The sequence below is a fragment of the Coffea eugenioides genome, chromosome 8 (genome assembly GCF_003713205.1).
Source record: "Coffea eugenioides isolate CCC68of chromosome 8, Ceug_1.0, whole genome shotgun sequence".
NCBI classification, from domain to species: Eukaryota; Viridiplantae; Streptophyta; class Magnoliopsida; order Gentianales; family Rubiaceae; genus Coffea; species Coffea eugenioides.
The window spans coordinates 42,769,018-42,826,908 of record NC_040042.1 but is presented as its reverse complement, the minus strand read 5'-3'; the positions used below and the strand labels follow the sequence as shown (position 1 = coordinate 42,826,908).

The 57,891-nt window shown below is 35.3% G+C and overlaps 6 protein-coding genes across 9 annotated transcripts; 1 reads left to right on the top strand and 5 right to left on the bottom strand.

Annotated features, from left to right (window-relative positions):
• Window positions 1-1,422: 1,422 nt before the first annotated feature.
• Window positions 1,423-3,011, bottom strand: LOC113780836. Its single transcript, XM_027326618.1, has 2 exons — window positions 2,463-3,011; window positions 1,423-1,998 (listed from the first exon to the last, which is right to left on the bottom strand). Exons 1-2 carry the CDS (start codon window positions 2,565-2,567, stop codon window positions 1,423-1,425), a joined length of 681 nt encoding a protein of 226 aa, XP_027182419.1. The 5' UTR covers window positions 2,568-3,011.
• Window positions 3,012-3,140: 129 nt separating this feature from the next.
• On the bottom strand, window positions 3,141-8,489 carry LOC113779725 (deSI-like protein At4g17486). Its single transcript, XM_027325425.1, has 5 exons — window positions 8,187-8,489; window positions 7,631-7,887; window positions 5,152-5,439; window positions 4,291-4,368; window positions 3,141-3,475 (listed from the first exon to the last, which is right to left on the bottom strand). The coding sequence occupies exons 2-5, from the start codon at window positions 7,791-7,793 to the stop codon at window positions 3,333-3,335; spliced, it is 672 nt and encodes a 223-aa protein (XP_027181226.1). The 5' UTR covers window positions 7,794-7,887; window positions 8,187-8,489; the 3' UTR covers window positions 3,141-3,332.
• Window positions 8,490-12,265: 3,776 nt separating this feature from the next.
• On the bottom strand, window positions 12,266-16,293 carry LOC113779666 (nudix hydrolase 8). 2 transcript variants are annotated; one of them, XM_027325342.1, is made up of 9 exons: window positions 15,797-16,290; window positions 14,903-15,159; window positions 14,535-14,600; window positions 14,243-14,380; window positions 13,861-13,938; window positions 13,686-13,736; window positions 13,534-13,568; window positions 13,106-13,214; window positions 12,266-12,889 (listed from the first exon to the last, which is right to left on the bottom strand). In XM_027325342.1, the coding sequence occupies exons 1-9, from the start codon at window positions 15,936-15,938 to the stop codon at window positions 12,683-12,685; spliced, it is 1,083 nt and encodes a 360-aa protein (XP_027181143.1). In that variant the 5' UTR covers window positions 15,939-16,290; the 3' UTR covers window positions 12,266-12,682. The 2 variants fall into 2 exon arrangements, with proteins under 2 accessions (XP_027181143.1, XP_027181144.1); XM_027325343.1 differs by lacking the exon at window positions 12,266-12,889 and having other exon boundaries at window positions 13,112-13,269; window positions 15,797-16,293.
• Window positions 16,294-19,333: 3,040 nt separating this feature from the next.
• LOC113781263 (plasma membrane ATPase 1-like) lies at window positions 19,334-26,862 on the bottom strand. 3 transcript variants are annotated; one of them, XM_027327171.1, is made up of 21 exons: window positions 26,803-26,862; window positions 26,015-26,134; window positions 25,787-25,885; window positions 25,534-25,671; window positions 25,303-25,437; window positions 24,578-24,757; window positions 24,127-24,333; window positions 23,894-24,013; window positions 23,271-23,390; window positions 22,885-23,007; window positions 22,426-22,530; window positions 22,201-22,345; window positions 21,808-21,972; window positions 21,487-21,725; window positions 21,361-21,393; window positions 21,176-21,257; window positions 20,869-21,033; window positions 20,414-20,595; window positions 20,055-20,237; window positions 19,752-19,930; window positions 19,334-19,557 (listed from the first exon to the last, which is right to left on the bottom strand). In XM_027327171.1, the coding sequence occupies exons 1-21, from the start codon at window positions 26,860-26,862 to the stop codon at window positions 19,464-19,466; spliced, it is 2,874 nt and encodes a 957-aa protein (XP_027182972.1). In that variant the 3' UTR covers window positions 19,334-19,463. The 3 variants fall into 3 exon arrangements, with proteins under 3 accessions (XP_027182972.1, XP_027182971.1, XP_027182973.1); XM_027327170.1 differs by having other exon boundaries at window positions 20,414-20,626; window positions 20,873-21,033; XM_027327172.1 differs by lacking the exons at window positions 26,015-26,134; window positions 26,803-26,862 and having other exon boundaries at window positions 20,414-20,572; window positions 20,873-21,033; window positions 25,787-25,870.
• Window positions 26,863-36,225: 9,363 nt separating this feature from the next.
• Window positions 36,226-37,778, bottom strand: LOC113781376 (ethylene-responsive transcription factor 5-like). Its single transcript, XM_027327295.1, has one exon. The coding sequence runs from the start codon at window positions 37,660-37,662 to the stop codon at window positions 36,421-36,423; it is 1,242 nt and encodes a 413-aa protein (XP_027183096.1). The 5' UTR covers window positions 37,663-37,778; the 3' UTR covers window positions 36,226-36,420.
• Window positions 37,779-56,230: 18,452 nt separating this feature from the next.
• LOC113780835 (ethylene-responsive transcription factor 2-like) lies at window positions 56,231-57,085 on the top strand. Its single transcript, XM_027326616.1, has one exon. It carries the CDS (start codon window positions 56,231-56,233, stop codon window positions 57,083-57,085), a length of 855 nt encoding a protein of 284 aa, XP_027182417.1.
• The last annotated feature ends 806 nt before the right edge of the window (window positions 57,086-57,891 follow it).

Genomic DNA, 57,891 nt, shown 5'->3' with positions numbered 1-57,891 from the left:
CACAATGATGTGGCACAGCTATTTGGCCGACAAAATGAACGCCGTTCAAAGAAAAGACAGCAACAAGACTATGTCATCTCTTTAAACGAATTAAGACAACAGCAATACGCGGAAATCAAGGAGTCCAAAAATATGAGCTATTTTTCTTCTAACTAGGAATTCAAAACTTTATTTGATGTTGAAAAATGAACCCCATGAAGCTGCTTTTGTATATGCTTTAATTGTTGTATCCTGGTTTTGAAGTGCTGCAATCTCTTCATCTATCTGATCATCTGCTTTTCTAATGATAAGTCTGTTTAAAGCAATAAATATATCCTTTACGATCTCTTCATCTGCTGCACCAACTTTTCCTTCATTCTCCTCTCCGTAGGAAATTGCAAGTGCAGACTCCTTTTCTATGTAATGCATAATCTGAGTGACACCAAATATTGCAAATCAAGAATGACGAAGTCATGAAACCGTAGACAAGTCTTGAAGGTCAGAAGTTTTTTTTTTTTTTTTTTTTAAGTATGATATATGATATACGTAGCTCAGAGATCACGCAATGAACATGAGAAACAAAATGATCCTTGCAATAATAAGTGGATCATCAAGGGCTCTTCTTTTTTCACAAGCATTGCTGTAGAACTCACCATCACTATCTTCATCAGGTAAGTCTTTGATTTGGGAGTACGGGTGAGTGGATAACAATGGCAGTCATGTTTGATGATTTCAGGTAAAGGATAACATTCCAGATGAAGACCAAATCTACAATCCAAGCACTGGAAGAAATGCTTCTTGCATGGCGCAACTGTTGCACCTTAAATTACCAAGGTTGGTCTCCAACAAAGCAAGAGGATGCTGCTGAATTTTAGACCCATCATATGTGGCTTTGTAGAAGCACATTGAGGATCTAAGTAGAAATCACATTTGGAGGGGACGCAAGTGAAAATGCAATTCGTCTTTTTGCATCCACGGCATTTCAAACGACTGTTCAGGTCCAAGTTATCGACGAGTTTAACATGGCGGAGTGGGCCACAAGGGTGTGCGATCTCAGGAAGCAATTCTATGCAGGATTTGCCCAGTAAAATACCAGATTCTGTGCAAACGAAAATGGTATGTTTGATGGGTGAGTTGCACCCTGAGCAATTGCTATTGATTTGCTTTGTGACACTGCATTGGGTCAGCGGGTGGGACAGGCAGAGGGGTTGCTCCTGGAGCTCTCGATGAGATTTGGAATCTGAGAAGATGGGCATCAAGAAGGCACATTGTAGGCCTAGAACAAAGTTGCACTGCTGACATATGTAGAATGCTTCACGGAAATTCGGCCCAGAGAAAGCACTGCATGATGGCGTTTTTACTGGGAATTTGGAGCTGGGGAAAAGGGCTAGAGGGTGTTCAAAGTGAAACTCATATCTGATTTCTAATGGCAGAGAGCACTCTTCATGCGATATGTTTCTGCAATGAATCAAGACAGACAGTCCCATAGATGTGACTATGGCAAAAAGAGCAGCGAAAATCGACCACAAATGGTGCTTCAAATATGAATAGGGGATGCCGGTGGTTGTTTTCAGGGGCATGAACTTCCAATTTCTTGGTAGGCTTCAAGTTAATGCAAAGAAGGTCTATGCTGAACTTACAGATTGCACAATGGTACACAAAATTTGAACCATTGGATTCACATAAATGGCACTGGAACTTCTGAGGAGCACCGGATTCCACTTCGTAAAGCGAAAGAGGATCCTCAGAGTGACAGGAATGGTTCCACTCTTGAGGCAATTGAAATTGAGCACAAATTTCATGAAGGAAAAACCCACTCTCTTTACAACCGTATATAGCATCTCTTTCATCTTCTTTTTGGTAAAATGAGACTGCCTCTACTTCGAAAGGCTTTCTGTGGCAGAAATGACGCGAGCAAGAATTCCATGGTCCTATACTTGAATCTTTATACATCTCCATTCGATAATGATGCTTGAGATGGGCTACAAATTCCATTACTTCTCCTCGGATGATTTTAGTCTGGGGAAAAAAATGAAGAAAAATCAGTATACTGAACTGGGTATTTATGATATCAGTTATGGGCTATACAGCTTTTTCAAGTCTTCAAGTACTGTTTGGATTATGCATTTGGTCCAATGGCGTCAAGAAACAATCTCTGTCGAGTGGCTCAATTTGAACGTAAGTTACAGTTACATACGCGTAATGGCTAACTTTCTTGGTTCTGTCCCTTTCCCATGAGGTTCATTAGACAGGCTTTGATCAACTACATTGTGACTCACAATTTGTGAGGGTTTTCGGTTGTTTCCTTCTTTGGCTGCCGGTGACATTTCCCCCGAAAACAGCCTGGATTAGCTGCTACCCAGTTGCTCGTACTGATGGTTTACTAATAAGTTCAACTGTATATAGTGTCAATCAACTGGTAGTAGAAAACTGCAAACTTGAACAAGCAAGACCATTATAACTTAATAAGAGAAATTTTTTACCATTGTGGATGGAATGAACCGATTTCCGAGTTCCTTCAGTTCTTCTATCTTGGTATGTAGAGCAGCCATCTCTTCTTCTATCTCGCAACAACTCCTCTTGTTCATAATTCATTACAGTTATAACATTTTTCTTGATCACTTCCTCTCAAGCAGCAACTTTTTCACTGGTTTCGTTAGTTGGAAAATCAGCAGAGGGAGTTTGTCCACTATCGTCTGGACAGGTAACATCACCTATAAAATGGTTTACTGGTCTGCCCAATCCTGTCTTGCCATCTTCATTTGCTGCACCAGAAGAATCTCTCCAAGCCATGCCAGATATGAGAATGAAAAAACTGCAAAATGAAACTTTTGTCCTATAGAAACAAGGAGATCCAAGGGACAGAAAGGCGAACAATGGTGGCTGCATAACTAATATTCAAGTCCAACAGCCAACATCCGCAGAGCCTGAGGTGGGCACGAACTCGGTCAAGCACTTAGTTGATGAGAAAATCTGTTAAACAATCATTTGCAAGTCTTGCACAGCCCCAAGCTATTTCGCATAGTTCCCTTTGTCATTCCCTCTGTTTAATGTGCAACACGTCCAATAGCTGAACTAAGTGCAACTTCTTCCCAACTTAAAATTGAAACAATAATTAGATTGAACAAAAAGTAATGGTTTTTTTTTTCTTTCTAACAATATGACCAAACAAAGATGAGTTACTTTAAGCACTAAGACGGAAGTGACTACAGTTCCTTGCCACTTGCTATTTTACACTCAAACAAATTGATTCAGATGATATGGTAACTAGTACAGTTAGATTTTATACAATTACCACAAACAACAAGGCCCAAGATGAAACCAATAAATGGGAAGGTGAAGAAAAATACAAGTCAAAGAGCCTCCTTTGTTAGCCTCACTGGCTTTTCCTTCAAAAATGCTACATCACTGTTTGTAACCGTCAGTAGATGATGATCTAGCTCCTCTTCTTCAACATCTGCTGAAACTGATGATCCTACAGAATCTGTCCCATCATCTGCAGAGAATAAAAGAGATAAAAAGTACTGTTAATTGCATAAGAAAAATGATTGGAGTATGGAAAGCATAGTAGAATCATTTTTAATGTTTTCCCCATATGTTTACTTAATAAAGGACATCATTTCTTCTATTTTGATGCTTTAGGTTAAACTTAATCATAGATGTTGCTATGTTCATATAATAGATGCACAAGGCAGTTGTTTGGCTCAAGAATTGAGGTTTGAACAGACTTGGATTCATATTTGCTCATTATTTTCTTAAGACAAGCTTCATCCAATCTTTAGGCTTGTTAAGTAATAAAGCTGAAAATGAAGCCGCCAAAAGCTTGGGCCACCAAATTCATGAGCTTACTTGTATCAAAAGAAGCCCTCATCATTTTCAAATTAAGACTCCTATATAGCATCAATTATTGTGCGAGACTCAATGTTGGACATACAAACCAATTGCGTCGATAGGAAGAATCATGAAATAGTTGGGAAAAAAGGGAAAATAATATGGACAGTTTCCATGCAAGAATATTAAAGTTCAATAATTTAAACTTCTGCACTGCTGACTGCTACAGGTGGGTATTTACTATGACCAACTGACAAACTCTTGAAAGCAAACTTCTTTCTAAACTTGATCCGATGAAGAAGACATGCTAGACCACACTATAAAAAAGGTCAAATTATTAATTTGAAATTTGAAGTAAAAAACACTCCTTTAAAGTGTGCAGGTTCTTTTAGGACTTCATCATTTGAATCAAGATAATATAGGGGATCATTTCATCCTTCTTTCACCAGAAACAGAAAACCAAACACCAATAGAACTTGCCTGAATATGCTTGATGATCAGGGAGTCTTACTGCTTGAATCTGAATGCTCTCTGGCAGCAGACAATTGAAGAAAGAACCTGAAATTTTAAGGAAGAATACTTGTGAGGCTCAGAGAACAATCTAAAATGTAGACCACCAAAAATCAGTCATCTTGCTAAAGCCTGAAAGCATCAGTATGTAGAACTGGATTCTATTCAAATACCACTGGTATAGAAGAACCCCAACATTCAAAGAAAAGCATTGAAAAATATCACCACCAATCGGTGCTGAAGCCCAGTGGCAAGAGATCTCATTCTACTTTTCTAGATGTAATAATGTACTGTTCATTCTCTGTAGGGTGCAGACATATCCAAAGAGATTTATTCCATTGTTTGTCTTTCTGTTACCATAATCCCATGTACAACATGAGAAAAACCATTGGCTAAAAAGCAAACTAGAGAATCCTGACTCCAGAATCTCTCCTTTCTGTGATGATTCATTCACAGAAAAAACAACAGGAAGAAAATAAACAGCTTATTCTACTATATTTCACACGAAAGGTACACCTGAGTAATGAGAACAAGATCAAATGTTGAACTAAACAATTTATACCAAGTAATTGTATCTAGCTGACGTACATATGAAGTGTGCTTCCTAAACAAAAGTCAGATTGTGAAACCATTTTTTTCCCCAAAAAAAGGATGATTGAGGTATCTCAGTTAATTGACTAATAAATAAAATCACAGATTATAACAAAATTAACAGCTCCAGATTGTCTAGGCCACCTTGAGAATAAAATTGCATTTAATTCTCCCTGACTACCTTAAACTTCATCTCTACTCACATCCTTAAAACTACAAATAAACTCCTTGTGTCCTTACCTAAATGTGCTAGTCGGTTCACCCATCCAGGAATTTGCTTTCCTGTGAGACACATGCTAACATCATCGGTGAAATGATTGCAATTCTTGGCAATCAGATGATAGTTGTCTCCATGATATTTGCTAGAAAGATGCTCCATGAATGACTGAATTTCTGAACGAGTCATGTCGGTGCTACCCAAAAGGACTGACCGCCTAAAAACAAAACCAGGGCAATTTTTGGGTTCAACTTCAAACACCCCACTTGTTGGATACTCATGTGCTCCATACCCATACTCTAAACCATGTACTGCAGTCAAACAGAAGCAAAGATTACTACTAAAGTTATAATTTTACAAACCAAAACGACATAGAACATAACCATGTTATGCTAACACATACAGCCAGAACCATTGAACTAATGGACTAAGTCAAAATAAAGGCTCAACATGTCTAATAGCAAGTGATAACAATTAACTGTACAGATCTTGTCAGAATCACATCTATGAGACTTCTTTCAACACATCTATTATTGGATTACATGCAGCCCTTTAGAACCAATGTACTCAGTCATGATTGAAATGCAAAACAGATCCAAGAAATTAGTGAAGTCGTAGATCATCACTCCCAATATAGTCCAAAGTTGCAACAACTATCACCAAAGAGCCATAATTGCACTCCATGTTTTAAGTTACCATCTATATGTCAATATGCCATGTATGACTCAAAACTATAACTTCCAGGAACTACTGAGGATCTGAGTAACAAGTAGCTAAGCATTTATGTCAAAGTTTAATGTTCTTTAAACGTTGCCAAGATTAAGGCTAGTATAAATATATGAATCATCATACTGAATTGCATCACCAATATATAACGACAGTAAACAAAGATGAACATCTGAAGATTGATTGAAACATGAGAACCAAGATTAGCATTTTGGCATCGAAAACTTATTCTTACTCAAAATATTACATCATCATTTAGCAGAGAGATTTTATAAGATCAATGTATATTTCCAACAACAGATACATAAAGAGCAAAATGGAATAGAAGGTATTGCCGCCTCTTTTTTCACGATACAAAACAGTCAACTCATAGTGAATTAAATTCACAGGTAAGGAAAATTTTTTTAAGCTCCCCACAGAGTGGAGGTTCCTAAGGTGAATTAAGCTTTTCGATGCATTCAGATGCTAAAGTGATGCAAATAAGGCTGCATGTCTGAGAGAAAATATGTGTGAATTAGTACTATTGTGCATACATCTTACGTAAATCTATTAAGTGACGACTTGAAAGAGAGATTCTTTCTTCTTGTCAGTGAAAATGATTTTTGTTCATTATTGACTGGAAACAGTGTAAGATTCTAGGCACAAGCTTAAATAAATTGTGTTGTTACAACTGACTATGGTGGGAACAAGCATAAATGATTATGTGAATAAAACAAACTTAATGGTTTTCAGTATCACTGGAGCTCCTCTGTGGAGAAAATTAATATATTCTGTTTACCTAGTTCCACACTCAAAATACCTAAACTGGGTAAAATCTGAGATTATTAGCCCAAAAAGAAATAAATATATCACATAAAATACGTTCCTAGCTGACACTTTATTAAGTTTCCAAGTCAATATAGTTACTCCAGATAAGAGAGATTTCTTAGCATGACACAACAGAGAAAGGTAGCAGCACACAGGGCAATGAACTACAAGAGATTAGAGATTGGCCAGCAATTGGGTAACCAAAAAGTTTTCAGCTTTATGTATAGCTAGAAAAGAAAGACTGGCACAAACCCATGGCCTATGGACATGACTTGCAAACTATCCATGATCTGCTTCATAGCTCAAATCCCGTAGCTTTGCTAGTATTTGACAAGTTGGTATAAAGAGTCCCCAATGAATAACCTTGAATACAAGTTATTTCCAACAACTTGTTAGACAAAAGAAGCATTCCCCAAAACGAGTTCTGATGTAAATATCAGCTGGCAGCCCATGCTTGAAAGAGTCATTTGCAATTATGGACATGGGAGCTGAGTCAGGCTGATGTAAATATCACCTCAATCTGGGTTTGCAAAATTGTTATAACAGTTGCCATGTTGGTAATCATGTCAGACAGGGCAGGAAGCTTCAACCATGTATGGTATATTATTATGGCCTTAAAATGTTTATCCACAACTATTTTAATATACTGCAATGCCTCAAAACTTGTGAGAAGCAATGCAGAGGAGCAAACGGTGCACATCTATATAAACAACAACAAAAACAACATTACACTCAACAAAAACAGTCACACCCTCAAAACTCCTAAAAACAACTAGAGGACAATCAGGTAACATCATGCTAGACAAACAACTGAAATTTAAGAAACAACTTTCTAAAAGGAATAAAGATTCAAACTTTATCACAAACAATCTCCAAACACATTACGATTCATTAGATATAAGCATAAAAAAGTATAGTAAACTAGTAAACCATTACAAAAGGAAAGAAAGATTGGAGCTTTTTTAATACCTTCAATGCCGGAATGAAAAATCCCAAGCCCGAACCAGTAGAGATAGTCGTTTATATTTGTGAGGTCATATACATTTAAATACAAAGAGACCCGATTTCTCTCTCCATTACTATTCCGATCCTTTGATGAACTCGAACTCGAGCTCAATGGAAACAACCGCATTTTTTTTACCAACAATCCTCGTTCTCCAACTATGACTCTACAAGGCAAACCTCAGCTTCCACCGGACAACGAAAACAACGACAACCCTTTAATACTGATCCAAAAAAGAACCGAATAACATCAAAAAACCAGTCAGTCGGATTAGCTAATACGGCATAAACATTTAACTTCAATATCATACAAGGCAAAATTCAAGATTTTAGCCAGAACCCTCAAAAACAAAGCTGAATACAGTCATAAAAGAGATTAATTTGGGTTCAGAAATAAGTAGCAGGGGATCTATAAGGTGGGATGCTTTAACTACACTATTTCAAACACAAATAGTAAATAACAATTCAGTACTTCATAAGTAATCTTGCAAACAGGTAATTATGTAAAAGAAAGAAAACTTACTCTGTGACTATGTGTAAAGTTTGAAATTTTGCTGAAGTGATTCAGGAAGGAGACAGTTGGGGCGGTGTGTTTCTTCGGATCAGAGAGAGAAGAGGAGGAGTGGCAGAGAGGGAAGAATTCATTAATTGGTGGGAATTTCCGACAGTGGAAGACGTTTTATTTCATCTGTCCGATTTTCAAGACAAAGTAAGAAGATGTCTTTTATGGACTGATTTTTTTTATTACCCCGACCCAAACGTCTTGAATCTTGATACTGATAGAGGAAGGTGTAGCACTAATTGTTTATTACTGTGGTTAATCATAGTTTAAGACACATGAATTTTTTCAGACCTATTAGGAGAACTCGCAATTCCTAAACTAAGGTTCGTAATTTGTAGACTATCTTCTTAATTTTTGGATGGGGTTGATATCGAATTACTTTTATTAGTATTAGTATTACTCAAGAAGACTCTAAATCCAGGATTTTCAAAATTACTTGATAAATGTCCCTAATATTTTAGCTTTGTGGATAAAACAATTGGATAAGTTAAAATCTTAATTGAACAGAGTATATTGGTTTTGCCGCAGGTGCAGGATATTAAATATTCTCGGTCAAGAAGACAGTCCAAGGTGAAGGTTTGTGGAAAATGATTAAGAGCCAGGTGCTGCCAAAAACGGGTAATTGTCCATTGGTTTCTTATCCTCTCTGTATCGAACTAGGAGGCTGGAAAACCCTTGCTACGCACTGCTTTGTACATATTTTAAGTGCTCATGATTACGTGTGATTATGTTAATATTTATTTATTAAATAGCAAGTGAATATTTTCAAGAATAGTTAACTTGAAGGTTAATATTTTTATAAAATGTACTGATATTTAATAGAATTGTGTTTAAATAACATGGAAAATTATACTAATTTATTTGCCGTAATAGTGAATGTACTATATTTGTTAATAAGATTTGACCAATTATATCTGAGTAATTGGGATATCAATGTCAAAGACAATTATTTAGCATATGGATGGAAAAAAATGACAAAATTTTATGTAATTAAAGTAGGGTATACTATTGTATTTACTCACTATATATTCAACAAATATAGGATTTTAGCAATGAATCAATGAATTTTCTTGAAACAATTACAATCATTTTTCACATTATAAATAAATAACTTCCACATAATAGACAAATGAATTACACAAAAAGTCAATAAAGCAACAACCACTAAAAGTACAGACACCTGTTCATCAACAGGACTTGACATATAATTATCACTAGGAGGTTATTGGCTGTGCTAAGCACAGCCTAGGCCCCTATAATCTGTTATCATATCCAAACTTTTTGCATGTTTGAAGAGGGTTGTTGACCTGCTGGGTTTGGTAGCGTAGGCGGCGGCTGGAATTGGATTTGCTGAGGATAAATGTGCCGAATTTGTGCTCAGAAGAGCCGTGTGGTAGAGAGAAAGGAGGAAAAGGGTTCAACGGCAATTTGGGAAAGAAACAGTGCAGCCGAATATGAACCTGCAAAAAATGCTACTGTTCTACCAATTTTCTGAACAAAGCATTGTACTTTCTCTCGGTTAGAACCACAAAAACCCTCCACATCCACGTGATTGCACTTGACCCAAGAATCAGCTTCTTTTAGGGATTGTACTTTCTAACATTTTCTTACAGAAGTAAGAATTTATGCAAATAAATCTAATCCCCACAGTAACTTCAAAAGCCGGTAACTTTTGAAGTCCTGTGAGGGACTTATCTACCCAAACTCCAACCCCCCCAATACCGATGTGGGATAGAAAACCCCACAGGGTGCCCCGCTGCTAAGAGATAAAGACTACCCAAACCTCTGAGAATGAGTTTTCTTTCTGACATTTTCTTACAGAAGTAAGAATTTACGCAAATAAACCTAATCCCCACAGTAACTTCAAAAGCTAATCCCCACATTTTTTAGGGATTGTACTTGGTTTGAATTTACCAGTGAATTCGTCCTTTTTTCTGCTGCTACGAAGTGATTCAACGGCAATTTGAAAAAAAAACATTGCAATGGCAAAAGAAAGAAGAGAAATAGAAGGCTTCGGACAAGAGAAGCTTTAGATTCAGACAATTTGCAAGAAACATTTTACCCTGCCATTCCTTAAAAAAACAAAAGCATATATTTTTTGTCATTCAGAAATTATTGCATTCATTTGCTCAACAAAAATTTTTTTTGTCAAAATAAAAGACAAATGTTCACATATCAATAAATTAAAATAAAATTGATTCGAAAGTGTGTATTCTATTAGTTGGCTATTTCATTTTTGCATTTATAACAAATTGGAACCAATTTCTTTTCTTCTTTTTTTTTTTATCATTTTCCCACTTTGAAGATATCTTTTTCTTTTCCTCCGAGTTCAAAAATAGCCAAGGTTTGATTAAGAAAGTTTAAATATTTTTTTAGCATGTAGATTAAAATAATAAAATTCTTGCTATCAGATTTGGATATTTCTTTTAATTTTTGAAAATGTGACAATTTTTCTATCATTTTTTGACGGCTTCTAAAATAGCAAAAGTTATATTAACTACGTAGCAAAAAAAAAATAATATAAATTTTCAAAAAGACAAATAGAATTCTATGATTTTTAATAAAGTCAAGTTAATCTGTGAAATATAAGTTTAAATGATATTTCAAATCGTAATAAATATAAATTCAAATAATGATAATGATAATAATATTATAATTGGATTACATCTGTCCAAGACCTAGAGCTTGAAATCAATTTTAAATATTTCTTTTTGTTTTTGAAAATACGATGATCTGAAAAATACTCTCTCAAATTGACATCATAATAAATATAAATTGAAATAATGATAATAATAATAATAATTTGTAATTGAATTACATCTATCAAAAGCTTACAAATTGAAAAATTCAATAAAAATAATTGGACCTCATACTTGAATGCCAAGGTCAGACCAAATTTGGTCATTGTGCAATGCAGTCCAATCTATCTATCTACCGTTGCCTATAAAAAGAAAAGGAAAGAATGAAAGCTCAAAAATTCACCAAGGGTGCCATGTGTCAATGAGACAGCATGCTATAGTAACAGTGCAATGGCAAAAGAAGACAAAAGAAGGAAAAGAAATAGAAGGCTTAGGACAAGAGAAGCTTTAGATTTAGACAATTTGCAAGAAACATTTTACCTTGCCACTTGTCAGATAATTAAGAAACCATGTGGCAAGAGGAAAGGAAAACACTAAACCTTGCTCTTTTCTTATATACAAGGTAGATTATAATGAAAAAAAAAGTTCAAATTATGAAAATCTCATGCTTCCGAATGTCTTCCTTGAATCAAAAGGTCCAAAATTAGATGTCTTTCCTCAATCAAAAGGTTCAAAATCAAAAGTTGCGTGGTAATCACAACTGAAAGGAGGACGACGAAAATCGCTTGGAAGGTTTCTTAGCCACTTTGCAATTAGAAAATTGATTTAGGTACATAAAGAATCGACTAACATTAATGTTAGAACGTGAACAAGCATAAGAGGCTTTGAAAAGGTAAACAGTTCACCTTCATAAATCAAACCACTAAAAGTTTCATGAGTTTTCCCAATGTATTTATACATATGATGGACAATTTTTTAAGAATTTACTCCTTCAAATTTTCTTGTGACATTGATAGAGGAAATGCAACGAAGAAAGAAAATTTTTCCTGGATACCATTTGTCATTCTTTTGAAGGAAAAATAAGAAGTACTTGTCTTGCCGGAAGAAACATGTCTACAGTGATCCGATAGGATGTTGCCCATTGCATCTGACCAGGAAAACCAACAAGCCGATGCGTACCATCCATTTTTGGATTAATTTATTCCGCTGTACAAGAATAATTTGCTTCTCCACAGGCAAATCACATGCTTTGTTTTTTCCTTTCAGTTTTCTTTCAAGCTGTAGCACTCATGTGAGTTGTTACTTCATTTGTATTTTGTTAGTTGTAGATTGTAATTATTTTCCTCCAATACTTCCTGATTGGAAATTTGCATTTGCTTCCTCAACACAAGGAAGTGCAGATGCATGAGAAACGAGAACACTTTGTGTTTCAAGCAGGATGAGCAATAGATGATTCGAAGATTAAGGGATTGAACCATCGTTTTGGTACACAAATTTGTTCATACAATTACAGGTGATGAATGCTGTTTTCTTTCGCTACAAACAGCAAGTTCTGATAGATGGTTATATAGAAAATGTGTGTCAAACTTTCCTTGTATTAGATATATAGTAAAAATCATTTACACAATCAAACATTATGTTACTGCATTTTACCCTTCAAGATATATACATCAGTACAGGGTTATTTGCTGCCAATTTATGCATCCGTTGTAATACTTAATTCATCATTGATCATGCCAACTGCCAAGATATATGTAATGGCTGCTTTATCTCCATCAGATGCAAAAAATCAGAAAAGAGATGCAGCAATGAAGCATTCCTTGAAGGTATATCTGCTGTCAAAGTACTATGTGCTGTTTGAATCCTGCCTGTGCAATTTTAACTGGTTTGACAGGTAGAATTTGCGTCTTCAACAATGTTGAAGTACAAAGAGGAAAGCCTGCCATCAAATTTAGAGGCCAGTTGATGGACTGCTAATCCACAATAACGCTTTCCCATCCTTTCAATGCAAATGTCAGTGATTTTCTTAAACATAGTGTCTTCTTGGATCAAAGGCTGCTTTACAAACTCAACCAAAGGCATCCACTGCGTAGCAAAGCAAGAAAACTTAAAATAAGTATCTGACCAATATATACCACTTGTAGTTACCAAACTTGCTCAATATATCCCAAAAGTTGAGTTCAAGACCATATACTCCTGTCAAAAAACTGAGTAAAAGATCTAATTGATTTTCTTTTACGAACTTACATGTTACAACCAGAACAGATAATCAAATTTAAAGAGATTATGGCGTCTGTTTACCTTGGCTGCTTGAATTTCTTGATCATCAACCATAATCTGTGTAGAAAGAGATCGTAACATGCAGATGAAGAACAAATCTGACTTCTCAAAAGCCACATTGTGAGCATGCCTGAAAGAAAGGAGTGTACAGATAGCTTATGATAAGGAATGGATGTCTCCAGATCCTGTACATTACAGATACCATTAGCAGTTATATGCAGATGGGATGAGTTTACTGCTGATAGTTGAGGCATGGTGACGTAAATCATATTCGAGATAAGGATTTGGGAGGAAATCATTGGATGGCATCATTTAATTTTATTTGCTTATGCGCATTCTTCCAAAATAGTATGAAAGAAAAACGAAAAAGCATGCTAATATAATCTGCAACAGGGTACTCTTTCATTTGAGAGAGATGCATGCAAGAAAAGCAAGGATAGTGTTATTACCTGAAAGCTATGACTTCCACAAATTCACTGTCAACCTGGAAATGTGAAAGAATATCCGTATGAGTTAGTTGATTCACACTTTATTTTTTTTTCATAACAAGTAAAAGGCAACAATCCTTTAGGTTTAGGAGTCCATGGAAATGATGTCTTACTCCAGTTTCCTCTTTAACTTCTCTCACAGCACCCGTAAAAATCTCCTCAGACTGTAATACATGACAAAAAGTTATTTATCTAACGGATGCCATCCTGTTATTGTGTCTACTATTCATTTTCATTTCCCAAAGGCATTTAAGCATTGAAATCCAAATTCATTACTGCCAAAGATACCTCAAGAATGAAACCAGTGGGTATTTTCCAGAGGCCAGCTAGCCCTGTGGGACTGTATTTTTCCTGTACTACTAGCACCTGCATTAATCATGGGATAGTACTTCATAAATGATTGTATTGCAATGGCTAGAGTTGGCATAACATTGCTAAGAAACTTTCCTCAAGACTTCCGAGGATGCAGAATGAAGATTAGAACTGACAGTTTTTGGAAGAGTTCTGAGGCAAACAATATGCTATTCAAGCACGTTTTAAAATGATGATCACAACAAAAACTAAGCAAGCTCCTCACTCTCCCTAAAGCTTTTAAGGTACTGGTTTCAATCAAGTAATAAGGCCAATTTGATTTGGATTTGCTTTATTCTTTAAACATAAGCAAATATACCTCATTGTTTTCGTTTATCACAAAACTCCCAACTCCAACTTGATGGGAGGCATTAGATGGGAGCAAGCAAGGTTCTTCAGGAATCCAATATGTCATCATGACATATTCGCTTTCTGCATGGTGGTACTGAAACCCTTCCTGTTTTGATGGATACGCAAATCAGGGATTGCATTCAATTGGAAAGAGGCCATATACTTGCCAAAAAACATTCTGTCATTTGTCAATTAGAACAATGATCTTAGATCAAATTCATATGGGAGGGTGCAAATGGAACTTTAGGGTGGAACTGTACCTTTACTGCTATAGGAACAAATTCAGATTTTGTTATTGGCAGCTTGAGCCACACACCCTTCTTGCCCTGCAATTTGTTGGCCTAAAAGTGTGAGTTCATAACAAGACTGAATTTCGAAGCCATGCTCTGATCTACTTGTATTGCAGAGGAGGATTAAATGATGGATAAAGTTGCGATGATACAAGTGGAACGACAAGTCATAAACAAACGGAAACTAGATAAGTTTAGCCACATGAAAGTAGTAATGAGAGAGTTGAGCATGTAAGATTCATATCAAGAGCTCCATATCACATCATTAAAGCTTTTATCACTACAAAGTCATGCTCCAAGGAGACTAATCACAGTACAGCATGACAAAAGTGAATTACCTTGGCTTTCCAATGAGAAAGTGATGAACGAAGTATGGAGGCAAAAGAAGTTGGATTAGATGGTAGACCTTCTGAATGAACGATTACTCCATTATACTCATCATCGAATGCATCAAGCACCCTGGCATCCTCGTAATACATACTCGAACTGTTTGTTCCATTGACTCGATAAGGAAAAGACTCGAATAAAATTTCTTCTCCAACTGATCTGATGGTATTATGTGAAATACTTGAATAAGAAGCCTTGGGATATGTAACTGAGCACAGAAGACAGAAAACAGGAAGGTGAAGGAGGGAGCAGATATTGTATATGAAGGTTTAGGATCTATCATCCAACCTCCTACATGAATACTGTAGTATAGATTCCACCCTATCCCTAGACAGTGACATCAATTTATCTTGCAAGAGCAATAAAAGGTTTATGGCTTCTGCACGTACAACAAAAATAGCATTTATTCAAAGTACTAGTTCAGGTGCTTTTGCGACCTGATAAACATTCCTGACATTCTTTTGTTATTCCAATAATCAGTGAATTACCATTTGACAATCACAATGGGGTTTTGTGAAAGGCAAAAAACCTTAAATTGATGAAAGGAAAACAAATTGCAGAATGTTCTCACTCATCATGCAAGAAGAGAGGTGTAACATGAGTAAATGATGAGAAAAATCATAAACAATAATGGAGAACAAGATGATTATAACCAAACATTTTGTGCTTTATCAACTGGAAGGAAGTATTCACGGAGAATTAAGGTCAGATTGGAAGGAACGTGGGTTCAGCCATTATAATTCATGGACAGTAAAGGTCAGATGATTACTTTCCATGGTTCCCTACTTCCTGAGGCCAGCCAAAGAAGGAAAGTCAGGGGTCCAGGTTGGAGGTAAAGAGTTTACCTCTGCACGAAAACGATTGCATAATAACCTCCCTGCAACCAGCCATGCGCCCTGGGTTTATAAAGGAGGTTGAAAACATCATCTCTGTTCCCACCATCTTGGACATGGGCACCGACTTAACAGCAGACGGTTTAAACTGCATTTACACTTTTCGATCTCAACTGATCCACCCTTGAACACACCTTCCAATGAAGTCAGAGCCAATATATGAAATCTTATCGGATAATTAGAAGAAACAAAAACCCCTTTAAACTAATTAAGATTCCCTCGAAATTGCTAGAAACAAACAAGGGAGCTCTTGAGATTCCAACCGTCGGAGTAAACTAGAGGGCAGCTCAAGTGAGAGCTAAAAGACTCGGAAAATTACAATTCTTGATAGAAGAATCGACAAAATCCCGTGAGTGTAGATTAAGAATCAAAGGGATAGAAGAAGCATAACATCCATGGTTTTTGGTCATGCAGAACCTCAAAGTCTAGAACTAAGCAAGTGGAGTAATGCTGGGAACATGTGGTCTGAAATAAGCCTGGGGGGAAAGTGACAAAACTACTTGGAAAACTGACTACAAAAATCTTCCCACGTATGCATGGCTATTAGCAGACAAGTTACAAGTAACTTGAAGCTTAAATGGAGTCACTAACGAATCTACTGCGCCAATCCAAATGGCCAGGTAATTGCTTATAGATCAAATTAACAGTGATCAAGAACCTTTGTCATCATTATAATACGTTATCAACTAGCATAAAATCTGAAGTAGTCTTGTTTATGACAGTATCAAAGGTGACTCAAATGTTGGCTTTTGTAAAACCGAACCATCATGATGAGAGACTAGAGGATTGAGCTTCTTGATTTGGCCCTAATGCAGGCTATGCATGTTCCAGTAAAGTTAATGAAATATTTTAACTAATTAATTCTTGATTTAATTCTTCTTCATTTTAAAATGGCTGCAATTCTAGGCGTTTTTTAAATTACCTAATTAATTTACCATCAAAACTTGACCTATTAATAATGCAATTTTAAGTAAGCATTCCACTAAGAAGATGATGCGAACACGTTGTCGGTGCATTTTTGATGCAGAAATCAATTCCTTGAAAGCAGACGAGAAACGAGCCAAATTGGAATTCACGAATCACGATGTATCAAATCTAAACGTTAGTTAAATAAAGTAAAACAAAAAAAAAAAAGGGGACCAGTCCGGTCGAGTCGAGCAACGTAAAACAAAAAGACGATGAATCGCGTCCCGTTTTGGAGTCCCACCTCTTTTGTAAATTTAATACTCCAATTTTAAGTACGGGATATTTTCGTGGACGCCATTACCGCACGTGATTTCCAATTATGTTGCGGGGCCCATCGTCCTCGTACGTGTCCGAACCCAGTGACTGAACAAATGTTAGGATAATCCATCTACATTATTGATTGGTTGCGTTGGTTGGCTGGAGAGGTTTATTAGATTTTCCTTTTTGTTATTTTTCTACTATTACCATAATATTAAAATTAAGATTAAGGTTTTTTTCTTTAAAATTGAAGGTTCGTCGAACTCGAATTCAACCTCAAATTCTAAATTAGACAATACACTTCAAACTCAAGCTCTAAGCTGCTCTCTCAAGATTTTACACTTCTTCTTCTTGTAGTCCCTTAAAAAAATTTCAAGTTTTCATTTATGTCCCTGTAGAAATTAGAATTTCCCCGTCGCCCAAGATTTATGTCCATTCTAGTATTCATGACGACCAGTGAACCAACTTCATTTATTCATCAAATTTTTATTTAATCTTACATTTTTAAAAATCTAACACCTGAAGTATATATTAATAAGTGTCCAATTAACACCAATTAGACAGACCTTATGTGTATTACTGTGCTAATTTAAGGGTCACTATTACTACTTTTAAGCCAAGTGGATTAGTAAGTATGTTGGTATACGGAAACACTGCTGTTGCAATTGGGGCTGAAATTATGTTATTCTGGCGTAGGAAATTAATTTTGGTAGTCATTGTTGTAGATTTGAGGCGATTGGAGATTTTGTGGTGCTTGAAAATTGATAAATATTTTCTTTTTGCAAGTTGAATTTTGAGAATAGAAAAGTTCTGTATTTAAAAAAAAACAATAATTATTTCAATTTTAATAAAAATGACAACAAAAAAAAGAAACTCGAGGCGTTTAGTTTCATCTGTTCCTTAAATGATAACTTGTATCAAACAAGTTTATGTTCTCTTTTTATTAAAACCGTGACTAAACAAAGCAGCTGTTAGTAAAAAAAAATCATAAATTGCAGAACACAAACTTCACCAAACGGTCCTAAGGAACTTATTTGCAGTCATTGCTTTTGTCCAATCAGAAAACACAAGACATCATTGGTATAACTGTATATGAAGGGACGAAATTCAGCTTTCATGGTGTAAAGATCTACATCATATGCATATATATTGCTTTCAAGACTCACAAATATATGCCCAAACTTGAATTCTTTAATCTTTTCGTGCCGTTTGCACTTGGTTAGCATAAGCTTGAACTCGAACATTAACCGAGCAAATTTGCACATAGCTCAATTGAACTCGATTTATTTGCAAGCCTACCTATTGACATCTACAGTAAGCCCTTCCAAATGTGGAATGTGGAGGCCAATTGTGGATTTGTCCACCTCGGCAACCGTCTTGGGGTTAAGGGTGAGCCCTTTAAACCCTGGTGGTCAAGAGGGTGTTGGGATGGTACCGGGAGGGGCCTCTCCAGGATTCGAACCCTGGTCCTTTGGTATAAGGGTCTTGGGGTTGAATGCCTGGTACCCATCGGGTAACCCCTCACCTCGGCAACCGTCTTGGGGTTAAGGGTGAGCCCTTTAAACCCTGGTGGTCAAGAGGGTGTTGGGATGGTACCGGGAGGGGCCTCCCCAGGATTCGAACCCTGCTCCTTTGGTATAAGGGTCTTGGGGTTGAATGCCTGGTACCCATCGGGTAGTGTTGGGATGGTACCGGGAGGGGCCTCCCCAGGATTCGAACCCTGGTCCTTTGGTATAAGGGTCTTGGGGTTGAATGCCTGGTACCCAGTGTTGGGATGGTACCGGGAGGGGCCTCCCCAGGATTCGAACCCTGGTCCTTTGGTATAAGGGTCTTGGGGTTGAATGCCTGGTACCCATCGGTCCAACACCCTCTTGACCACCAGGGTTTAAAGGGCTCACCCTTAACCCCAAGACGGTTGCCGAGGTGAGGGGTTGTCGAGGTGGACAAACCCACAATTGGCCTCCACATGGAACATTTGGGAACCATGTTCCTTGAACCTTCTTCAAGCTCATTTGAACGTGTTGCAGGTACATTTTTTCTAAATGACCTTTTTGAAGCACCAGCAAATTTAGAGGAAAAACAAAAAAGTGACAAGACATTTTTGTTGGCTAAATACACTGACTCGATTTCTTGCTTGCATTCGATAAAATCAGGAGTGACTGACCCGATATTGGAGAGAAAAACCACAAATCGACAACCTTGTTTGTAGATACTGAAATAAATGTATAAGCTTTTATTTATAATTTTGTGCAAATGGGATCGCTTGGTGCACACTTATGATCATACAGTGATGGACGAGCGCAGAATTTCGTCTCAAGTTGTCTGGCAGCTTGTAACAAAGGAGGGAAATGAATAACAAAAGAGTTGCAGAAACCACCAATGGCATCAGTAGCTATCAGAGTGTGTAATGAGAATTGACATCTAAGTCTAATCCCCGTAGCTTTGCAAAGGATTCCACCTTGCCTTTCAATGTGTGAAGTTCCCTCAACCTATTGAAAGAAGAAATGCAGACGAACTTCTTAGTATCCATTCTCACATATAGTGCAGGTTTTAGCTTTACTGCTCCTTCTGGGGCATTAGGTATATGCAAGGCAAGTATTTATGGCTTGCAGAACGAGACTGGAAGCAAGTTGGCGGTCTACAATCTACATCTTCAGTTTAAGAGGAAGAAATTAAGACTAACCTTGCAATCTCTGCACGTCTTCTTGCTTCTTCAGCCATGATGCTGATCTCCCTAAAATTATGCTTCTCGTTGAATGCTTTTGCTTCTGCAGATTGAAGCCCATGAAGGGTTCGCTGCTCAGCTGCCCATGCGGCCTCCCTAAGTTCCTTTCCAAAATCCTTTTGTGTGGAAAATGCCATCTGGTGATCAGAGGAAGCATTATTACCATTAGTCACGCGATTGTAAAATGACCTCAATTGGAGAACAAAAAATGGTCTCATAGTAAATGATCTATATGGTATGAAAATTTTATCATTTACTCACCCTTTGGCTTAGTAGCAGATTCCAGGGTTTGCCACTGAGTGCATACCGAATGCCAAATTTGATAGGATCAAGCAGCAAGTAGCTGAGAATGTTATATAGCCAAATCACACCAGTCCAACCCCATCCAATCTTCCTGATTCCGCAAAATTTCGATGTGGCCACAGCAGACAGTATGGTTGCAAACTATCAAGATAATGTATTATTGAAGTCAAAGCCAAGCATATACTTTGTTTCAAACAACAAAGAGAACAATCTCGCCAATTCTCTACCAGATATCTAAAGAAAGGCCAAGGTACATCATGGAATTTTTGTTTATAGGTAAAATTGCCTCTATGTAGCAACTTCTGAACCATGCTTACCAATTGGGCAATGATAAATGCAGCAAGAAGAAGAAGACCGGGCCTTTCTGTGTATGACCATCCTCTGGAGCGCGTCACAAAGATCAAGGCTTGACTGATGGTGCTGACTTGAAGATAGACAGCAGAAGCTAGTTGTGCATTTAGGTGCTTCCTGGCATCCTCATTTGTGAGATTGTAAAGCCCTTTGTTGAAGTCAGTCACATGGAAATGTTTCTGACAGAAAGCAGACATTATTAGTTGAAATTGTCATCTCTTTTACTGGAACTGAAGTGTTGTTGAAATTGAACTGTATAAGATCATAAGCACATTCTTCATTTCAGCGACCACATATACAGAGAATGCATTTGGTTATTCAACTCTCGAATGTGTGCACAAGTTAGCCATAGGCAGTAATGAATAAAAGTTTTCAATTTTTTTTTTCAGAACTCACTATAAACAATGAAGAAGATGTGCACTTACAGCAAAGAAGCTTGTTTCATATGTCACGTAGAAAAATATAAGAGTCATCAGTGCAAGGTAACTGCCAATTACAACGCCTGTTGCAAAAATTTCACTAAGCTTCCAGCTGTCGGGAAGTGGAGATGGCTTGACCCTGTCTTTTGATATAGTCATTATAGTACCTGGAGACAAAATGTGAGAACCATGAAACACATTAACAGGAGTAATAAGCACAAACTCGTTGTCAATCTACTAACATTTTATATACTTCACAGCCATATTAAATATTTAAGACTTACGAAACTCAAGATTTTTGTGTCTTACCATCATTGAGAATTGCAATTACAAGAACCATGAAAGGAGGGAAGTCAAATTTCCAGAATGCAGTGAGCAACATGAACCCCAACTGTTAAGACAACAGAATAAACAACAGAAATGAGTATATTGATGGCATCTTTAGGCTTCACGTGCAGTTTAGGTACTGAAATAGGGAAACTGCATTAGCTTACCACAATACGGATTGTGATGGATACAGCATATATCTGGATAAAAGGAGAAGAGTTTCAGAACGTACATGTAATGAACTAACAACTTTTGGTCTACAGTAAGGCTGTAAATGGAGAGTATTATATTACAGTGTAATTCTTCATTCTCTGGAATATGGCTCGGCTTGTTAATACCGCACTGATAATAACACTCAGCCCAGGCTCAGTTAGAACTATATCTGAGGCACTTCGTGCGGCATCCGTCGCATCTGCCACTGCAATCCCTATATCTGCTTTCTTCAGAGCAGGCGCATCATTCACCCCATCTCCTGTCATACCACAAATGTGTTTTCTGCCTTGCAATATCTTCACAATTTCATATTTGTGCTCTGCAGGGAATATAGGCATTGAATTCAGAAAGGAACTACAATATGAACATTTTTGGTCTACCCAAGAATATAACTTAGTTACCAGGAAAAACACCAGCAAAGCCATCTGCTTTTTCTATGAGTTCGTCAATCGGCAGGGCTGCAACGGACTCATCCTTATGATCTCCAAGAAGGAAAGATGAGGGATACATGTTTGTACCCATCCCAAGGCGTCTCCCTGTTTCCTTAGCTATTGCTAATTGGTCACCTGAAAGATGTCACATACATATAAAGCACAGCAAGAATGAGAAGAAAAGGCAGCCACATAAAATCAGTTTACTGGAAGTCAAAAGAGCAAAAGAATAAGGCAAAAGATGACACAACTCTTGTCGGGCAAATTTCCAGACTCACATGATGACATTAGAAGCACGATTTAATGTATAAACTTCATTGAAAAGTAAAAAAGTTTAGACAGAACAGATATAGCATGATTTACCTGTAATCATCTTGACACTAACTCCAAGATCTAAAGCTCTCCTGATTGTTTCTGCACTGTCATGGCGTGGTGGATCAAAAAGAGGGAGCAGGCCAACAAATTCCCATGGTCCACCAGGACTGTCTTTGGTGCCTTCAGGTACTTCCTGGAATTATTCAGATAAATTCACTTGTCATTCATCGGAAAAATCATCAAAAAGACAATCCAAGCTGATAGTTCCCTTACTTGTCGAGCAACTGCAAGGGACCGTAGCCCACGATCAGCAAATTTGTCAATGACTGAGTGCACTTTCTTTTCAATCTCAGATTTGTTCCGCGCAAGGTTGAGAATCTAAGAATCACATACGATTTGAGCATTAAAATCAAAATTTGTAGATATTAAATGCCGGTGCTCTTTCTCTGCAATAAAAATACAGGACGCTGAACGTCCTTAGAGGCTGAGACATATCTTGATCACTATATATCCAATAGTGACTTGGCTTTATCCTAGACCATTTCTTATTTCATTTCACTCATGCTTGTTGTGCTTGAGTAGGTTGCTGTATTGGTAGTTATACATTTTGTACTAAGAGGTTAAAGGTACGTGAGTTTCAAGAATCTATCAGTAAGCCCTTGTAATTTAATGCTCAAATAGATGTTATTATATTGTATTATTAACAATATCCTGTGCTTGAAGTTACTGTACCTGTTCTGGTGCACCTTTGCTCACTCTGTGCATTCTACCAGCGCCATCAGTGTAGGTAAGTGCTGTCCTTTTATCGGTTGGATTGAAAGGAAGGAAGTGAACTTCAGTGATCCCAGCTCGTGCCTTACACATTCAGATTCAACAATTAGAAATTGACCAACAAGAAGAGAGTATCTCAAGCTTCTTCATTCAACAGAAAATTTCTCAATTACTCACTATTAAATAATCCAAGCTACTAAGAAATGCATCGCACTTGGTATCTTCTCATACTTGAGAAAGAAAACCAAGCTCAGCAACCTGTGAGGGTATGTGTGTTCTATTTTAATGCTGTGAAAAGTGGACAACATATAAGCTGCACTCTTGTTCTAGTTAATGTGAATTAATACCTCCTTAGGATCACCAAGCATTGAGACAATTGCAGTGTCAATAGCATCTTGATTCTCTAACCTTGAAGCTCTTGCTGCCATCAGAACAACTGTGTCTTTGTCCACGCCTTTGGCATAAACCTGTGAAATGTCAAGAAACGGATTACTTGTTTTAAACAAGTTTCTAAGTTATATTCTTGCATTTTTCTTTACTATAAAAAGGCAAGAAAATGGAAGTTCAACTTTTCTTGTGTTTCTTCAAGCTAGAAAAACCTAGTCAAACCATGGCTTCTAGTGGAGTTGGATACTCAGACTGCAAAGAATGGTTTTATAGGCCAATTCTCTATTCACTGTTCTTGTTGGACAAGAGCCAGTTTAAGTAAATTTTTCAAACTCCTAATTTGTGACATGCATGATGATCAGATAAAAGTCCTTTTTATCTCCTGTGATTGTGAGCACAGCGCCTCTCTTAGGTTGAGGAATGACTTACATTTCAGAATCTGGCACTTTCTTTGGGAAATAGATAAAAACACCTATAAATCCCGTGTAATGACTCCTGTATCTGAACTTGAACTCTGAAATGCTACGTCTTCTATCTATAATTTTGTCTAGGCAAAAGCAGATCAGAGAGGAAAATTTGTTACCTCAATCATATTTTTGTCCACTGTAAGTTTGTTCAGAGTTAGAGTGCCTGTTTTGTCACTGCACAGTACATCCATCCCAGCCATTTCCTCAATTGCTGTCATTCTTTTTGTTATTGCACCCTGAAACAATGTTGCATGCTTCATATTTGGGTCCTCAAAAATTCCTCATTGTCCAATACCATCACTGGAAAATAATTACTATGACCATGGCGAAGAGAAAAGATTGTACAAACCTGTTGTGATAAACGGTGGGAACCAATTGCCATGGTAACGGACAAAACTGTTGGCATAGCAATGGGAATACCACCAATCAGTAGAACAAGGAGATTGGCAATACCTTCGGTAGCCTTCCTATGTTGCATTGCAAACATGACAATAGTCTCAAATAGCATCCCCATGACAATTGAGCATATACAGAAATTACCAATAGCCGTCAACACCTGAAACAAGGAAAGTATTACCTTCACTATTAGAAAGAATAATTAGATTTCACTTGCATGTTTACTCCTAGGCGAACCTCAGGACCATTAATACAACGCAACAGCAGTCATTATAGCTGCATCATTTTCATAATGTAATCCATCCCAGTACAACCTCTATCGTCTAGCATATGTTCACTTGCCCTTAATACTTGAGGTACAAAAGAAAATTAGAAATCATATGAGAGGATGCATTTAAGCTTACTTTCTGAAAATGACCAACATGTGTAGTGCTTTCCACCAAATGAGCTGCCTTTCCAAAGAAAGTATGCAAACCAGTTGCAATAACAACAGCCTCAATTTCACCTTGCTTACATGTCGAACCTGAGTATATTACATCACCAGGATTCTTGGTAACAGGCAGGGATTCTCCTGTAAGAGCAGACTGAAAGCAGAAAAAAAGTACTCAAAAACTGGATTTTGTAGATGCAGAATTTCTATTTTATACCATGCTCGTTTTCCTTTTGCCACACTAATTGCAGTAGCATCATTGTGATTACAGAAACTACATTGGCCATAATCGATTCACTAGAAACATTAAAAAAATAACTGATACACTCAGGTGATCTTCTACTTCTTCCAAGTGAATCTAGTTTTGGTTTTCTGCAATTGCAAAACGTGGATATTTGTGCATCTTGTTTGATTATACTGACAAAATTTCTACTGGGAAAAAGTGCAAGAAGCATAAAGAGATATTATCAATTGTAAAATAATAATTGAGGTTCAGAAAATCAGTTAGAAAAGGAGAATGAGAAAGATGGCCCCATAAAGGTTTACATCCATTAGCTAGTTTGAAAATTTTAAGATTTGAGATTTGCACAATTTTCTTCAGAGCTGTTTTCTGTTTTACACAATAATGATGCAAACACTTGACTGTTAGTTTCAGATGGCAAAATGTGTCAATTTCTACAGAGAACTAATGTATGGCACCTGATCAATTTTCAATGGATCTCCTTGGAGTAGTCTTGCATCTGCAGGGATGATATCTCCTAGTTTTATGCTTATAATGTCTCCTGGAACCAGCACAGATGCATCTTCTTCATTCCAATTGCCATCCCGCAAAACCTAATGGACATATTTAGACATTGTCAAAAGACATGTAGTCCAAACAAAGAACTTGCAGAAGAAGTAACTGTGCCAAATACTTCCCCAGAAACTGACCTTAGCCTTTGGAGCCAATCGAGCCATAAGAGCTGCAGCTGCATTTCCAGCGTTATTTTCCTCCATAAAACTGATGGTTGAATTGATGAGAAGTAATATGAGAATGCCAACAAAGTCTTGGTAATCAACTTCTTTTTTCTTATCCTGCAACATGATATTTTACGGCAGCAATTAGGCATGATTTTCATGTAATGTGAGCTTCCACTAGATTGTTTTATGCACGTATAGTATGAGATCAGATGTAAAGAAGTACCTCGCCACGTGGAACTGCAATAGCAATAATAGCTGCTGCTTCCATGACCCAAGAAAGAGGATTCCACATAAAGCCCAAAAACTTGAGTATTTTACTCTCCTTTACATAGGAAAAGGTATGGACAATGTCACAAACAAAATTAAGAAAGCGAAATGCTGAATTTGAGGGATATGCTGGGATAATCATAACAAGGGAGAAAGGTTAAAAATGCATAAAAAAACAACAGACCTTCTTCTCTTCAAGTTTATTGTAGCCAAACACACCCAAACGTGCTCGAACCTCATCAGAACTGAGACCCTCTTCGGTACATTTTAAATTTTCAAAGACTTCTTCAATAGGAATGTGTTCCTGTGATAATAGTTGATGATATAGATGATAAGATATGGCGATGAATGCTGAAACCCAGGAGCAACAATGATACCAAAGCGTAGGAACTGACTCTGTTGGCCGTCATTTATGTGTAGACATCATGAAAATCACGCTGATCCAGGTTAATTATATTCATTCAAAGAATGTCCTTTCACTTTGAGAAAGTCAAGGCAAGAAATCCATGAATGCAGTAAAAAATGATCAATTCAGTGAAAAAAAAAAATAGGCATATACCAAGCACTGTCCAAATGCCGGCAGAAATAATTGATGAAATAAGCCAAGATGCATCACACTGATCCATCAAAGGGACACATTTGGGTGATCTTGATGAATGATACAGCTTACTGGAATTTTTGCACATGTTTATTTGCTGTGCAAGGGAAACTATATCACCTATCCAAGAAGATGGATGTCCCCTAGTTGTAAGCAGAAATGAGCAATTTCTCTCATTCATTGATTCCTCTGAGAGTCTTCATTTCCATCTTGAGATGGCATTTCATATGAAAAAGAGGACTTTTTCTAAAAGTGAATTGATTGTTCCCTAAGAATACAGACATACAGTTACGACTCCTCGCATAGGAGATGTCATGTATGTACAATGCAGAACATTGTGAACCATGACAGAATGAGAGTTGACAAGTACTTACCAAGTCAACAGTTTCTTTGCTAACAGCTTCCAAGGCTAATGTAGATTTCTCTGCATCCATTGCAGCTTCCCAGCTTCGATCTCCTCTGAATCACGACTGGAATGTCTGTGCAGAAGAAAGTTTTACAAAATTGCCAAAAAAAAAAAAACTCAATACTGCCCTATAGCTTTTCCAGGTGTTTCCACTATGGGGCTGGTGATAAATGTCATATAACGCTTTTGTTGCCCATTATACACAAAATTTGATATCCAGATTCTTTTCTACTTGAGTTTGAACAAAATTCAACACCTAAGGTGCATTAAAATCAATTGCATCGATGCCATGTAGGAAAATCATTCGTTTAGAGCTTAATGTTACCTTTTCAGCGGAAGATACTACACTTTGCGAAAACCACAGACCAGGTACCTCAAACTACCTTTTCTCTTATGTGCATTATGACCTTCATAAGTACCACCATTGTGCAGAAATATGTGGCAAAGTTGCTCAGAAGAATAAACACTACTATTTTTCTTCTATTTGAAACAGAGAAAGCCAGTTTGGTCAAAATTTTGACACTTTTAATTAGGACAGGAAACAAGAGCAAGGAGTAAATATTGAGTTTGCATCATTTTCTAAACTATCTATTTTCGATTGCTGGGATGAAGTACGATGGTTTGCCAGTAGCATAATTCTAAAACATGAAAAGACAACAGAATTACTATATTGGATAGTACAATGTATGATCAACTCTACCTATAGAACTACCAAGGTAGTTTTCATCAATTCAGAATGACTTTGCGATATTAGTTATAGGCTTATAGCCAGGAGGCACCCTATTGTCCAGAGCTTAAAGAAAGAGAGAGCAGGCAACCATCAATGGTGTTCTTTAAGTAAATATACAAGTACATATCTAAGCCAACAAATCAAGTATTGACATTATAAGTTGTTTACATGCCAGCTTATTGACAGAAACTAGAGATTGAAAAAGAACAAAAATTGAAACGGGACACTTCAGAAGAGGACAGAATCTTTCTCTCTGAAGCTCCGCCAGCAGCATCAGCACAGATGAAGGACGATTTCCAAAGCCAGAAAAAGAGCACGTTCCGTAACTTTTATACCAATATTTTGGATTTATTGTTCAGTACAGCACTAGAATTTGAGTTTCATGTACTTCTTTTTATTGAATGAATTTTGTTGTTGCATTGTCTCAAACGTGTTATACAACCAATGTGATTTCATGAAAGTCCAAACTTCAAGTACCAGTCAAACAATGCTGTACAACTATCAACAGGTTAGCAACTGTGAATTCTCAAAATTGTACAGACTCAAGTACTTTTGCTTGAAAAGGTTTATCAATAAGCTGCCCTTATCTTGTTTTCGCTGTTAATAATTCTTTTTCATAAAATGTAGCTGGGCGAATCAATCGTTTCACTTAAGCAGTAAGAACCTCTTAAGGACAAGCATATTCTAAACCAATGAGGACGATCGTTCAATATCTTGTCCGTTGCATTTTTTTTTCAGTTGCATTTTGGCTCGACAGCGTCCAAGTTCGATAATTGCAGTTGATCTGGTGAGAATTTTTGCCTGATACTTGAGGATACCTTAGAACAGATAGAATCATTCAGGTATGATTCCCCTACCCCTGGTTATATCTACAAAAATAAAAATAAAAAACTTCCTCAAAAATGTTGCGACTTGCAGAAAAAGGTTTTGTTGTCAGGAATCCGTGTTGATGTCCTAATTTAGCCAAACAGAGGATTAATTTAGATGACACAAACCCAAAAATAGAAAAATTTAAAAAAGCTATCATTTGGTTTGGAGTTAAATCTTTTACTAATTAGGTTTCAAACTTCTTATTATAAGATAGTCCGATCTAAACTTGAACAGATGCCAAGTTTTACTCATATGTTACTGTTCATTGCAATGAGTGGTGGGCAACCTATTCTTTAGCCTTTCCCACTGAATTTTACCTGGAGATGGAAACAATGTTCTAAATTCTTATCCTGCAGCAAATTGTGGTGGGAAAATCTTTAGTCTAGTTTTGTTCTTTTTTTTTATTAATTTTTTTGTAACAAGGGAGCAGTTAGATATGATTTAAGAAGCTGAGAAGGGAGAATTTTTCTTTTTCTCCTTTTTCTAGGTTTGTCCTTAATCTATTATGGCTTTTGCTGCCATTGTAGATAACAACTTGTAATCAAAGCATTTACGACATACTACTATGGCTAACACTTTAAAATATGTACTAGGGGAGAGAGTAGTAAATTATTAACTTCGTAAAATGAAAAGAATTCTCCGTTGCTTTTGGCAGGCATCATATATAATTGGAGAAGATAAGTTAGATGTTATGACACTTTCGGAAAATAGTCCAATTATCACTGCCTAAAAATGGTACACCGTTCACAGAATTTCTGTAAGCAATTGAATCCTGAAGAACAAAATATTGTAGACTGAAAAGGGTTTTGTCGAAAAGGATCAGTTAAGAATGTTGTGCAATTTCTTGTCCCATTTCCATCACCTTGATAAATCAAAGGTTGAAATCCCAAAACATCACCATCAGGGATTCATCAGGTTTTAACAACGTTGAAAGAAATGGCATAAAAGATTACGAAAACTGCCAAATGCCTGGCTGGCTTTAGGGAAATTATCGGATTAACAAGGTAGTTCATTGGCTAAAACGGGAAAACAAATAATTTAAAGATTCAATTGTACGTTTTCCGGCTATAGAACCACCTTAAGAACCAACTTGGGTTGGGACACGATATACTCTATTGTATGCGGATTGTTGTTCTCAATATTTGTGCAAGTTATTTGTAGTTTTGATCAGATGTACCCTCTTTGCATTCATCCCACCATTAATTGTCGGTTTCAATTGTAAGTTAGCAATATCAAAATAAAGAAAAATGGGATAAGGTCCTTTTTTTTTTTTAAGAATAGAACAGAAGTAAATGTTAATAAACTATCGTTCAACATGCTTTATTAACAAACAAAACTACACTAATGGCAGAAAATATATAAAACATGACACATATGTGTGCGTGTGTGATCTGTAAACCATCAGTTTTGACCAATTATACGATCTACTACTATATATATATATATATATATATATATATATATATACATGTCTATTGAGATCTGACTAGAAAACACAAGAAATTCCAAATCTAACATATAGATCTGAAACAACTCTTAAATCTAAAAAAAATAACAAAAAACTAATCAAATCTCTCATTAAGATAGTTTAGAAGGGAAGAAAATTTCACTAGCAAATATTAGAAGGGAAAAAATTCTTGCTAGAATATCCTAAGAGATATTTTTATTAAACATAAAAGAAAAATAAAAGAAAAGGAAGGGAGACCCCAAAAAAAGTCATAAAATGATAGCTATGGAAGTGCATGGAGTGAGCGTTGAGAATAGAGAGAAAGCAGAGAGAGCAAATGAGTAGATTAAAAAAAAAAAAAGGATAAGATGATAGCTATGGAAGTGATAACTAAAATTTTGGCTATGTAATTTGTTACAGTTTTGGATGATCAAGAACACGAGAGCTGCCAGAAAGCTGAACTCCATTGCCCAACCCGCATCCAACCCTTCAGTTACATTTACCAAATGACTAATTTTGTCTTTACAAATGGCATCATAAGGCTGTTTTTTTTTTTTTAGTAAAGAAAAGGTGAAATTTAAGAAGTAGAGAAAAGTGACAGAGACATAAAAATTCAAGACTTCTAGATCCACAACCTTAAAAATGGCTTCATAGGGTACTTAACCATGTACGAACTGTATAATATCACGTACTATATGCATGCTTTTCTGGAAAGCTCATGTAAATACAATGGTGAACCAAAAGTATGGTTTACTGGGTGGAAGTATCAGAAAATGGCTAAAAGACATTTACAACTTGTATAAATTTACCTAACTAGAAAATTTTTAAAAAATTCACTGTACAGTTCTTTTTTATTTAAGGAAAGAAGAATTGTGAAAACGCCTGGCAGCCATCAATAACGGGGTCGGATAAAATATCTCTAACTTCTATTCTGAAAAGGTCACATAAATGGGACCCTTCTACATTTGGGCCCAAAGCTCCCGAAACAAAAATTTATTGTCTGCGCGTTTTAGATATATTAAAGTGGGTACCAATTAGAAAAAAAATTGTAAATAAACAATGGCATTCAATATTTTTTTAAAAATTAAAATTGAATTGAAAAAATGTTTAACTACATGGAGAGACAGCAAAAATGAATATGTGGTGTTTACATGGTAATTTAGGTATATATTAGATGCACTAGCAAATATAAAGAAAAATAAAATGCATTGTAACAAAAACTGAAACTAACAACACGTCATCTTTTTTTTTTTTTCTAGGTAAGAAAAGTTTTGAGTGATTTCGCCTCCTACCACCAAAGGGCATTGGCATTGGCATTGGCATGTATATAACAACCCTAAAGTATGTTTAGGACTGTGTCCCGTACCATGGTGACTTTAAGTTGTAGTACTAAATTCTCTCGAGGTTAGATTCACAGGAAAATTGCATTGTATAGCCGAGAAGCACGAAATCTAAAAACCTGCCACACGGTGGTTCGTTCTTGAATGACTTTCAACAATGAGTGCGCATACTAAGAGCTGTGTAGGACTAGGAAAAAACATGCTCAAGATTCATAGATAACAGCTAGCTGATCCATGCTTCAAGTTATCTATTGTCCGAGTGCAAAAAAATATAATATCCGTTGGTTTGTTTGGATAGGAGATTATTTGAAATAATTACTGTAACAATTTTTATGACATGACATATATAAGATAAAAAATTAATTAAAAATTGTGTATGATACAAACAAAACAAAGTTTGATTTTTTTTTTTTTTTTTAAATCTTATAATCCAAACACACCAAAGTGCAAAGTGCTGGGGATTTGGCCAAACTACAGTACAATGTTCGCATAATTTCTCCCCAATTAAAGATAAGATGAATAAACCAGCTGGTCCTCACTAGTCACAAAATTGTGAACCAGTACGGACTGAATTTGGTTTGGAACACCACATTCTGAAGGAGTTTAGCTTAGATTAATCAACTTTGAAACCATGCCTAAGCAAGGGATTTTGCTATATACGTCTATTTCTGCATTACCATTCTTCCATGATGGCAAGAATTGCACCACTCTTATTTTGTACCATACATTCTCAACCAGAACTGACATGATCCATCAATCCCATTAATATCATCCATGACCATAACTGCATTTTCCTTCTCTGGAAACGAGCTGCGACTTGTACAAATACAAGTTTGACGTATATCCAGTTCCTCAGAAGACTCTGAGGTCTTTCAACTTTCTGAAACGACTTCAATTTTGACTTGATTATTGAACTCAACTCCCACCTATATATACACCAGCAGTTTGTCCGTGCATGTTTAATTAATTAGTACCCCACGAAAACAAGAATCTCGTAGCCTATCGGAAATTATGAGGGATGGGACAAGTCTACCGGCATTCTATTTGTTCAATTGACGTATAGTAATTATCATACAGTTAATTACGTCGAAAGAAATTCAAAATTACATCAAAAATTAAAGGAATTTGTACTAAACGTGTCCCAATTTTTGGGTTAATAATATTTGGTTTGTTTGGATACCTTCTTATCTCAAATAAAATTTTGCTTGCATTATAAATATATTTTTCAACTCACTCTTTTATATTTTCGAATACCCTTTTATCTCACATACATCACATCATAAAAAATACTATAATAATTATTTTAAATAATACTCTATCCAAACAAATCCGTTAATATTTACCTCACTCACCGAGGCCTTTGTGACACATCATCATACATGAATCTTTGACCAGTGACCAACAGGAGGATCGTCAAGGGAGATAGATATGGCCTATTCTATATTTCTATTCAGTGATTTGGCCAGGTCAAAGTAGGACAAGTCAACCAACAACAGCAAAATAGAGGTCAATATATCAAATGTAAAGCATGGGACAAAACAATTATGACCTAACAGCAATAACGTTAAACCGGGGGGGCCAGCTGTCCTTTTTCTGGGCCGTGAGAGTAAGCAAAAGTCATATACAATTTGCATTAGAAACCATGCACATGAAACTATCGATCACGACGTGGCGAGTTACATGGGAGGAGCAGAGACCGTTGGAAAGAGGAAAAAGTCATATCCTGCATATTATGAAGATAATTGCTTGCCTTTTGAGCAAGCAAGAAAAAAAGTGAAAGTGCAACTGCCTTTGACTATTATGATAAGAAAATCTCAAAGTTTTGATCGGATGGAAACTGGCTTTCAAACCTTCAATTAATTCATTCAAATGAATTGGTTACCAAAACGTACTCAGTCAAGACAGCAGCAAAATTATCCAAGGTCAAGGGCTGATAGTATAGCGATATCTGCTGTAGTGTAGGGTTGACTTGCTGTAGTTGTCTCCTGAAGTAATGGTGGGTAAATTGATGTATCTTTCTATTCGGTCAACATTATACTGTAGAAAACAGGCATTGTTTATCCAGTTTGTGAATTTTGATACTCTTTTCATTCATTCAAACTCCATAGGAGTTCCAACAATTTTGGGACCATCTTTTCTTCAAAACCCAACATTTGTCTCCAAGAAATCTTCAAATCTTGCATGCACTGTCAAAAATGACAATTACATAGGCCCCAAAATTTAGTTTTGTGTACTTAATTAACTGTATGATAATTACTATACGTCAATTAACTGTAAGTGAATTAATGTAAAGCACAATATCATGCATAGAGTATAGAGTAAGTGAATTAATTCACTTAATTATCATACCTTGTCCATTGTGTACTTAATTTTATGTAAAGCATAGAGTATGTGAATTAATATCATGCACCTGTAAGTTCAAACCATAAAATTCACATACTCTATGCTTTACATCAGGCTTCAGAAATGGACAAGGTATATGGACTTTCCATTTTCGAAGGGCTAGGTATACATATTAGAAAAGTAATAAACTACCTAGGATGGAATTTTTGACGCAGAATCATTGAAAAGATTTGCAGCAAATATTTCTGGTTGTGTTTTTTTAGCAATGAGTCCAAAAAAAGATATTCTGAGTTCAGAGTTTTGGAAAAAAAAAAAAAAAACATCATTCCGGTTTGAAGGAAGCATTATTCTTCGTTTTGAAAACTTAATTTTCAACTCACTAGAATTCTTTCACTAAATGCAAACCCCAAAGGTCAAAGCAATTTGCAAATAAAGCACAATAACTGCCCATGGATTATGGTCATTGACATGGAGCCTTGACCTTGAATGGCAACCTTAGGAGTTGGGACAATGCCATATGTGAGAAGCATCTACAAAATGTTCCGGATACAAAAAGAAAGTTGCTAGCAGTCAAGTATATATGATCTACATGGTCCTACAAAAAATAGGTTTCTTGTGAGGACTAATTCATTTGTGTAAAAATATCATGAACTAATATGAATGTGAATCTTTATTAAAGAGCATAAACTTTCCTAATTGATCAAATCACGGAGAATCAAAACAGTAAAAACACACCCGCGGGGAAAGATTAGTACGCTGCCGATGAAACCTAAAAAGCTTTGAGGACTGGTCGTGCCTGAACTATTGGTTATTGGTTTGGTTCGAAGTCTTCAGAAGGGTAAAAGGAAAAGAAAAAGGAGTACTAAGACATGGGAATTGTTTTCTGTCAGCTAATACTCTAGTTAAGGACTCCTTTGTTTTGAGCTAAACTCACGATTCCTGTTCATATCTTTATTAATTTTTGCTTGAGCAACTCCAGTTTTTTTTTTTGATATATGCTTTATTAATTAGAAACCAATTACCCTTGACTTTGAACACCACCTAAATGACTTAAATGGTTGACGGAACTATATATTTTAGCTGCATGGACTGATGGAAGAGAAGACCAGTTCTTGCGATCCATGTGCTATGTCGATTCCTGCAAGTACAAATTAATAGCGCAAATGATAAAGACAACCTTCTAAACCTTATGGTTCATGCCATCTAAACCTAGATTAGGATAGATTAGGTTATAGGAATTCTACCATTGCGACAAAAAAATAAATAAATAAATAAACCTTATGGTTCATGCCATCTGCTCTTCAAATTTGTAGCCCGACAATAAAAACATTAAGGTCTAAAGTAAATTCAAATAATTCTTTTCAAAATATTACTTTATGACTATCGTTTCCAAGGAATTAGGTGCGTTACTTTTGTTTTCATCTTGTTAAATCAAGGGATTTTTTCTTTAAAAGTGAGAGAATTTGAATTCAAAATTTCTTACTTATAATCCCTTCTACCTTATCACCCAATCCAACTCTTCTCCAATCAGGAGATTTTTATTTTTATTTTGGGATGCAATCTGTTTCGAAGATTTATGAAACTTTATTTTTCTTTTGGGATGCAGTCTGTCATAAAGATTTAAGAAGGTTACAAGAGTCATCCAGGAATTATTTCAAGTGATAACATTATCAAGACACGCAGTAGTATCTCAGTAGAATAGAGTCAATGAATTGTATAAAGGACATTAAATGACATTAAAAATATCTTGCATTAATTACTTTTCCAGGTCTTTTCCACCTATAAGATGGATAAAAATCTTAAGAAATAATATGATTGTATGAGAATTGCGGCTAAAGTGTAAATAGATAATATAAGATAATGGTCTTAATTCTAGTTCTCTTTTTTCTTTTTTCTCTACACCCTCTATTCTATAAATCTTGATCACTTTCCTAATTTGTCATAAATAGATCTCGCAATCTTCAATCGCGTTATTTAGCAATACAGAAATCTTATAAAAGTCATGAACATGCCCTATGATCATATCAATGCTAAACAGGCTTAAGGGATTAAACATGTAGGGAGCAGATTGACTCTTCCTGACATTAACTGTAAAAAAGCTGGGGTTGAGATTGATCAGTTTGTTAATCATGTTACATTTTAAAAAAAGGTTACATGTTTTTAACATGTTTTTATCTAAACAAAAATGGGCTCGAGTTTAAAACTCAATCAGTAGTACTCGAGTCATCTCCAAAATTGTAAGGTTAGTATTGAGTTTGAGCCGCAATAGGAGACAAATGTACCAAAACAATAGAAAGTTCAAAACTTATCGAATTATTTGAGCTCAAGCTGAGCTTGGCTTATTAAATGAAAATTGAGCTAAGCTTGAATATAATAAAAGTTCAAAACTTGTTAAAAAATCGTACTAAACTCAGATTTCTACTCTAACCACATTCTAATTCTTTGAAGAATTTCATGTAACATATGCAATTGACATAATAGGTTTTTTTTTAAAAAAAATTAAGAAATTTGATTCCACACAGTAACTATAGAAATACATAGTTACTAATTGCTACTTATGTTATCTCAATGCTAATGTGACATGATTTGACACAGTTTCCATCTTCTAGTTCTTCATTTATTCATTACTCACAATGAAAAACCTTTGGTGGTAGTATTACACATTGGAGTTTCTTTTAATTTCGTATCAACAAATCCGCTTTAGAAATTTTGGGTTTTTCAATCCAAGATTTCTGATCACAACTTGAGTTAAATCCTAGCATATATATATATTTTGCTCGTTTGCCTCCATCATCCTTGCACAAAATATTTACAAAAACTTTGCTCAAATAATCAAAACCCTCCATCCTCTGTCAATTACATCACCCTCACTTGAGCATAGCCCAGAGGTGGATGTGGAGATGACGGAGATAACGGTGAAAAGTTAAATACTCCATCCACATTCTGCTCCCACATCGCACTCCAACTCGACGGTGTAAAGGGCCATTCTGACTCCGGCTCACTTTTAACCGCCGATGAAGTCTGACATTTTTTGGCTTCCTTAACCACCACTTCCTCCGCCTCTCTCCCCCGCTTGTTGCTGCTAGAGGCACGTGGCTCACTTTTAACCACCGATGGAGTCTGACACTTTTTAACTTCCTTGACCACCACTTCCTCCGCCTCTCTCCGCCGCTTGTTGCTGCTGGAGGCACTTGACTCAGAAGCGTGCTTACCAGCTTCCAGCGGAAAATTGAGAATGGCTTTGCTCCCGCGCATTTTAAACGCCGCCCTGTCGTAAGCCTTAGCTGCTTCGATAGCGGTGTCAAAGGTGCCAAGCCAGACTCTCGAGCCGCGTCGCTTGGGATCTCGAATCTCGGCCGCGTACTTGCCCCACGGCCTCTGCCGGACGCCTCTGTAGTGCCTCTGATCCTCCGCAGCCTTCTTCGGCTGAGTTGACTGGATGGGGAGGGACATCTGGCGAGCTGGCTCAGTCACCTGCTTGGAATGAGTGGACTCGCTGAACTCGATCCACTCAAATTTCTTCACCGGAGGCAGTATCGTTAGGGAAGGCTTCCTGTCTCTTGCACATTTCTTCACCGGAGGCAGAATCGTTAGGGAAGGCTTCCTGTCTCTTGCACTCTGAGGAGGTTTTGGCGTCGATGTCAGGTCGATAACTTGAGGTTTCTGTTCAAATTCTGAGAAATCTATGGTTTCGAATTTAGGAGCTCGAGAAAAATTTATTATTGTATTAGTTTGACGGTGTTTGAAGAAATCGGGATCATTTCGCTCAAAACTAACCGAGTTTTGAGCGAAATGATCGAAACAGTGATTCTGTTTCTTTTCAGCTTCATCAGCTGTGCTTAAGTAATCAGTGATTGGGACGGGGGAAGAAGGAGAAGAATTAGAATTAGAGTTATGATCATGATCATAGCTCGCCGAATCAGAGCCAAACAACGAGTCAGATTGGGATTGAGACTGGGAGCTGCAATTTGAAGCTCCCAAGTTGCTGTCCCCATCAATGACAAGCTCCGGTCCAAAAAACAACGCCGTCGGCGACAATTCCCCAAACAGGTGCTCCTGAATCTGCCTCAGTGCTAGTACTTCATCTGGAGTTGCCATAGATAGATAGATAGTTCAGTTGAACAACAACTTTATTCTCAAACTTTTTTTCGCACTTTCTATTTTTTGGGTTTTATATTATAGAAGAAGGGGAAGAATAGAAGAAGGGAAGTGGAAACTTTTTCGGGATGGATAGAAGGAAGGGATGAGTAGAGGATTGAGTAGAATAAAGAAGTGGGAAGGGGTATTTATAGGAAGGGATTGGACTTCGTCGTTTTGTTGGGAAGGATACTGCTTGAGTTGAGAGGACAGAGGAGGAAGGCTGGAAGGATGGACCAGGAAGGTTTGGTCAACGATGGGAAGGTTCTTTGTGTTTCTGTAAACTGAGTCTTCCGCTCATGAATGAATCGTCAGATCCTTTTGCTGTTGAAAGTCAAAGGAAAATACACGGCTGGGATTTTCACCTGCGGTTCAAATTATTTCTTTGTCTGCTTATAGATGAAAAGTTTTACGAATATTCACAGGTTTTCTCACCGAGGATTTGCACCATTTGCTTCCGATTTGTAGAAGCAGAATCAGTATCCGAAAACAGTTTTCTATCAAATAAATTTTTAGGAAAAGCCTTTCTGCAAAACACATTTTTCAATCGCATTTTTATCTCATGTACATCGAAAAGATCGTTACAATTATTTTTATATAAAAATTTCAAAAAATAGCAACCCAAACGGGATCTAAAATCAAAATTTTGGTGCTTTCAATTTTCTTATGTTTTACCTCTAAAAAAGTTAACATTAAATTTTGGAAAAATAATTGAGAACAAAATATGATTTGAGAACAGGAAGTTTTTTTTTTTAAAAAAAAAAAAAAAGAAAGAAAGAAGAAGAACGCGCTTCCTCATTGGGCCAAGGTAAGACAAGATGAGTTGAAGAACGCGAGCGGTTTTTCTAAGTTAGGCCAGCCAAAATTACTTTGAACTTGTCGGATGGTCCGTTGGTCGGTCTCCGACAGTTGACAAGCTTATAAACATGGAGATACAATTTATAATTTGTATCCACCAGTTTTGTAATTTGATTAGAGTCCTCTATGTTAAATCTGGTGCTTTGGAAAAAAAAAACATTTCTTTTTTTTTTTCTAAAAGACATATCACTAATTTGAGAAAATAGAGAAGGGAAATCTTTAAATTGAGAAAATTCTGAGTTCACGTTCTTGTAAATGAGTTATAATCTATAAATTTCGGATACAGGTAATAATTAATCCAATAAGTTTATAGTGAATATAGAGGAAAAACCGCATGTGTTAAAAAAAAAAAAAACACTTTTTTCGTTAGCTTTGTGCACACTTGAGTGAATGTCTATAAACATCTTTATTCTTGATGTACATGCATGTATAGTTGTATACCAAGGATTAATCTAGAAAATTGGCAATTGGATCACTCCAAATATTCTCTCTCCTAAGAATAAGTGTGAGTGTGCAGAATTGTAGAATTTATAAGGATTAATGTTTTATATACTGACAGTATTATATATAAGCTATCATTGTTGAATGTATGACAACTAAGTTTAATTTGAATTTGAAATTCAAATTTTACATATATATCATATATCTAAGCGCAATAGTGTATACACTGGCAATATATATGAGATTAACTCAATCTATAATTAAAACGTTTTAATCAAAATAGAGGTGAAGTTACGTTTTAGTTGGGTTATGAAATATTCAAAATTTTGTCATGAAGGCACTTTTATTTTGTACTAGCAAATACCAAAAGTGTCACACCAAAGCATACTTATGCTTCGTCCAAGCAAATAATAGACTAACACCGGGTGGCCTAATAGTTTAATCAATTGACCGTACACTTTCTGTTTTTCCGTTGAGTTAAAACAACTTTGTCCACTTCTGTAGATTTTCTGCAGTTGCATTCGTACGTCTTTTATTCGATTGTCCGAACAGAAGATATATGTCAAGGAGAAAGATACAAGAAAGCGTGTGATTAGCCATTGAAAAATGTTAAGGGATTCAGAAATTGACTAGAATAATGCCAAAATGGGAAAATATATATATATTTTTGTAATTCTATAGCTGCATGGATATCTCCTAGCTTACAATACAAGTAACGACAATCTGCTTCTTTTGTTCGATTCTTGGGAAAGAAGAAAAGGGTTTTATGCATTTGACTGAGAAAAAGAAGAAAAGCTTTACGCGGCTAATTACTTTGTGGAAATCGAATGCTTGTGTTTGTCCAGGTGGTCACGAAAAAAAAAAGATATCCAAGAAAGAGTCAGTAATTTGAGAAAATACGTTGGTGTTCTACCCAAGGACAAACCTTATAGTAATGCTTTGTGGAGCTTGAAAGGATTTTGGATGTAGTTTGAGGTTTGCAGGGAACATTAATTTATTTGTTGGACAAGAATGAATTTTATTCGCTGCGTTAGAATTCAAAGCTAAATCTCTAATTCAAACTGATAAAGATTGTTTAGTTGTGCTCTTCCACTTGAATTAAATGGTTTACCAAGTCTGAATCCTGAATATTGCTTGGTGAAGATGAGATTACTTGGTGAAGCAATTAATTAAGTGAAACCAAACCATCTGGTCCATCTCATCGCGCTGCTCATAGCAGACAAAAGTTACGCAACCTATGATTTCGAGAGCAAGTTCTGACTCTGAAACCAAATCACCAAACCTTTTGTTAGCAAAAGAAATTAAAAAAAAAACGTAGCACTGTTTTTGAGGTACTTGCACTGTAACAATACGTAAAACTAGAATGGTAGAAAAATCAACTTATTATAACAATAAAAAAAGTTATTATGATCAACTCTAATTTATTGTCTACTAACTAATTAATTCCAAAGAGATTCATTGATACTCATATCTGAGTGATAATGTCCTAGACTTCATTTTAACTTGCTGAAGGAAGGCTTCAGTTTAATTAAGTCTGTGACCATGATCATCAAAGTGCATATGGATCTTATTGCATCATTGATGTGAGTACGTAAGAGAAATTAATTAACCTAGGCAGCTGGTTACATGCAAAATCCAGTCAAAATATGATATGATAATATGCTCAAAAATGCAACACAGTGGTGTGTGTGTATATATATATATATATATACTTACACAGTGCATTTACACAACCGTTAATTTTGCGTGTTTATCTCTTGATATATAATGCTAAAATGATTTACTTTGGCCCAACTTTGCAGGATTTATTCTCCTTGATTCCTCAGGGTTTAGAGTAGCAATATTGTAGCATTATAATAGTTTTATTCAAAACGGCAAAAGGGCTGAGCCAAAAACAGATTTGGATTCGAAAAAGAGTAAAACCATTCCACTGCTGCCGTGGGTTTTGTCTTAAACTCTTAATTGTCTGACTGGACAAATTCTGAACATTTCAGACCAATTAATGATTCATTCATCGAACAGGGCTTCACAAAGTTGACATGGTCCTCATTTGCAAAGGCTCTTAATTCTTAAGCCACTTGTGTCTCGTAAATGCAATTTTGAGATTGTGCCAAAGCTGTTTGCCCAAGTTCTACTAGGCTGAAATAGTCCAATTCTTGCGTAAGTTTATAAAAAGATTTCCCGATGGATTAATTGCATGTAATTAACTCCGAGTATTACAGCACAAATTACATGTTTTCTGGTACATTATGCAAATCAGTAGATCTCTAGCGTTTTTTAAGGTTTATATAACTGATATTAAGGGTTCCAAATTAGAGAAGTACTAAGAATTAAAGTTTTTACGTTTTCCCCCCGTTACCGTGCATAAATACGTCTCCATAATGTATTTATATGTGCAAATATTGGGTTTTTTTATGGTAAAAAGTTGTATATTTAATCTAAAATTTTATCCACAACGTCCTTTAAATACTTGATGTGTTAAAACAAGTGATGCTTTTTAGCTGCGAACCTAATTGTGCTCTAGGATAGCATGATAAGGGGCAAATGGTCTTTCTCATGGCATTCTCACGAACAAAAGAATTCTAAAATGGACTCCAAATTATATTCCATCTTGATTACAATATGCGGATTCTATTTGAAAGGAAAAATATTTTGTGATATTTATTGAAGAGTTAATTTTTTTTTTCTCCCTATAATTAACACACTAGCTAGTGGAAGCTTTGTTGGTATAAATGTTGTCCATGTTTGGTTTGATACTAGTTTAGTTAGAGTTCCAACTCAAAATCAACCACCAAAGGTAAGAGTTTTTTTGGAGATTAGTCAAAGTAATGGATTAAATTTAAAACTCTTAAAATCATTTGCAAAGCTATTTATTTAATCTATTTCTCACTTCCGTGTTAATCTTCATTGCAATTCCAACTTATGAATTCGTAAAATATAAAGCAGGATATTTTCCTTAAAAATGGAAAATGATTTGTTTGGAGATTTTTAATTATTTAGTTTTACTGTTTATATGACCATTCACAAGATTATCACCATTTAATTCCATAAATATCCATTTTTCTTCAATAGTAAGACAACGGGGTCAAATCCTTTAATTAGCATTAAAACTTGAAAACATCTAAAAGGAAATTTTTGAAAACCAGCTTTTTTCAAATACGGAAATGTCATGGACCAGACTTATTTTTTATGATATTTTGAGACTAGTTTAATATAATGCCTGAACTTTGAGGATCAAAAACCAAGAGGCGGAGAATTTTTTATGAGAAACTTTCTCAGTCAACTTAGAATGGATAGAATGGAGAAGACTCTCTATTACATGCGAGGAGGATAGGTAAATACAGCCTGAAAACGACGAAATCCGACGAACAAAAAAGTTTTATTCTTTGGTTTCTTCGTGCAAGAAACATAAACAAAATATTGTCTTCAGCTGCTCTCTCTATGTTTTTTTAATCCAAGTACGACAGAAGGGTTCAAACAAAATTTTAGATATTTCTGTTATTAGTCCCTTTCTCAGAATCTCGTTTCTACTTCCTTAATCAAATATTTGGAAGATATAAATGGCTGTGCTTTGCCTAATCAACTAATTCCTCCGCGCGCCTTTCAATTTTTAACCATACCAAAACTTATGTATTAAAAAAAATTATATACGCACGGAACTTGCCTTCCAAGACCTTGTCGGTAAACTTAATCAAAGACTAATAAATACACTTGACTTATGTATTAAGTAAATTAATTGGTGACTGCAGGATAAGCGTCTTCGGTCTTTGTCCTCTTATATATTTTAGCAACAAAATATATACATATTCCAAAACTTATAATATATATATATATTTTTTTCATTTTTAAAGAGAATTAACAGTGGTTCTTCACTTATATCCTTCGATGACTCGAACTCGTGATTTGTCGATTACAGATAACCTGTCGGTTCTTGCGATGACATGTTCTTCATCAACTAATGCATATTGTGCATCCATCGGCTAAATACAGACGTTAAATTAAGTCTTGATTATATTAAAGCATGATAAAAAGGAATCGAATAACCGAAAAATGAATCAAAAAACAGAATAAGAATCGCACCTACTGATATGGAATAACAAGCTTCATATTTTTTAAGCCTTTTGTCGGGATAAAGAGGTGCATGCACCAAAAAACCCGCAGCCTGCATCAACTAAAAGTAAAAACAAACAAATTTAATTACAAAAATGGACTCCGGCAGCCAAAATATTGAGTTGATCCATCCGTCGACTCGAGGATTTGTTTATTTTGGTCTTCCATACGTTTATCGCCAGCGACGAACATATCATGTGTATCATATTGAGAGGTTAATGGGCACAAGGATCGCCATGCATGGACAACTATTTTTACTTCTGAACAATGTATAATTTTCTCAACCTAAGTACACACTTCCAATGTATGAATATTATACACTTTTTATCAATTTAAATGTACAGAAAACTATTATCAAAATGATCTCAAAACTATTATCTACTCCCCTATTATCTGGGCAAAGCTATATTTTTTGGCTAATAAAAGATTTAGATGGATCCAATTCTAACCAACATCACTGAACAATAGGTCATCTGCAGGGTACTTAGAGATGGTACATGGTAAGATGCTAAATTCTTTGTATGCTCTCCCTTTTCATTACTTACGCTGGAATTTTTTTTTTTTTGGGTGATTACTTACGCTGGAAGGCTTTGTCTGTGTAGACAAGAAAAAGATATATTCAAACTTTCCCAGTTGAGCAAAATCGGTGAATGGTAAAATCGTATTCAGCACAGCTGAATTTTGCTAGTATATAAATCTCATTAGAGTTTCTACCAGAAAAATAAAATCTCTTTAAAGTTTACAAATAAGACCGGGTTTTCTCAATGACAAACTAAGGCTAGGTTAATTAATAGAGCAGTGATACAGTATAGTACACGACAAGTAACTACCTATTGACTCAGCCCTTTAGTTATAGTATGATGATACAAATTGGATAACCCCAACTATAATAGGATTTATTTGCAAAAACAATTATTTGAATGTATCGCAAACGTATTTTTCAACATACTTTTTTATATTTTGAATCTTTTTTTTATCTCACATACATTATATCTTAAAAGTGCTACAGTAATTATTATAAATAATATTTCAAATAATCTCCTATCCAAACACATCCGTTGTAATTTTGTTGGATCTTGATTTTGATCAAATCATTTCGCTTTTAGCAATGAACCATATATAGCTTGAGCATCTCCACTGATAAAGAGTTGCAAATGGGTGATTCGGCAGGTTTATCGAGTCATAATTAGATGGTGGATATAATTAGATTAACCTAATTTAATAAATGGGTTAAAATGGACAGGTCAATAAATAAGTATTGTCTTGTATCTTATTGTGATAATAAAAATTATACACATATCAATTAGTAAATAAATCTTTTTATTCAAATAATAAAAAAAAAGACAAAAACTAATGAAGATAATACATATATAGCACAAAATGATGATCATGATGAGTTTTAAATGATGTCATATATATTACAGGAGTTAAAAAAAATAGTTTAGTTATTACTATGAAAAGTCAATTAACACAAGATTTGAAGATTTTGCTCATTTATTAGTTTGGAGGGATCAACTTAATTGAGTTAGTACTCACGGTTATAACTCTTAATAGTTTAGTAAAAGCTGGGATTTTTCAACATTATGAGCGATCAGCAGTGGACAAAACCTACCATCATCGAGGACAATATGAGAGGAAATGAATGTTTGTTTTGCAAGATCCAAATTAATAATGTTTATGAGGTTATTCGTTTGTAAATATCATATGTTAATCCCTTTTTGTTGTTTGTTAAGTATTACACCTTTAAATTAAGCTCATATTGAACGTAATATGAAAATGCAAAGCTATCTGACAAAGAATGCCATGAGGTTAATTTTGTAGATCACACTCGTTTCAATTATATTTCATGACCTGCCATGAGGTTAATTATGAATTTATGATCACAAAAACTTGTAGGTATAAATTAATTAACCTCTTCTGTTAACTGTACAGGATATATAGTTCAGACATACATTATAATGGGAAATTAATATTTATACAAGGGATCCGATCCCTATATACGATTCTTTAATCTCAAGAAAATTCAAGGAATCTATTGAGTCCATTCTACTCACCTATTGACTCATGAAGTGAACTGTTTAGTTTAATTTGCACCAAAACTAATAAATGTCTGACATTTTCTTCTGATTAAAAAAGTCTTGTAGAGTTAATTAGACCCGTATATTTCAAGCAAGACCTGCCTTAGGATAACTTATTATCTATTTTTGGACTTCATCCTATTCAATTTGTAACCACGGTATTTTACTTATGAAGATGGAAGTAGTCAATATATACTGTTGCATCAAGCTGAAAATCACAGTAATTTCCAGTCTCTCTCTCACTCACACACATGCACGCGCACATATACATACATACAGATATATATATATATTTATCACATACTTAGACGTGTTTGTGCTTTTGACCCTAACCTGTCATGTTCAAGATGATCTCATCAGAGGTATAATGATCTCAAAATGTGGACTTAAAGGAATGAGAAGAAGTAATCATAGGAGTGCCGAAGTCTGAGCCTTTTACTTCAACTATCGAATCGAGCCATGTGCCTCTTCAAGTCATGCAAGCCGCCAGTCAAAACCAACCATATCTCTACTCCGTCAAACTTAACTACAATCACGGATTGAGTTGAATCGGTTTTCCTTCCTTCCTTTTTCTGTTTTTCTTCTATTTCTTACCTTCTCTCAAATGCTTTAAAGATTTCTTTTTTTATTATTAATAAAGGATTGAAATTTTGTAGTAATAGGTATCATGATGTGTAGATTTTTCTTATGCCCTTAATTTAGACATGCATGCATGCATTGTTTTTCTTTAGATCTTGTTAATCAGTAGTACGTATTAAGAAAATTATGAAACCCTCTACGTCTTGAACCATTACATGCTTATAGAATAAGCTTGCTAGCTAAATGAAACTACATTTTTTAGCATGAAAAAGAAAGAAGTTTATCACTATTTTGCAATGAATCTTAGGTATATGAATTTCTTCATGCCTGAGTATGAACAGTCAATTAACTCGTTCTTTTTCCATTTGAGACTTTGAAACCATGCCACATTAAGGCTGTCTTCTCCTCACGAAGAGTGTTTTTACAATCCAATACTTCACCAATTGAGTATTGGAAGTCTTTAAGGGCATATGAATCTATTTCCTTTTCTTCTAATGTCATTTACATCTCTCAGAAAAGGAGAAGTGTCTTTTAACTTAGTTATATGCAAGGATATATATCCAGTGGAGGATACGTATGTTGATCCAGTCAACATTATGGTCCCAACATATACATAAATTCTTACTTTTATTTTTTCCTCTCAAGTCTGTCCCTTTCTCCTTTTCCTCTCGTACAGTTTAGAGTCTCCTTTAAACCCAAAAAATGATTAACTTTTTTTTAAAAAAAAAAAAAAAACTACTATTTGTCATAATTTTTTTGGACTGAAAATTTAAGAAAAACTACTATTAGTCATCTTTATTTACTATTTTAACTTGATCTTCTTTAGTTTACTTTTCTTATCTTTTCACGGTACTAAACGTATTCGAGGAGAGTTAAAATCAATTATTCGACCCATTAATTAAGGACATTATGTTTGACTTGAAGATAATTATTTTGTTTTATCTTTTTCAATCCTTTGTGTTCAAGCTCCCCTTCCTCTAAAAAATACTACTAACTAGTGAAGAAATGTGATTGAAGGCATACGTAAAATTAAAGAGACCGTTGACATTTTTTTTTTTTGGATCAATTTCATTAATTATTCAGCATTTGGTTCATTATAGACTATTTCCAGCATAAACCGGTTGACTTAATAAATGAGAAATATATTGACTATGAAGTCTATAATGTTTGCTACAAAATCTTAAAGTACTAAACCCAATCCAAACTTACCACTGATAATAGCTTTTAAAAGGTCTAACACACGAGAGGTATTTGAAGTAAAAAGTAAGCAAGGGAGAGTGTAGAGTGAGTGAATGCATGTCAGCACTGAGCATTTTGAAGAAAGATTGAATCATCAAATCACTAAGACTTTGGCTAGGTTTGGTTGAATGTAAAATATTTGATGCGAAAACTACTTTTTTTTTTATGTATAAATAAACTAGCTCTATTAATAATTTTCCAGTATTGACTGGGGATGATTTCTTAAAAGTATGAACGATTTATGTGACCTCCAAGAAGTTTTAGAGAGTATCATGTCCTCCTAATAGTTTCAATTAAGGTTCATCTCGTCCTAGTCTCAAGTCAAAAAAGATTTTCCCGAAAAATGGAGTACTTAGGCTTAAATTCATCAACTATTACAAATTCATCACGAAAACATTATTCACAAAAAAAAATTTTAATTATATTGTAAGCACGTCTTTCCATTACCTTTTTTTATTTTATCTGTATTACATCACAAAAAGTGCTACAGTTAACTTTTTTTCCAAAAAAAAAAAAAAAATCTTCTATCCGAACAAACTCAATTTCCAGAGCATCATGAAGAAACAAAAGACAGAAAATGAATTTGAGCTAAAAGTCATGCAGACAATTCTTTTGTTAGCTGAGTAGCACCCAAACAACTCATAATTCGACGTTCACTGAAAACGTGAAAATAATGCCCAAATCAAAGTCAAATTCAAACTTGTGACATTTCACTACTATTAGCAAGCATTTGTATTGGAGGGACAAATTTCGTAGTAACCCCTTTCCATATGAGGTTATTGAAAAGAAATGGTGAATTCTTTTAATGTTTCAAGTGATCAAGCAAAAGTAATATGTCAACTCCATCGGACAAAGGGTCCCTTTCAAATAAGTATTTACACAACAAAACCTCTATATATGATGCGATTAATAGCTGATGGGCTTCTAATTAGTTGTGTGTTTCCAAGCTAGGGGAGGACTTAATCTCATTTGTGGGCTGAAACTGTAAGAAGGATCCAATTATTAAAACAATAAGCTTGTCAAAAGCAAAATTTCTCTTTGGGGTTCTCCCGTACTCCCATTCAATTTTCATGACTTGGTCTGAGGACCATAGATGTTCAAACCATACTAGTGTACCATTTAGACAGCAAAACTGATAAATCAACTCAAAAATACGTCGAAGCCTGTTTGGCTCATGACTTTAATGCAAACCTTTGTTCAAAATCTTCATTAGACATATTTTATGGGAGATCGACATGTATATACTTTAAATATTCAAACTTGTGTTACAAAAAATTGGAAAAAAGAAAAACAAAAATAGGCTTTGGTTAAATATATTGATACGATAAATTCTTTAACTGAGCGTGTTTGAATAGGAGAATATATTAAAAAATTAGAACAAAATTGTTGTACTTTTTTAATATAATATACGTGAAACAAAAAAAGATAATTAAGAAGTTAAAAAAATTGATAGGAAAAGATGTTTACGATATAAGAAAAAAAATTACCTAAACAAATCTAGTCTAGATCTTGTCCATTTGTAAGATTTTGCGTGATAGTCCTGAACTGTCGATTGGGGGGGGGGGGGTTGGGTCCTAAATACTAGGCCCTATGAGTTACAAATCCAATTTAATAATGGGCCTAAACTGCAAATAATCTCTGAATGATACTGTCTACAACCTGTAGACCCTGTTTGGTACTTGAGTTTTTTGTCAAGTTTGTCTGCTATAAGTTTTTCAAAAACTTTAGCTACAGTACCTTCAAAAAACTTCTCAAAATTTTTAAACTATACGCTTCAAAATATTCAAAAATTTACACACTTCAAAAAAAATTTTAAAAACTTTTATAGTAAGTTGAAGTAAAGTTTTAGACAAACACCCAAAAAACTTACTTGCTAAACGGGGCTGTATTTTTGTACGAGTACTTTTTATATTTTTCTGCCCAATTCGGCTATTTCTTACCCATAGGCCTAAGGCCCAAAACTGGTTTTCTGAGTAGAGTTAGGCTTGTCAACAGTTCGGGTCAAGACTCGGACCTGGCTTGGATCCACTAATTTTTTTGAGTATGCGTACAACTATAATTTTCTATACTCTACCCAAACCCGAACCCGTTTTTCCTAATAAAAAAAGGGTCGAACACGGAATATTGCATTCCGACCCGTACTCGACTCAAACCCGTTTAAATAGATATATAAACAAAGATAATTAAGAAATTAAAAAGTGATTAAAAAACATGTTTACGATATAAGCAAAAAAATTATCTTTTTTAAAAAATATATATATATCTAAACAAACCCAGTCTGGGTTTTGGTCATTTGTAAGATATTGCTTGATAGTCCCGAACTGCCGATCCCAGGGACTTTTAATTAGCCCATTTTAAGTTGGGCCCTAAAAATAGTCCCTATGATTTTCAAATCGAAATTAAAAATGGGCCTATGCGGCAAAAACTCTGAATGAGTCTGTCTACAACCTGCATATTTGGATGGGTACTTTTTATATTTTGCTGCCCAATTCTGCTATTCCTATTCCTTTCCCATAGGCCATGGAGGAGAGCCTGAGGCCCAGAAGTAGTTTTCAGAGCAGAAGCACAAATGAATTGCAAGTTCCTTTTGAATATTCGTTATTTTTTTTTAATCTCTGGATCAGCTGTTACTTCATTTATTTTAATCAAATACAATAATAAGAATGAGTACATATGTAATAATTTTTGGGTTTTTTTAGACAAAAATTTAACTGTAAAAACTTAGGTACAATTAATAGTTTCTTGAAGCAATTGAGGCACATGGGAGATTGTGCATAACTTTCTTTAAATTTATAGTTGGAAATTTTCTTTGGTCAATGGGGGCGCATGGTAGATTGTGCATAACTTTCTTTTGAAATTTACACTACTGTTATAGTTGGAATTTTGCTTGGTCAATGCAGAACTACTTTTTAACTAGTGGGAACAATTTGACAGTTAATTTGAAATGATAGTAGAAAGTTTCTAAAAGGGAATTTTCAAAAACTCTAAGGAAAACTTGATGGATAGTGAAGTATTCCAAAGATGAAGGTTGCAATCTGATTGGACAGAATTTCTAGTGTCACATGAAACAAACCCTAGTCGTGTACAGTTAGGACAAACAAGATGTGAAGCAGAAAATAGAAATAGTAAACTGTTTATCCTCTACATTTTGATGCAATAAGTAGGCCACTCTGGATATTAGGTTTCAGCCTATTCTGATTTATGGGACATTGAAGATGGCCTTGTCAAAATCAAAATGAAAAATGGTGTAAGAATTACTTATCAACTTACTTTAGTCAGTAAGGGAGTGTTAAACTTTCTTGAATCCGGCCATTCTATAATCAACCATATTTCTTCCAATTTTTTTCACACCTTGTATCCGAGGATGTAATGCTCAAATCAATTTAATAATGTCCATCTCTCTCTCTCTCTCTCAAAAAAAAAAAAAAATGGAACCACAACTCTTGTAGTCCTACCACCCCACCCTCCAAAGACAATTACCGGTGCCATATTCCAGCAATTAATAAATTTATATGCAAAAAAAACAAAAAATGGAATCACTTTCTTTTTTTTTTTTAACGAAAAAATTTAAATAATTTCAACTCTGATCACCATCAAAGTTAGGATATGTCTAAGACTCTAAGTCACTTACAATGAATCACTACTTTCTTTGGTAGAAATGGTATTTGGGAGCGGCTGCGGTCTTTTCTTTAGATTTCAAATGCTCTTTCCCATGTCCATGTTTGAAATTCTAAAAGACTGCGGGAATTTATTTAGTCATTTACCCAAAAAAAAAAAAGAAGAAGAAGAAGAAGAAGAAGAAGGAAAGAAAGAAAGGCAGCGGGAATATTATTATAATATAGTTGCCAGCTCTGGCCATGGGTTTGAGAATGACATAGCTCTCGCGTCAGGGTATGAGTAAAATGACTAGCAAAGAATAATATAGATGTTAATGTGGGTCTGCAACTCAAAACTCGAGCTTTCCACACAAACACAGGTATGCTTCTTATTAGGGTTAATTATAGATTGTCCCCATAATTATGTATCATGGCAAATTACTCTCAAGTATTCGTGAAACCTATAAATTGCCGCCTGTATTAAAAGCCAAATGTATGGGCAGCGAAAAGACAATAATGCCTTTATTAAGAAAATTTGTCTCATGACCATTTTTCAAATTCCAATTCTTCTTCTTCTTCTTCTTTTCTTTACCGTTAAATAAAAATTGCTATTTTCTTACTAAAATATAAGTCACCTTAAGAAATTAAATATATATATGAATTTTTAGTATTTTCTAGTTATATTTACAATTTCATAGTATGCATTAATTATTAACTAAATATTATCATGCATTAGTTGTTAATAAAACATGCAAGCAACTAAACATATACTCTTTAATTTTCTCATAACAAAACAATAACGTATGTTCAAGTCGAAAATGAAATTATTAATAAAGATAAAGAAGAAAAGAAGAAGCAAAAACAAAGAAAAGTAAAAGTAAAATATATACATTGAACAAGTAATTCTTATTAATGATACGAGAGGAGAGATGTGTTGGGTAATACGAGAAGAAGAAGTGTAAATGAAAGATTTCAAATTCAAAACCTTCTGTTTACATTAAAAAAAATACTCATAATAAGAAATTGTTGATGCTACTACTAACAGTCTAATACGCAAGTCATGCGGTAATGTGCCTAGAAACCAGTGCTTCTCTTAAAATATCAGCTTTGATGAACAACGAAGCAGCAAAATCAAATTAGTCCTCAACTTTAAAACAAGACCAAGCCATGACTTTCTTTCCATAACATTAGTCTATTCGCGTTCCCATTTGCTGTTGATAGTGACGATTTACTTACGATTTTTAGCAGCAACTTCTTGTTTATTAATCAACTGCTCAAAAATACGATGAAAAAGTGAAGTCGCAATCAATGACCAAAGCAGAAGCACAAAACTACTGGTAATCAAAATTATATACAGCCACCTTATCTTTTTGGAATACTTCAATAGCAACTGGCTTAATAGAATAAGAATTTCTGTAATGACCTTCTGGGAAAGAACCGTAGTCTGAAGCTGCCTCGCAACATCCAATTTGATCACGTTGAAGAGTTTTTTAAACTCAATTCAACAGAGAAATGCTGCTCCTTTTTTTTTCAACCATTTTTGTTATCTAAGTTGTCTTGTTTCTGGTCGTAGTTCGTATGATTCATGCACTCTTCTGTCGTCAAAGTAATATGAGCATATCCACATACTTTGGTACGCACGTGTAGTTGCTTTGGCACCTAGTGATAATGCTAAAAATAGACAACAGCAAAGAAGAAATGTCCCAAGTTCCGGCTTCCAAATCCGTCGCAATTGAATCAATAAATTGGCCTGCTGAATGTTCAAAGTTTCTCTAGTTTATTACTATTATACGCCAATATTCAAGTGGTAGGAAATGGGCATAAGTTGTTCGCTAAAGTGCTTAATTAGATCCACTTGCATGGAGAAAATAATGCAGTATCAGCCAATACTTCTTAGGATCAAGAGTATCTGCAGGTGGTTTATACTATCTTGTTCATACCTATTAATGTGAATTTAGTCCTCTATAGTGAAAAAGCTGGCCACCCTAATGTCGACAGTACAAGAGTTGTAGGTGATTCTTTTTTTTTCTTTTTTTGTATTTTAGAAAAGTATGTAACTTGAATAAATGGGGCAACCACACAAAATGGATTTTGAATATGAATTTTGTAATTGATGTTCCAAATGTAATTATTGACAACTATGTTTGTATCATTTTTCTACTCCTTTTCTTCAGTTGCAAAGGATCCTCTGTTACCAACAGGGGTTGGTCCGAGTGGTAAGCGGCTCGGATTCGCTTAAGCAGGTCTTGTGTTCGAGTTCTAGTGTATGCAGACACCCCTGTTGGGAGACTCTCCCATCATAACCAGGTGCGCGACGCGGGTCGGGTCGGGATTAGTCGGGGCAAAAGCTTCAGATACGGGGCGGGCAACCAAAAAAAAAAAAGGGATCCTCTGTTTTATTTTTTATCTCACTTTCTGTCCCTTCTTTCATTATGTTATCATTTTTTTCTTTACAAACTTCCTATGTTAATTATTTTTTGTTTCTTTAAATTTCAGTAACTAATAACAGTGTAAAAAAGTAAATATAATAGACTAAAAAAATAGAGAAGAATGGAATTTTTATGAACTTTTTGTTGTATTTTTTTTTTCGGTATTAGATAGTGTCATTTTACCCTGTTGTACTTTGACTTTACCTTGTTATTGGTTATTCAAACTTAAGAAGAGAAAAAAGAATTAAAATAGGATGTTTACGAAGAAAGTTAACAATTGAATGAAATATGGGACAAAAAGTGGGATAGAAGATCTTTTGGAGTCTTGAGATGCTATCACAAATTACATCCATATCAAGGGAGATTATGATTATATGTTACTGATAATAGAAAGGTAAGGCTAGAAGAGAATTCACTATGTTCCAATTGAAAAAGTTTTTTTTTTTTTTGGTAATTAACTTCTTACTATTTGACGACACTAGTTTGTGAAAAAAATTCTATTGCAGTCCAGCCTAAAACACAAATAGGGGACAAAATAGTAGTCATACATACATAGAGCTGCTACTGTTTTCCTCTTTCTTTTTCTCTATTCGGTGTGAAAAAGAATACATTAGATTTTTCAATCCAATTTAACTCTGCTTGATGTGATTGACGGACCCCTAAAATTTTTAATTATGATACACTTTCAATTGTTGATAATACAAAGTTCAGACTAGGGCAAGAAAATAATAAAAAAAAGGGGTTCAAATTTACTAAAGAAAAAGACATTAATCTGTTTAATAAGTGGGAAAAGTTTTTCAATCTCCTGTTCCAATCATATGTAGAAGCAGCAAAGATTATGAGGATAAGGTGTGGCTGGCTTTTAATAAAGAGATTTTTGCCCTTAATGGGAGACAAGAGTACATAAAAACAGAAGTTGGTCTACCACTATTTTTCCAACAGTGAGCGGTGCTCCAATGGACAAATAGTGAAAAAGGCGTACAAAACGTCTCAATCAGATTTAGCTAGCCATTTCCATTTGTCCTTGGAGAAGAAAATACAAACCAATAAGGATTCAGAAGTTTCGGATCAAATGATAGGGGATGCATACTAGCATGTAAGTTGATAACTTTATTCAACGGAGACAAAAGGGTTTGGAAAAGTATACGGGTGGAGAACAGCAACGACTCAGCCAAATGGGGTATTGATTTGGCCGATTACTGTATATTACGACATTGACTTCTCATGCTTGCTTAAGCGGCATGAAAGGAAGCTGGATTAACCTGAAACTCGCCTGTCTGCAGCTTGCATTGCACTTAGTTGATGGATCATAAACCAAAGAGAACAGTATGCGTGAGATTGAGTTCCACAAGAAATTTGTATAAACAAATGCTACAAATCCAATGTCTGTTTCGACAGAAACTACCGGCCGACGTGATATCATTTAGAGTAAATATGGCGAGAAAGATTACTCAACTATTTAAAATTGCATCTTTTTTGCTCATTTTGTTAAGATAGCTAAAAAGCGACTATATGACCAAATATGGTTAGGTTTTCAACGGTGAAAATATCTAACAAATTTTGACGTCCATTGAAAAAGATTAAGAACCTTCTTAATTTTTAAACCTTATCAATTCTTCCTAGATTGTGATTGTAATCTTTAACGGTAGTTTGGAATTTTTGGGCAAAATCCGGAAAGAATTAGTGAAGTTTAGAAAATCAAAAGGACCTTAATCTTTTTTCTAATGCGCGTCAAAAATTGCGAGATATTTTTACCCTTAAAAGCCTAAGGGTACCACTTGTGTGGATGCATTTCTGGCTATCTTAACATTAGAATTTATCGAAATGGATATTTAAAAAAAAAACACTTTTATGAATTCCATGACCCATTTTTTCTAAAAAAAAAAAAAAAAGAGGTTTGATGACCAAAAAAAAATGCAATCTTAAATACTACAGTTTTTTTTTTTTTTTGTCATTTGCTCTATATGCTATTATAGCATAGCCCTATTTGGAATATAGATTTATACAAACTAATCTTATTCAATTCAACAGAGAGACCTTGGAGTTTTACATTTTTCAATTCTTTATTCCTAACTTATTGACCTTTTTTTTTTGCTTTTTCACATAACCAAAAATTTTGTTACCAGTCAACGGACAAATAGTGCTGAACAAATATTAGAGTGAAAGTGCTTTACAAAATTTTTATACAGACAACCAATAGGCGGAGGCAAAAAGTCTCCAACAAATTACTTGACCTAATAAATTTATATAGATAACCAAAAAAAAAAAAAAAAGAATGAATATACAAGCTAAAGTATATCATTATGTTCGTTAAATTAGTGTAGTACACCCCTGAAAGGATGAATGTATAGCACTAATACAGGCCATGAATGATATGGTACTTTTCATGATAGGCTATAAACTATAATGTAAGTAACATATTAAGAGAATAGATGCTGTGCACTAATTGAACCATTAAGTGCATTTTTCTCTAGATAATTGTAGAGTTCAAATAAAAGGACTGAATCAAATATATTATCTACTTTTAGCTTTGAAAGCAATCAAAGACATTTCTGTAAATGTCTTGTCAATTAAAGGACAAAAGAAAAAGGGTTTCCACTTTCCCACAACCCTAAGCAAGAAAAGATTACATGAATGAAAATTCACTAATTAACTATTTGACAATAACATATACAGCCAACCCTATCAAACAAAGATCATTATTATTATAAAAAAAAAAAAAAAACATAGATCATTATTGGCGATATCTGCCTGCCAGACTCTTTCCAAGTGGAGACAAAAGTCGTTGCTTAGATAAGACTTCTTGGCGTCAAATTTTATCCTCAACTTCTCTTCTGTAGGACTTCATCAAAATCAATGATCAAATTTTGCACATGGTGGTAAGCCTTTTTTACTCAACTTGCTCACACAGGACTTTCCGAGAAACTCAATCCCATGCTTTAAAAAGTCCAAGAAAACCCAAACCCAAATTTGAATAGTATAGCAAGCATTGAACCCGAATAATTAAATGGTGATAGATTTTATCCAAGTTCATGTACTTCAACCTCTTTATAAACCCTTCATATCTTCACCCCACAAAATTCGTCCTCCTCCTGTTCTCTTCCCATAATAAGCTGCTCAACAATCTTTGAAACAAAAAAAAAAAAAAAACCGACGTCTAAAACTACTACAAGCCTTTTTCCTAGCTAGTACGTGAAAAATGACATATGGAAATGGTGATCTTCAGGCAGACTTAGCTCTGCTTGAATCAATAAGGCAGCACTTGCTAGAAGAGTCCCAAGCTGCTGCTCCGGCATTGTGGTTTAACAATTCCCTGCCAGTATCTTATAGCGGAAGCAACCCTTCTGAGACCAGCTTCTTTCCTTCCTTCCCTGACGTCAACCCAGATGGATTCCAATTATACCAGAATTATGATTATGACAACATGGGTCTTTACCCTATGGTTCATGACGCGGTTAATAATCGGCGAGAACCATTGCTGTCCACCACCACGACCATGGCTACGACCATGACCACCACTACTGCTACTGGCGCAGTTAAGGTGGAGCATGAAGAAAGGATTGAGGTGTCACAAATGTCTAACGCTGCAACGGCACAGCCCGAGGCAAGGGTGGTGCCGCCTAAAGGGAAGCATTATAGGGGCGTGAGGAGACGGCCGTGGGGGAAGTTCGCAGCGGAGATAAGGGACCCCGCAAAAAACGGGGCCCGCGTGTGGCTGGGGACATTTGAGACCGCGGAGGATGCGGCAATAGCTTATGATCGGGCGGCGTATCGCATGCGCGGGGCACGTGCATTGTTGAATTTCCCACTGAGGATAAATTCAGGTGAGCCAGACCCGGTTAGAATTACGTCTAAGAGGTCATCTGTGTCGCCAGACCATTCGTCATCGTCGGCATCGGAAAATGGGACTCCCAAGAGGAAGAAGAAGGCGGCTGCGCAAGTGGTGGAGCCGCCAGCGGTGCAGAGGGGTTGGGAAGAGCTATATGTGGGCTCAAATTCAAATGGTGAACGAATATTCGGGACTGGCACTCAATTTGGATCCACATTATTGTAGCATACAAATACACTAATTTTTTTAATTGGCGAAAAATCAGAGCTCTATCTGTTCTATTTTTCCTTAATTTTTTTGGTTAATTTGGAGGGGGTAATAAATGGAATGCAAAAGGGGGCAATATCAGAACTGTAGGAGCTGTAATCATGTAAATAGTACATGATTTATTTGTATTTATTTTAGACAAAATTCTTTGTTAAATGGCCAATGGACTTAGCTAAAAAAAAGAAAAAGAATATAATTATTTTCAAGACGTTAAGTTTAAGTTAATGGTGCATTTATTGTTGTTTGAATTAATCTTATATACACTGATTATTGACGTTACATTTAAGTTAATGGTGCATTTATTGTTGTATCTACTTCTTGATTGGTAATCTTGTAATGGTTAACTTTACTTGAAGATTGGACATTAATAATTATTTGAATTAACGGTTTTGGATTTATTTATGATCATTGTAACGAATGTTATGATTTTCACCCCAGTATGAATGTCTTATCCCCAACTATCCAAATTGGTCATCTAGGAAACTCCTTTATACTGATTAGAAGCTACTTGTCAATATGTAAAATGAAATTTAGAATGAAAAAATTGATTTGTAGAAAATGAGTGGGATATTAAAATTTATCCTGTAAAGTTAATAGTGAAATGACACTTAATTTGGGATGATAAAATTGCAACTCTTAATTCTGCGCATAAAGAATCCAGGGAAGTCATATCAATTAAACCTGTTTCTTGGCGGAGGGAATACTACAAGTATATATGCTACTGAATTTGCCAAAAGTACCTACCCATATACATGAATTTGAGT

Coding starts and splice junctions, on each gene's coding strand:
- LOC113779725 (XM_027325425.1), bottom strand. CDS start 7,793: ATGCGGTTGTTTCCATTGAGCTCGAGTTCGAGTTCATCAAAGGATCGG. Junction 5,440..7,630: donor TTTTCATTCCGGCATTGAAG/GTATTAAAAAAG, acceptor GTTTGACTGCAG/TACATGGTTTAGAGTATGGG. Junction 4,369..5,151: donor GAACCGACTAGCACATTTAG/GTAAGGACACAA, acceptor TTAAAATTTCAG/GTTCTTTCTTCAATTGTCTG.
- LOC113781263 (XM_027327170.1), bottom strand. CDS start 26,862: ATGGATGCAGAGAAATCTACATTAGCCTTGGAAGCTGTTAGCAAAGAA. Junction 25,886..26,014: donor ATAAACTTGAAGAGAAGAAG/GTCTGTTGTTTT, acceptor TCCTATGTAAAG/GAGAGTAAAATACTCAAGTT. Junction 24,014..24,126: donor CCCACCGTTTATCACAACAG/GTTTGTACAATC, acceptor ACATTGTTTCAG/GGTGCAATAACAAAAAGAAT.
- LOC113781376 (XM_027327295.1), bottom strand. CDS start 37,662: ATGGCAACTCCAGATGAAGTACTAGCACTGAGGCAGATTCAGGAGCAC.
- LOC113779666 (XM_027325342.1), bottom strand. CDS start 15,938: ATGCAGTTTAAACCGTCTGCTGTTAAGTCGGTGCCCATGTCCAAGATG. Junction 14,381..14,534: donor TTGTTCCTATAGCAGTAAAG/GTACAGTTCCAC, acceptor CCATCAAAACAG/GAAGGGTTTCAGTACCACCA. Junction 13,569..13,685: donor AAGTTAAAGAGGAAACTGGA/GTAAGACATCAT, acceptor TCACATTTCCAG/GTTGACAGTGAATTTGTGGA.
- LOC113780835 (XM_027326616.1), top strand. CDS start 56,231: ATGACATATGGAAATGGTGATCTTCAGGCAGACTTAGCTCTGCTTGAA.
- LOC113780836 (XM_027326618.1), bottom strand. CDS start 2,567: ATGAACAAGAGGAGTTGTTGCGAGATAGAAGAAGAGATGGCTGCTCTA. Junction 1,999..2,462: donor GGTTCATTCCATCCACAATG/GTAAAAAATTTC, acceptor TTTTTTCCCCAG/ACTAAAATCATCCGAGGAGA.